This window comes from Lepidochelys kempii, chromosome 12, assembly GCF_965140285.1.
Source record: "Lepidochelys kempii isolate rLepKem1 chromosome 12, rLepKem1.hap1, whole genome shotgun sequence".
NCBI lineage: Eukaryota > Metazoa > Chordata > Testudines > Cheloniidae > Lepidochelys > Lepidochelys kempii.
The window spans coordinates 1,058,587-1,129,911 of NC_136391.1; the positions used below are offsets into that span (position 1 = coordinate 1,058,587).

At 49.6% G+C, this 71,325-nt stretch overlaps 3 non-coding genes and 2 pseudogenes across 3 annotated transcripts; all 5 read right to left on the reverse strand.

Annotated features, from left to right (window-relative positions):
* Nucleotides 1–43,933: 43,933 nt before the first annotated feature.
* On the reverse strand, nt 43,934–44,007 carry TRNAN-GUU (transfer RNA asparagine (anticodon GUU)). The gene has a single exon. It is a non-coding gene; the product is annotated as a tRNA-Asn (tRNA).
* Nucleotides 44,008–47,249: 3,242 nt separating this feature from the next.
* Nucleotides 47,250–47,323, reverse strand: TRNAN-GUU (transfer RNA asparagine (anticodon GUU)). The gene has a single exon. It is a non-coding gene; the product is annotated as a tRNA-Asn (tRNA).
* A 1,571-nt stretch (nt 47,324–48,894) lies between these two features.
* On the reverse strand, nt 48,895–49,069 carry LOC140896579 (U2 spliceosomal RNA; annotated as a pseudogene).
* Nucleotides 49,070–55,458: 6,389 nt separating this feature from the next.
* LOC140896568 (U2 spliceosomal RNA) lies at nt 55,459–55,639 on the reverse strand (annotated as a pseudogene).
* An 11,361-nt stretch (nt 55,640–67,000) lies between these two features.
* TRNAN-GUU (transfer RNA asparagine (anticodon GUU)) lies at nt 67,001–67,074 on the reverse strand. Its single transcript has one exon. It is a non-coding gene; the product is annotated as a tRNA-Asn (tRNA).
* Nucleotides 67,075–71,325: the final 4,251 nt, after the last annotated feature.

The following is a 71,325-nucleotide window of genomic DNA, read 5'->3' on the forward strand; positions in this document are numbered from 1 at the left end:
CCAGGTTTATGGACTGGCCTGGAGTGGAGAAAAGGAGAAAAAGTACTGTAACGATTAAGGAAACTGAACCCCTACTGCATGGATCTTCATATGGGAGGATCCATGTGCTATCGTAGAATCATAGAATCATAGAATCTCAGGGTTGGAAGGGACCTCAGGAGGTCATCTAGTCCAACCCCCTGCTCAAAGCAGGACCAATCCCCAACTAAATCATCCCAGCCAGGGCTGTGTCAAGCCTGACCTTAAAAACTTCTACGGAAGGAGATTCTACCACCTCCCTAGGTAACGCATTCCAGTGTTTCACCACCCTCTTAGTGAAAAAGTTTTTCCTAATATCCAACCTAAACCTCCCCCACTGCAACTTGAGACCATTACTCCTTGTCCTGTCCTCTTCCACCACTGAGAATAGTCTAGAACCATCCTCTCTGGAACTACCTCTCAGGTAGTTGAAAGCAGCTATCAAATCCCCCCTCATTCTTCTCTTCTGCAGACTAAACAATCCCAGTTCCCTCAGCCTCTCCTCATAACTCATGTGTTCCAGACCCCTAATCATTTTTGTTGCTCTTCGCTGGACTCTCTCCAATTTATCCACATCTTTCTTGTAGTGTGGGGCCCAAAACTGGACACAGTACTCCAGATGAGGCCTCACCAATGTCGAATAGAGGGGGATGATCACGTCCCTCGATCTGCTCGCTATGCCCCTACTTATACATCCCAAAATGCCATTGGCCTTCTTGGCAACAAGGGCATACTGCTGACTCATATCCAGCTTCTCGTCCACTGTCACCCCTAGGTCCTTTTCCGCAGAACTGCTGCCTAGCCATTCGGTCCCTAGTCTTTCTGTGTGTGTCCGGTTTCAGTAGTCTCTCTGCTCTCACTATTTACATCTAAGCTCCTATTCAAGTACAACTCATACAGGTAGATCAGAGGTTCCAGTTTAGAGGTGAATCCCTCCACCAAACTCTCCTTGTAAAAGAGACGGGGATAGACAAAAAACTTCGGCAAGAAACCCAGGCTCATCAGTCACTTCTAAACAATGCTGGGATTACTATGTCGTACATTCAAAGGCTGGAGTCCCTTATTCTGTTTCTGAATCACCAACACTGTTTTTAGGACTGATTAATAATAATTGGAAATAGGATGACCAGGGGTCCCGATTTTATAGGGACAGTCCCCATTTTGGGGTCTTTTTCTTATATAGACTCCTATTCCCCCCCACCCCCTGTCCCGAGGTTTCACATTTGCTGTCTGGTCACCCTCATTGGAAATGGCCTTAAACGATAACCAAGCTCTATCCCTTATCATCTAACCCTTAGGTGAAAAGAATATCCTACTCTTTCACAAAGGGGAAAAATGGCCTCTACTTACTCCAATAGCTCTGAAGGCTCATGCCAGAGGGCTGCTGGAAGAACTTTTTGTTTACAGAATTATTCCAGGAAACCCCTCCAGTACAGCCAGTGGCAGGGTAAAGAGAATGAAAATGTTTAGTACCAAGGGCTTGTCTCCATGGAGATATTCAAGAAAGCTAATCCCCATTCATTTTCAAAATGCATGAGTTAAACTTCATTAAACACCTATGGGGACACACTTATTTAGAATTAAAGTGGCCTTCATTCAGGTTAGTTTCATCCATGGAATTCACTACAATTAATAAGGCCCATTTTAATTCAGAATCCGAGCATCCACACATGTGTTTAATGCCATTTACCTCATGCACTTTGAATGTACACCTTTAGTTCATTTGGATTAACTTTCCTTACTGTCCCTGTGTAGACAAGCCCTAAGGAATTTAGTGCTTATCTACCTGTATGCAGACCATTTATTAGTTGTACAGTTCCCAAAAGTGTGCTAGGCTCTTTACACATCAGAATCTTCTCTTCTAATGAGGTATTTACAAGATGCCCACCATTCTGTTATCTAAGCGACAACAGACAGGACAGAAAGAACTAGATAGGCAGACAAATGGACATTACAACAGTGAAAGAAGGTGAAGAATTCCTTATACCTGCTAATGGTCTCCTCACCTTGTATACAGAGAAGGCAGCTGATACAGTCAACCACCCACTGACGGGACGTGGCCAGCGAATCACAGCTGTATGGTGCTATTCGTCCAATCAGAGATCCAAACCGATCAAAAGTTCCCTGAGTCTAATGAAAAAAGAAGGAAGAACGAAGAATGAATGGTCTCCAGTTGGACTAGACTTCACTTGCCATCCTCATTGTTGAGACCAGTCAGCTCTGTGTTTTTGGGGAACCAGGGCGCAGTATCTAGCCTGTCTGACTCATGAAAGACACCCCCCGCCCCCACCAGTCTCTGTTTGAACCAAAACCCATCAGAGAAAAGGCTTGCAGAGAACAATGAAGGGTGTTGGGAGTCACACCTAGACCCCTCCTGAGAAGGGTGACAAGATTAAGACATCTCCATTTGCATACAGAATGAAGAACAGAGACAACTCCCCTAGCCTCATCTGCATGAAACATGGGATAGGAATTAGCATGAAGAATGAGGAACAGAGAACCGTACTGAACTCTGGGACCAGAAAAGCAGGGATGCACTGCATCATGGGAATCCCTGCTCCAGATGCTAATGAACCTACGCCTGCACACACCTAGCTCAGCAATTATCAGACCAATTCTAGTAATAAATCTTTATTATCCTAAAATACTGAAGCAGCCTAGTTGCCTTGTGAGCTCCCTGGAAAAAACCACCACCCATAGCCAAGAGTGATCAGCTCCTATTGTCTAGCCTAAAGAAAACCCTTGAAAACCCATCAGTTTACCCATAAACAAATCTAGTGTTCTCCCTTGAACCATTGTATTTTCTCTACAAACCCCCTATCTATGCCCAAGTAAGGGGTCTGATGTATAGACCCAAACTCTGCTTCAGTTCCACTGGGATTCCATCTCCTGACTGACCGTGCGGGGGGCTCTGCCTGTCTCCAGCACTCAGGACCCTGAGCTACCAACACCACCTGGGAACCCCAACCAGTTCAAGCCTCATGGAGTGGGTGAGATTCCCCCCCCCCCGCCCCTCCGTTTTCTTTTCTTCCTCAGGTATTAACCTTTCAAATGTAACCATTATGTTTGTTTAGCCCTCCTTGTGTAGTTATCACTATTATTCAACAAATAACTTTTATGGTTCAGCTGGTTGCTTCTCTCTCTCTCTCTCTCTCTCTCTCCCTCCAAATTTTACTCTGTATTTTCCGTTTCCCCCATTTACTCTGCAGCAACCCTTCTTTTACCTAAGCTAAAGATCCCGGTAGTGCCCAAAAATACTGTGGGGTTTGCTCATGAAGTGGGTTACTACCAGTACAATTGTAACGTGAAAGTGGGACAGGGATGTGTTAAACTTGGGGCACATAAGAGGGGAGCAGCTGAAAGTGCTGCTTAACCCAGCCCATTGAGTCCAGGGACATATGAGAGGATCAGCTGGAGAGGGCTGATGGACCTGGTCCGCTCAGACTCGCTCTGCTAGTGTGTGCGTGCGTGTGTGTTCGTCTAGTTCTAGGCTGGAGGGGCCCAGCCCTGGGGAACCGAGGTCCTGCAGGGTAGCTCCACTGGGAGGGGACTTGCAGAAGGAAGGAGGAGAGCTCCACACAAGTGACATAAGCAGCACATTAATAGAATTACAGACCCTCCCCCCTCCCCCCCCCCCAAGAAGAGTAACCCTAATCAATGAGCCTACCCCAAAGTAACAGGCACATCTGGTAACATTGTGCCCCTGATTCCTGTACTGTACTGGGTAATGCACTTTGGAAAACATAATCCCAATTGTACATACAAATGGATGGGGTCTAAATTAGCTGTTATCACTCAAGAAAGAGACCTCAGAGTCATTGTGTACAGTTCTCTGAAAGCATCCGCTCAACATGCAGTCAAAAAAGTTAACAACATGTTAGGAACCCTTAGGAAAAGGATCGATAAGAAGACAGCAACTATCATTATGCCACGATATGAATCTACAGGACCCCCACACCTTGAATACTGCGTGCAGTTTTGGTCATCGCATCTCAAAAAAGATGTGTTAGAATGGGAAGAAATACGGAGAAGAGCAACACAAATTAGGCCTATGGGATAACTTCTCACCCAAGGGAGATTAAAAAAAGAGCGACGTTTCAGCTTGGAAAAGAGACGACGAAGAGGGAATATGCTAGAGGTCTATAAAATCATGACTGGTGTAGAGAAAGTCAATAAGGAAGTGTTATTTAGCCCTTCACCTAACACAAGACCAAGGGGTCCCCCAATGAAATGAATAGGCAGCAGGTTTAAAACAAACCAAAGGAAGCATTTCTTCACACAATGCAGTCAGAAGCCAGGATACTGGACCAGATGAACCATTCTTTTGCGGGAGGCAGGTTAGCCATTCTTATGTTTTATGTTCTTAGCTGGTTAAATAGAAATTTTCCTTTACCACCCTGGGAGCATAAGAACCAAGAATGCATTTGTGACACTGGCAGACCAGGCAGCCTGTGTATGACCCATAATAACGAGAGGCACTTCCACTGTATCAAGACAAAAAGAAAAGGAGGACTTGTGGCACCTTAGAGACTAACCAATTTATTTGAGCATAAGCTTTCGTGAGCTACAGCTCACTTCATCAGATGCATACTGTGGAAACTCCAGAAGACATTATATACACAGAGACCATGAAACAATACCTCCTCCCATCCCACTCTCCTGCTGGTAATAGCTTATCTAAAGTGATCACTCTCCTTACAATGTGTATGATAGTCAAGTTGGGCCATTATGCTTTTGATTTTGTCTCCTTGGATTAGAAACATGGATACATTTAACACCGGCAGGAGAATGACATGCCTTCTCTATTCTGCAGTCTCCCATCTGGATCTGAATGAAAGCTCCACCCAGATATCCATTCATCCCATAACACTGAAAAAATTGAAATAGTTCACTGTTCCACACACAATCTTACCGTAGCATTCTGATCACTGAGAGTGGATTTCACAATCAGAAGCTTTTTAACTCTTGTCTCAGGCACTGAAAGATAAGGAGAGGTGTACAGTACTTCTTTGTTCCACACACACTCACTTTCCACACTGGAATTAATCCTGGATTTCAAAGGGCCCTAGTTAAGAATAGTACCAAGCTTCTCTCCTCTACAGAATCAGTGGGGAAAACATAGGACCAGATTCTGGTCTCAGTTGCACCAGTGTAAATCTAAAGTAATTCCATTTCTCTAAATAGTGCCATCCTACTACCATGATGGAAATATTATAAAGGAGTTTGATAGACTGAGGTGACTGAAGTTAATCTGCAAAAAGAAAAGGAGTACTTGTGGCACCTTAGAGACTAACCAATTTATTTGAGCATGAGCTTTCGTGAGCTACATCGGATGAAGTGAGCTGTAGCTCACGAAAGCTCATGCTCAAATAAATTGGTTAGTCTCTAAGATGCCACAAGTACTCCTTTTCTTTTTGCGAATACAGACTAACACGGCTGTTACTCTGAAACCTGAAGTTAATCTGTGTTTACACCGGCATAACAGGACTCAGAATCTAGTCTAGAGTGTATAATACTTAGGATTCTCGAGTCAGGAGTATTATTCTATTTTTATCTGATTATTGTTAACATGCATTAGCCCCAAGTTAACTTCTGTATTTGAAGTTGAAAAAGACCTTGACAAATATCTTGGGCTACATTCAGCACTTAGTTGAACCTGTTGATTTCCATATGGGGCCATATGGGGGTAACTTAGGGCAGCATTTGGTCCCTTAGTGGATCTCCAAACCACTGGTGACTGTGTGTTCTAGAGCCTCTGTGCCCCAGTTGCAGAGGTGATGAGTCTGTTGCAGCCCTGCCATGCCTACACAGCCTTGGTTCTTTAGCTCAATCTCTAGTAGCTCAAGCTTTTAGCTCTGGATGTCCTCAACTCAACCCTCAGCATGTCGGCCAAGAGGGCAGCTGGCACAGTTGCTCCTGCGTTACTTACAGTCAGCCCCAACAATAGCCCTCAGGAGCTCTAAAGACACCACACGAACGGCCTCATGCTCAATCTCCTGCTGCTTGTGTAGAAATGCTAGCAGGTCATCAGGAGAAGAACGGGCTGCAAGGGAAGAAATCACATCTTCACTGCCTGCAGAACTCTTCTTCTTACCATACCTCACAAAGGTAAGGAAGTTACAAAGAAACCACAATGTCACTCAGAGTCTCTTCCCCTTACCTAGCAGAAGTACACAATGGAACAGCTCTTTGTGGTTTTCTATGCTGAGCTGCTTAGCTGGAGAACAGATCTGTGGGAAGAAGGGAAATGGTCAAAGAAAAACTAATCAGAAGCAATGGAAAAGAAAAATGTTCAATTAATTTCTAAGCTTCCACTTCCTGCTTGTCCAGCTAGAGGTCTGAACCCCAGGGAGATGGTCCTGCATGCACAGCAAGACTCAAAGACAATGACCAATACATTAGAGAAGAGAAGCTAAAGTGTTTTGAGCAGCAGAGCTGACCTAATCAAGACACAGCCACAGTCTTTACTTTACAACTCTGACTCCCCCTGGTAATCGGCTTATGGTGAAATTGCTTTACAAACTGAGCTGGATAGTAGCTAAGAAAATGAGAGCACTCCCTGCTTACTCTTGAGCCTGCAGAAATCAGTAAGACATGAGGAGGTCCCCAGGCTCTCCACGATCATTCCATCGATTTTTCAGTGTTAATATGCTTCAGATCTGCTGTGCCTAAGCTCAAGGGATCCAAGCAAAACCACCCCTCACCTGGTTGTGCAGAGCACTGCAGATGGCTTGAAACTTCGCTTTAGGTAGAGGGATCTTATATTCACCAGAGACCTCCAAGAGCTGGCTCAGACTCTGCAACAGAGGGCGAAAGTCAGATGGTGGGCACACAAAGGAGCCATATGTAGTGACTGAAGCAGATTCAGGGGATTCCTAGATTCCAAGGCCGGACCGGATTCTTGCCATCATCTAGTCTGACCTCCGGTCGGTATGACACAGGCCATAGACCTTGCCCAGAATAATTCCCAGAGCAGAGCTTTTAGAAAAACATACCAATCCTGATTGAAAAATCATCAGAATCCGCCTCGGCCCTTGATAAATGGCTCTAATGGTTAATTATCTCACCATTAAAAATGTACACCATATTTCCAGTCTGAAAGTGTCTAGCTTCAGTTTCTAGCCATTGGATCAAGTGACACCTTTCTCTGCTAGACGGAAGAGCCCATTAGATAATAGGAGTCCCTCATGTAAGATATTAGAGACTGTAATTAAGTCACCCTGTCACAGGATAGGTCCACCCCGTCAGGGTGGTATCAGGTTGAGGAGGAATTGAAGTAGATCTGGAGTGGCCCAACTGGCCTAGTCTCCCTAGCCACCACAGCAGTCCGGGCTCCTAGGGCAGCATCGCCTAATGTTCGGGATCAGTGCAGAAGCCCTTGGGTGAGGGTCCGCAACCCAACAGCCTGAGTCACTTGGGCTGCCCTTCTAGGGATGGCAGTGCGGCCTAGTGGCCAAAGTCAATAGACCCACCCTTGGCTGCAGGGCAGTGCGGCCTAGTGGCCAGAGTCGATAGAACCACCATTTGTGGCAGGGAAGTGTTACCTAGTGGTGAGCCCTTCTCCACTGGGTCCTACCTATTGCACAGAGTCCCAGCCCAGGGCGCAGGGGTATCTGCCACCAACTCAGCGGGGATCCTTCCAAAGCATGCTGAGTCAAGCCCGCTACCTCAACTGGATCAATGCTTCGTCCACCTAGGCTGCTTCCCACCCGTTCTTCCGCAGCTGGGACTCTCAGGGATTCTGGGGTCTCTCCTCCATCTCTGGCATTGGGTGGCTGGGGGTCAGCTGCAGCCACAGTCCGGCTGGCCTCTGAATCCTGGAGCACTGGCAGTCTCTCTGCAGGAGCCTGCAATGCGCCTCTGCTCCCTCCGGCAGCCATCCCAGCCTGAGCTGAGCGGCTCTCTTTTGTATCCTGGGTCCAGCTGAAGCATGCCGAGCAGAGATGAGGGGGCATGGCCTCCTCGGCCCACAAAGCAGGATTAACCCCTGCTGAACCAATGCGGGGTAGGTAAACCCCATCACACACCCTTTTACTTTCTGTGTATTAAACTAAAGAGATTTACTTCCTTGATTCTCCCTCTGTAAGGCATATTTTCTAATCCTTTCGTCACTGTGGCTCTTCTGTCAATTTTTCAACACCCTTTTTGAATTGTGGCCACTAGAACTGGACACAGGATTCCAACAGTCGTCAGACAAGTGCCAGATTTAGAGGTAAAATAACCACTGTGCTCCTCCTTGAGATTCCCCTTTTGATGCACCCCAGCTTTAGCTTTTTTGGCCACAGCATGAGTTCATGTTCAGCTGATTATGCCCCATGACCCCCAAAATCTTTTTCAGAGTCACTGCTTCCCAGGACAGCATCCCCCATCATGTATGTGTGGCCTAAATCCCTTGTGCCTAGACTCATACATTTACATTCAGCCGTATTTAAAGGCATATTGTTTCTTTGCGCCCAGTTTGCTAAGTGATCTAGATCACTCTGAATCCATGAGCTGTCCTCTCCATTATTTACCACTCCCCCATTTTTATCTCATTTGCCAACTTTATCAGTGATGATTTTATGTCCTCTGCCAGGTTATTGATTAAAAAAAAGGTGAAAATCGAATTCCTTCCTGCATCGAACACACTTTTCTCCTTTGCTGCTTGAAGCTTCCAGAATGTCTCGGATGCCATCTACATACTTTACTATGTTTACACAGTTGTGTAGTGCCCTGATGCTATCAAACAGGTCCATGATGCATTGGTTCCCTCCAAATCATGGGTATTTCAACCCCCAAAGTGGCCACATACTCTGTACTAGAAAGCTTCAACCAACAGAGACGGTGAGTAAATATCACTACCAAGAAGTTAGAGCTGTCTCATGACTTCATTTACAACTGTGTAGCCCCACTGAAGACAGAATATGGCCCCTTACTTCTCGCTCATGTGGTACTGAGGGGGGATGAAATAGAGAGACAAGGTGAGTGAGACAATATCTTCAATTAGATTATCACACCCACCTTGTCGCTCCAATATCTTGGACCAACATGGCTACAACAGCACTGCATAGAACGGTAGATGAAACAGACAGGCAATGATTTTATATCTATTGAGTTATGCAATGCAAAGCAATGACCCTCAAGCCTCCTTATTATTAATTTTCAACTGTTGACAGTTGGCTTGGTACCGACCAGAGACAACATATGGTAGCCCCTGCTCTGAGGAGCTTAGGATCTAAAGGAGAGACACAGAGTTGACAGGATGTTTTGGGAAATCACAAGGAGGGAGTATCTTGTTGTGCAGGTGTTTTGTTTTTTATCTCCTTCTCCTCCTCCCCAGGAAACAGAGGATGCTTTTCAGAAGAGGCAGTTACCTACAAATCTTGTTGCCTGGGTCACCATGTGTATAAACCCAGAACTTGTGTGCATATTTATTATCTAACAAGTCACTATCTAGACCAGGAAACCCCACTGGCAGCAAATTCCTCCTGCAGGTCATACAGGCACACACAGAGACAGTTACCTTAATGAGTGGTACCTCACCTTGGTGACGTGAAAAACATCAATTTCCTCCTTATATTGCTCAAGGAGCCATGAGATCTCTTTAAATATCGGATTTTGCGGCTCCTTTTTGTGTAGCAGGATGCCCATCATGGGACCAAGGGCTTTGATGACGGCCTGCTTGAGCTGCATAGATGAGACACAGAATTTATGTTCCTACGAATTCATTCAATATCTTCCAATAGGCACACCTTTCCTACTTCTAATGAGTGCAGTTTCCCTTGTTCCACTGTTGGAACGGTCCTATCCCAATATTTCCTGGTAAAGAACCAGGACTCGTAGGGTTGGTGTCAGGATTATATTCTAATGCACCTCACAACTAGACCAGGTAAAATATTTCCCCAGATTAGTATGCATTCTAGGCCAACTCATCCCTGCTGTAACTCCACTGGGGCTGAATGGACTTAGACCAGGAATTAATTTAGCCCACTATCCCGGGTTCATCTGCACATTAGGTGCACAAAACTAGACTCCATGTACACTGGGTACAGACCGAATTTCCACGATGTGGTGACATTATAAACGTATGGGTTTTTGATGTTTTACATGACAATCTGTTCCATCCAAAAGGACCTACCATTAAATGCCATCATCACAAAGAGTGCCAGACACACAGAATGTAACATCACAATTTCCGCTAAAGGTTTAGAAAGCCAGCAATTCTCACCTCCAGCTCCTCACAGGTCAGCCAGTTGCTGGTCACATGACAATATAAGGGAAGAATGTTCTTGCAGAATTGTGATTCACCCATTCTGGGGAATGGGCACTTTTCCCAGTTCGTAAAATATACATTCACTGCCCTTGAGCATTTTTCCAGAACTGCACGGAAGGAGAGAAGATAGGCCATGTGAAAAGGACAGTAATAATGAGGAGAAGTTGCTTTCTCAGAGAAGACACCCAGGCCTATCGTTTACTCCAATTCCATGGCAGCTACTGCTCAGTTCAGGACTAGATGCTGAAATCCCATATCAATTTGGAGCTATTTCTCTTTCCCCCATTCCATTTCTTGTTTCTTAAAAGGCTTTTTTCTTTGTACATCTCTCCATCTTTTTTCGATTACCATCATTTGAAGACTCTCTTCCCCTGCAGTTATTGTTTATTCAACCCGAACACTGTATGATTTCATCTTGAGTTACAGTTTGTCTGAAAGATGTTCAGTGCCCCTAACTGCCATTGGCTTTCCTGGGATTTGAAGGTAGTGGGGAGCACTTCGCCCTAAAAGTAGGTGTATCTAGTGTCCTTGCTAAAACGAATTAGGGCCCAATCCTGTTCTCTATGAAGTGGATGGCAAAATTCCCATTTCCCTCAAGGGCACAGGATTAACCCCTTACTGAGCATCACCTGAAAAGCAAAGGAAGAGCGAAGTGGAGAAGACAAAGAAAGAGGGTGAAAGGAGATGATGAAGATGATGAAGAAACTGAGGAGAGAGAATGGGTGGAGGAGTGGGAAACAGGGGATTTTTAAATGTACAGTAATGAAATCTGCTCCCTTCACCTCCTCCCCCAGGAGCCTCCTGGCAGAGGGGCAGCTTCAGCCTTTGTGTCTGTTTATTTTAAATGATATGCGTGAGTCATAAAGGGCCTGAACTTACAAATGCTCAGCACCTCCTGCAAAGGAAGGAGCACTCTCAACTTCACTGAGTGCCACGGGAGCCAAGGAACGCAGCACCTGGTGCAATCCAGGGAAGGGAGCACAATTCAGGGCCTGTTTGCAAACTTGGTCAGTCACTTAAATCTGTACCAAGACCCCCTAAATATCCATTTGGGGCACCTACAGGAAGTGCTGGCACTTACCACCACAAAATGCTTGTCTCATCCTGCTGTCCTTGACTAACGCCAACATGGAGATCATAACGTTCAGGATCATTCCCACAAAAGGGATACACTTAAGTGCTGCAGAGAAAGGCCAGAAGAGAAGGAAGACAGACAATCAGCTGCTCTCTGCCTTCTTACAACACACGTAGAAACACTGTGGGGCAGGATGCTATGGGTTCCGAGGCCATTGGCGCTGCGTAAGCAGAGCAGAATGGCTTTAAAGCAGCCATTAAAAGCCAGTGGGGGATTCACCCTGAAGAGGGGAATCCTCCACAAGTGTACAGCTGTGCCCAATGCCCAACTCACTCCCAGAGTAAGGGGAGAGAGCACTGGGGCGGGATGGCAAGTGGGGTGGAGAAGAGCTCCACTAGACCTGATCTTCCACTCATTCCCATCCTTAAGGTACTTCACTCAGGGGCATAGGTTACAGCTTGCACCTCCGGCTGGATCGCTCATGATCTGGAGGCCAGAACTAGCAACAGCAGTTAATCTTGTGTTTCTACACACACACACTCAAACAGAGCTCTGTTTAGCGGTAACATTTTTAGGTATAGAGATAATCCCCTGTCCTTAAATGAAAAACAATCACTTTGAAAGAAAAGAGGGAAGTGACCATACCATAGGCGGATGACAGGTTGCCCAATGTAATGAAAATAAACTCTTCAGGAAGCTCCAGACGATACACCAGCTCTAACATGACATCACTGAAATAGCAGCGTGCCAGAGTCACTAAGGTGTTGCTAGCTGCCACTTTTAGTTCATTTCTTGCTTCCTGAAACCAAAAACCAAAAGAGAGAGACTGAGGTGACTGAAGCCGGTTGCACTAGCCAGAGTTGTTTACATGAGTCAAGTCCTTATTTCTGTGCACAAGTTGTGAATGAACCAACCCAACTTTCTGAGGCTAGAGTCATTCGTCATAAATATTCCTTGAGTCACTTGGCTAAACAGTTTTCAGCCTTTGAGTTGCTTGCAAGCTGCTTCGTTAGCCTATTCACTGTTAGCTACTTATGGTGGGTGACTGGTCACCATAGTCACATGATATTTTCCCTGCCCTTCCCTGAGGCAGTAAGTGAGACACAGGCTGGGCAGCTTCAAGATATTCCGAGAGCTTTCCTGGAATAAAATGTCCCCCAAAAGGAGGCTGACTTCCTTTGGAACAAGAGAGGGATTTTTCCATGGGTTTTCCTGCTGGCAAACTATATTCTAAATCCAATGCTGCTTCTTTTGGAGATAGCTCAGATTCTGTCTGTCTTGGGGCTTTACACTGCCACTTATCGCTACAGTATCAGAGCGCCTTCCACATAAAATCAGTATCAATAATGAAATCCTGAGTAGACTTCGGGAAAGACTTGCTCCTTAAGACACCATAGGCCTGTCTCTGGGTCTGAGATCATGTGTCTCAGGTCCTGATCCTGCAAAGCACTTCAGCACATGTGTAACTTTCAGCATGTGAGTTGTCCCATCTTATGCATGTGCACAAATGCTGTCTAGGACCTGGGCTTTGGTCTGGAGGAAGGTGTGGACCTCTAACAGAAGAATACCTTTTCATTTCAGTATACAGTTTATCCCCCCAAAAGAGAGTTTGAATGAGTTAAAGCTTTGGATCCTTTGATTGGTATCTCGGGAGAACTAACTTACCTGAGTCTCTGTCATGTGGTTTGAGGCTAGTGTTATTATTTTCTTCAGAAGCCGTCTCTCTAGGCCCTGGGTGTTCTGCTGTAAGACTTTCTCCAGGACACAGTAAATGTCTATTCTGTTTTGCTGGGGACAAAACATAAAGGAGAAGAATTGGGAAAAGTTTTTCTTGCCGACCAGACAGTACTGTAGCTAATAAGCCCCTGCCCTAATTGGTGGCTTAATTGGCGTAAAACATGCCCTGCCCTCCACAAGCACCGCATTCAGCAGCGCTTCAGAAGCAGCCGAGCAACTGACATTGTTTAATCTTCCTGGAGAGAAAAGAGCCAGAGGAAGCGCTCTTCACTGCCCCCTTCTCTAGTTTCATTTATTCAGAACAAACAATAAAAATGAGCACCTTGCCCTTGCTCTAGCCACTCCAGGCAGAATTTGTAAATGTGGAATATAAAATACCCAACTCCTGCAGTGAGTCCTCAACCGCTCCCGGGGGCAATGAGCTCAGCCCTTAGATCTACACGGACAGTAGCACGCGCGAAGGTGTCTTTTATGTGGCCCATCAGTGTAGAACTTCACAGATGAGACTAACTATGGAGGAGTTGTAGGATCAGTTGGGACTGAGAAAAAATAAAGCGGGACACTGAGAAATTAAAAGCCTGAGGAGAGACCAAGATTCATTTCAGAAAACTGCAAACTAGCACCCCTGGAAAGGAGGTAGAAGTAACTGACAGAATGGGAGGGAGAAAAGTGGGAAGCAACAAGTGCCCTGGGGGTGACAGTGGAAAACAAAGTCAAGAGGTATATGCAAGGTGTGATGGCTACCACAAAGAGCCATGTGGGTCGGGTCTTTTACACTCAGGGATCATGGCACAAAGCAGGAAGACAACAGTTCCTCTCTGTTCAGCTGAGCTGTGACTGCATCTGGAGGAGTGCCTTTTCTAGCACCACATTCCCAGAGAGATCAACAAATGGGAAGTCATTCCTGGGAGAGCAAAAAAGAATGCAGGGGGCTGGCAGAAGTGACTTCTGGATAGAGCCCTGCAACCTGACCCAAATCCTAGGGGACCTGACCACAGGCGTCCGGGTCAGGTTGGGTGAGAAAACAACTGGACCCTCTTGGGCTTGGGTCAGGTCGGCTCTCCTCTTTTAGCCCCTGGGATCAGCACAACCGGGACTGCGTGTTCCTGCCAGCCACCACCTCCTTCCTGTGCTGCACACGCTGTGGAGCAAGGATGCCGAGGAGTCACAGCATCTCCCTCTCTCTGCAGCACAGACCCAGCGCAGCAGGGGCCATGTCAGAGGATGGAGCCATTGCTGCACACAGTGGCCGCTGCACCAGCCCCATTAGCAGGATGCAGCGGCAGGATCCGGTTTGGGGAGAAAGGTTGGGACCAGGATGGAAAATGATTCAGCCCTCTCAGGGTGAGGTGAGTGGGCTGGGGGCCAGTTCAGGTCGGGCTTAAAAATTGGGCCCGAGCAGACCCCTACTTCTGCAGACAGACGGAAAGAGCTGTCTGTGTCTGATGCGGCCAAGGAATGACTCTGAAGGAGAGAGGATAATACCATACAACTACCTGGAGGGTGTGAACACCAAGGAGGGAGAGGAATTTTTTAGGATAATACATTTCGGTAAAAGTAGGAATAATGGGATTAAGCTAAAAAAGGACATTCAATTTAGACTTTGATAACAGGAAAAATGCCCCAACTGTAAGACAAGGCTATTAGGTTATGACATAGTCTTCCTAGGAAAGAGGCGCAAGTTCAGTCCTTAGGGGCTTTTCAAATTAGTTTGGCCAAAACAGTGGAAAATGGCTGCTGGGAATGCTCCTGCATTAGCAGGGAAATGGACTGGATGATCCAATAGGTCTTTTCCGTCTCGGTCTCCTGTGAGTCTAGACATCTGTGTGACCTGCATGCCAAGGTCATAACCCACTTTGGAAGGTTCAAAGCCAATCAGATCTCTGAATGGGAGAGCTTAGGGGTCAGACAGGGTCTGCATCAGATCTCTTGATTGGCTATACGTTCCAGTGGTTCTGCTTTAAAAGGCATGCTTCTGCAAAGTGCAATCATAACAGACAGCTCCCCTGGGGAGAAGCCCCTTCCATTCATTTTTAAATGTAAGGAGGATTTTTTAATTGAAAATTGTCACTGACAACTTATCAATACATAAGCATTACATAATTCAAGTAATTCAAGTAATTAATCACATGAATTAACATAATTAATCACTCTCCTTACAGTGAGTATGATAACACCCATTTTTTCATGTTCTGTGTGTATATAAATCTCCTCACTGTATTTTCCACTGAATGAATCCGATGAAGTGAGCTGTAGCTCATGAAAGCTTACACTCAAATAAATTGGTTAGTCTCTAAGGTGCCACAAGTACTCCTTTTCTTTTTATAATTAATCAAGTAATTCAAATAATTAAAGGAGTCGGAGGCCAAGACAAGCGGTTCAGTTGGCCTCCTAGTATTTTAATGGAAACTAAAATGCCTTCTGTGTTGGCCCTTAATAGGGAAATGGACTTTGTTGGATGCAAGTATTAATCAATGGAAAAAAGGGGTCTGAATATTCCTCCTGGGGCAATTCTGCACTACTGCACACGTGCATAATTAATGAGCCCCGCATATTTTTATTTTTTTGCACAGTAAAAAGCTTCTGCTGAAATGCTGCTGCCGTTCCATCTCTTGCCCACCAAAGGGTGCTGTGGCAATAGAATCATAGAATCATAGAATCATAGAATCATAGAATATCAGGGTTGGAAGGGACCCCAGAAGGTCATCTAGTCCAACCCCCTGCTCAAAGCAGGACCAATTCCCAGTTAAATCATCCCAGCCAGGGCTTTGTCAAGCCTGACCTTAAAAACCTCTAAGAAAGGAGATTCTACCACCTCCCTAGGTAACGCATTCCAGTGTTTCACCACCCTCTTAGTGAAAAAGTTTTTCCTAATATCCAATCTAAACCTCCCCCACTGCAACTTGAGACCATTACTCCTCGTTCTGTCATCTGCTACCATTGAGAACAGTCTAGAGCCATCCTCTTTGGAACCCCCTTTCAGGTAGTTGAAAGCAGCTATCAAATCCCCCCTCATTCTTCTCTTCTGCAGGCTAAACAATCCCAGCTCCCTCAGCCTCTCCTCATAACTCATGTGTTCCAGTCCCCTAATCATTTTTGTTGCCCTTCGCTGGACTCTCTCCAATTTATCCACATCCTTCTTGAAGTGAGGGGCCCAAAACTGGACACAGTACTCCAGATGAGGCCTCACCAAGGTCGAATAGAGGGGAACGATCACGTCCCTCGATCTGCTCGCTATGCCCCTACTTATACATCCCAAAATGCCATTGGCCTTCTTGGCAACAAGGGCACACTGCTGACTCATATCCAGCTTCTCGTCCACTGTCACCCCTAGGTCCTTTTCTGCAGAACTGCTGCCTAGCCATTCGGTCCCTAGTCTGTAGCTGTGCATTGGGTTCTTCCGTCCTAAGTGCAGGACCCTGTACTTATCCTTATTGAACCTCATCAGATTCCTTTTGGCCCAATCTTCCAATTGGTCTAGGTCCTTCTGTATCCTATCCCTCCCCTCCAGCGTATCTACCACTCCTCCCAGTTTAGTATCATCCGCAAATTTGCTGAGAGTGCAATCCACACCATCCTCCACATCATTTATGAAGATATTGAATAAAACCGGCCCCAGGACCGACCCTTGGGGCACTCCACTTGATACCGGCTGCCAACTAGACATGGAGCCATTGATTACTACCCGTTGAGCCCGACAATCTAGCCAGCTTTCTACCCACCTTATAGTGCATTCATCCAGCCCATACTTCCTTAACTTGCTGACAAGAATACTATGGGAGACCGTGTCAAAAGCTTTGCTAAAGTCAAGAAACAATACATCCACTGCTTTCCCTTCATCCACAGAACCAGTAATCTCATCATAAAAGGCGATTAGATTAGTCAGGCATGACCTTCCCTTGGTGAATCCATGCTGGCTGTTCCTGATCACTTTCCTCTCATGCAAGTGCTTCAGGATTGATTCTTTGAGGACCTGCTCCATGATTTTTCCAGGGACTGAGGTGAGGCTGACTGGCCTGTAGTTCCCAGGATCCTCCTTCTTCCCTTTTTTAAAGATTGGCACTACATTAGCCTTTTTCCAGTCATCCGGGACTTCCCCGGTTCGCCACGAGTTTTCAAAGATAATGGCCAGTGGCTCTGCAATCACAGCCGCCAATTCCTTCAGCACTCTCGGATGCAACTCGTCCGGCCCCATGGACTTGTGCACGTCCAGCTTTTCTAAATAGTCCCTAACCGCCTCTATCTCCACAGAGGGCTGGCCATCTCTTCCGCATTTTGTGATGCCCAGCGCAGCAGTCTGGGAGCTGACCTTGTTAGTGAAAACAGAGGCAAAAAAAGCATTGAGTACATTAGCTTTTTCCACATCCTCTGTCACTAGGTTGCCTCCCTCATTCAGTAAGGGGCCCACACATTCCTTGGCTTTCTTCTTGTTGCCAACATACCTGAAGAAACCCTTCTTGTTACTCTTGACATCTCTGGCTAGCTGCAGCTCCAGGTGCGATTTGGCCCTCCTGATAACATTCCTACATGCCCGAGCAATATTTTTATACTCTTCCCTGGTCATATGTCCAACCTTCCACTTCTTGTAAGCTTCTTTTTTATGTTTAAGATCTGCTAGGATTTCACCACAAACAAAGCAGCAACTCCCTATCAGCGAAGGAAGAGAGAGAGCCTGTCTTCTTCACAGCAGGCCAGGTCAGGAGACAGGGGCTATGGGGAGACAGACAGTGTGGGATGCTGGGGTGGGGTCAGTCAGGGGCTCATAAGGGTTAGTGTGGGAGGACAGACTGGGGCAGGGGCTGAATGGGAGTGGAGGCACAGAGTTAGAGGAGGAGGGAGGTTCAGGGCCCCATAGTGATGGGGGAGGAGGTGCAGAGCTACATAAGGACAGGGGCTGGTTGGCTGGGGGCACAGAGACACATGGGGACAGGGGGAGGGGGGACAGGGACACATTGTTAGGATATAGATGTTCAGGCCTGTCTGTAAAGGCCTATCAGCTAAGAATTTAGGTGTATTCTTATCACTTGGCTAGTTCTCGAGGTATAAAAGAAAGAATGAAAATCACTGTCTGCCAGTGTAAGGTCCTTCTCTTACTGTGACAGTCTGAGGCCCTGTTCTTAGGCTAAGGCCTTTGGCTAAGCAGCAGAGGCAGCCATAAGCTGGGAAGCGACCAGTCACCTCTTCACATTCCCAACTAGTCACATTGAAATAAGGTGCTATTGGGCTGTTAGGAACACAATCCTGTCCTGATAACGCCTATCGCCTCCAGAGAAAGGGAAGGGCCTAGAAGATGTAAAAGGAAACTTAGTTTGATAGCATCCTGTCTGGCAAGAACTCACTTATCACTAGCAGGGATGTGAAATCCTCATTTCTGGGTTTGTTCTATCATTGTAGTCCCCATTTCCCCATTGTTTGTCTGTATAATCTCTGTCTGGTTCTGTGATTGTTTCTCTCTGCTGTATAATTAATTTTGCTGGCTGTAAACTAATTAAGGTGGTGGGATATAATTGGTTACATAATCCTGTTACAATATGTTAGGATTGGTTAGTTAAATTTCAGGAAAAGGATTGGTTAAGGTATAGCTAAGCAGAAGTCAAGTTTTACTATATAGTCTGCAGTCAATCAGGAAGTGAGGGGGTGGGTGTGCGGGTGGGGGAAATGGGAACAGGGAATGGGGCTGGGGAAATTGGAATCATGTTTGGCTAAGGGCAGGAATGGGAACAGGGACACAGCTGTAAGGCTCTGTGGTGTCAGAGCTGGGAAGGGGGACACTAAGGAAGGAAACTGAAATCATGCTTGCTGGAAGTTCACCCAATAAACATGGAATTGTTTGCACCTTTGGACTTCGGGTATTGTTGCTCTCTGTTCATGCGAGAAGGACCAGGGAAGTGAGTGGGTGAAGGAATAAGCCCCCTAACACACATGGGGATGGGGGGAGTGGGTTTCTGAGTGGGGGTGGAGGGACACATGGGTGTGCAGGAACACATGGAGACAGGGACAGATGTGCCTTACTGAATGGGAGAGGTTAGGGGTCAGACAGGGTCTGCATGGGGGGAGCTGCCTAACAATTCCTTCCTGCCCCTCCCAAAAAAACTGTTCCATACTTTTCCCACCCATACCCAGCAACGCTCCAAGTTCACACCCAGGCTCCTTCCCAGCAATTTACTTCCCTCCATTACCCCTGACTCTACCAAGCCTTTGCACTGCGCCTAAGGGGTGCAAGAAATATGGTTCTGTATTGAGTTTAAATGAATTATTACTCAGAGTTCTGTATTAACATGCAGAGTAAGGAATTGGTTTGTCAAAAAACATTTCCTGAATCCTTTTTGTTGTCTGTATTCATACAGACATACTTGCTGACAGGTATTTTGAAATAAATAACCAAAAATCATTTTAACAGGTGTAATTATATTGTATTATTTTGACAAACAAAATATGCAGAATTTTGCAGAACTTCTAAAATATTGTACGCATCATTTTTATTTTTTTCTTGCAGAATTCCCCCAGTAGAAAATATATAGATAAGGGTCCCTTCAATGCTATAATCTCAATAATATGTCATCATAACAAAGGAGTGTGGGCTAGGATTTAGAGCAGGGAGTCAGTTCACTTGGGTTTTATTCACATTCTTTGACTAACTTGCTAAGTGGTGTTAAGCAAGTTACTTAATTCCCTGTGACACAAGTCATCCGTAAATGGGGATAATGCTTCCCATTCTCACAAGGGTGCTGTGAGTCTTAATTCATTAGTATTAGGGAAGTGCTTTGAGATTTTTGGACGAAGATGCTAAAGAAGGGCAAAGTATTATTAGAAGAGATTACTGCTAGTCCGATGGTGTACTTTTACTGTCTACAGCCCATGTACTCCACTGTGTGTAAAAGGACAATGCTCTCTTTATAGAGCATTATATCATCCTGATCTGTAAGAACAGCATTTTGCATGATGAGTTTATGCCTGAGGACAGAAGGGCGAATACTGATTCTCCTGATGGTGCGCCGGGCCAAGTTCTACACTGAATTACCCCCGTGCAGTCCCCTGTACCCCCATGAAGTCAGGCAGAATTTGGTGTGGACACCTGGAAAGCAGATGTAATTTCATGAAACTGCCCTACCTCATCCTTTTGCAGTTTCTCGATCAGAACTGTCAGAACGATAGCCAACTTGGTCTCGGCTATAAAGGCAATCCTGAGGGCAATTTTGCCCTTATCTTGGTCATCCATATGTGCCAGGAGGGAAACAACCTCATTATAAACACCTGAAATTAAATAAAAGGATTCAGCTGGTTACCATTGATAGCAGAAATTGGTGCTGGCCTCTTTAATTCACTATCCAGTCAAGATTCTGCAGGAGCCCAAACACTGTGAGAAGTAGACCTCGGAATCCTGGAAATCCTCTTCCTTCCTCCTCATGACCAGGTTTGTTTGCTGAACTCCCCAGTGTGCTTGGGGGGAAATCATAATGAAGCAAATTTGCTCCTTTCAAGTAGGTCCCCACGTAAAATAATCTTCCTTTCCCTCTTTACTGTCAATTGATGAGTTTTGATAGCATACAGAATAATAATTTAACTCTAAGCCAAGAAATAGAGCTAAAGTTAAGCACATGCTGAAGAGTTTTGCTTAGTCAGGGCCTCATTTTCAAAAATCCTGAGCACCCAGATGTACCTATTAGCTATGCTGGGAACTTTTGGGGCTCGGTATCTCTTGAAAATCAGGCCACTGTTGGAGACCTCAGTATGAATTTAGAAGCTTAACTTTAGGCCCCTTGTTTTGAAGAAAGCCTTTAATCTTCTTTTATGGTCGTTTAAATACTTGCAGAGAAGACTCATGGAACGGAGTTCATCCAGTTCATAGAATATCAGGGTTGGAAGGGACCTCAGGAGGTCATCTAGTCCGACCCCCTGCTCAAAGCAGGACCAATCCCCAACTTTTGCCCCAGATCCCTAAATGGCCCCCTCAAGGATTGAACTCACAACCCTGGGTTTAGCAGGCCAATGCTCAAACCACTGAGCTATCCCTCCCCCCTGTACAGTTGCCTGTAGAGGTCATAAAGGAATTCCCCCGCCCCCCCCACACCCCCCCCACCCGCATGCACAATTGGCGAGGTGTACACTGTGAGTGGGGTGGGGTGGGTCCCTCCAACCTTCACCTGAAGCATCAGGGATTGACCATAGCAGGAGATGGGACACCTGGTAGGGTGGACCAGTGCTCTAAAATGGTTCAGGGAATCTGTTTCCTTAGCTGTCCTGCTCACATGCTCAGGGTCCAACTGATCTCCAGAGTTGTGGGTGGGAAGGAATTTCCCCCTGGTCGGATTGGCAGGGACCTTTGAGTGGCTGGATGGGGCACTGATCACCTGCTAGGATAATCTGAGTATATCTGACCCAATCAATTGTCGACCATTGCAAGGGCCTCAGGCATTGGTGGAACCTCAGTCTCTCCTGTCCTCTGCCGACGGCACACAACAGTTTTGTCTCCTACAGACTGAAATGTTTTTGTCCAAGACAAGTTTTGGGGTTCAGTATTGTAGGGTTGCTAGGTGAAATTTAGGGGCCTGTGAAATACAGGAAGTCAGACTAGATGATCTAATGGTCCCTTCTGGCCTTAAACTCTAGGAAACAATGAAATAGCTGGTGTATGAAAAAAATCAGGATTTGATCTCCCATGTATCTCTTCGCTCTGGGCAGAAATTCTCCAGGAGACTTAGTATTTCACAAGAAATCTGAAATGTCGTATTTATCTGTCTCCGTTGTAACAGCATTCCAAGCATGAGGGAGGAACTAACAAGATTTCCCCTTCCCAGGAAAGACTACTTGAGGTTAGGTGATTGCCCATCCGTTATGCAAATTGCATCCTTCAGTTGTAACACCCAGATGCAAACGGAATCATAACTGTAACCTACTCTGCCCATCTGTGTGGGATGAAGAGCACTAGTGTTGCTAAGAAATGTGACCCCATGCTTTGTTCTCTTGCATTTAAGATATTAGCAGAGCTTCATTTAGACAGCTAGAGGAGAAGTCCTTCTGCTTTTTTTGTTCTAATTTCCCCTATTGCTGATGGAGTTGGCTCCATGGATGCAGAAGACACAAAATGAGGACCCATAACAAACATAAAACAACTGGGAGAAAAGAAGGAAGACCTCCCCCATAACATTCCCTAGAAACTCAGATTCTCAGGAAAGTTTCCAGGTCCAGAGGCTGTAGGCCAACTCCTCAACTGGTGTAAATCAACACAGCTACAAGGAAGTCAACAGAGGGACACTGGTTTACAGCAGCTGAGGTTCTGCTCATACAAATGGAGAACATTACAGCTCATCTGTATGCCTATGCTTTCTAAATGTGTGTGTGAATATAGAATGGATATAGAGAATACAATGCTGACCCTTACCTCTGTTGGTTACCTCCTGCTCACTCACAAAGTTATTCATATTTTAATCTTTCCTCAACACTTCCTCCAGTCCTTTCTCCAAAGAGCTCCAGTACTGATAGGCAGCTGGCCTCTCAGGCTGTCCTGTCCAGGATAGCCAGTTAAGATTATGCAAACACTATTATGACATCACTGTGACTGTGACATAGCACATAAACTGCTGCTGATCAGGTAGGTGCTGTGATGACATGGACAAGAGCCTCAAAGGTATTTAGGCTCCTAACTCGCACTGAAATCAATAGATGTGAGGAACCTAAATACATTTCAATATCTGGGCCCATCCATGTATGCAGTCCAATAGGTGGCTAAATTTGCTCCAGTGTAGACTTTCTCATTCGCTCTAAATCATTTTGAATTTTGGTTCCGTCCCTCTCTCAGTTTGCCACACTTTCCGACATTGGTTTTATTGAAAAATCTGCTCCTGGTTGAATGGATAGAAAATAAAAGCACCGAACAAAGAAAGAGAAGAAACTGCCTTGGAGAATGCACAGTGACACTTGAGTGTGGGTGGTTGGTTTCTTTTGCTTTTTAATTCGGTTGATTAAAAAGCTTGATGAAATCTTATTGGACTGTATTACAAATATTGATTTTTATATTGTTTTACAATGAATTGAAATTTATTCTTCATTTCCATGTCCTGCCAAACAAATCAACTAAATTATTTTTTGTTGTGTTTAATACAGTGTGGTGTCATATGTATGGCCATATGTAGAGCCCACACTTGATTTTGGAGATGATGTTGCCTTTAAAGCATTCAGAGTGATGACACTCTTCGCAGTAAACCATATGGAAAAAGAATTCCAATTACATGTGTCCTTTGCTATGTATAACTGATTTGGTGCCTTACCCTTTCTGATTTTGCCCTTACACGGACACACTATTCTTTTGTACTCCTCCTTCGTAATTCGTCCATGTTTCCCCATTTTGTAGGATTTCTTTTTGATTTTCAGGTCATTACAAAACTTCTGATGGAGCCATTGGCCTCTTACTATTCCTCCTCTCTTTCCTTTGCATTGGCAGTTGTGCCTTTAATATTGTCTCCTGGAGAAACTGCCAGCTTTCCTGAACTCCTTTATGCCTTAGACGTTTTCCCCATGGGTCGCTACCTACCAATTCTCTGAGGATGTTAAAGTCTGCTTTTGGCAGCCCTTCTCCTGTCATTCTCATTCCTTAGAATCATGAAATCTGTCCTTCATGATCCCTTTCACCCAAATCACCTTCCACCTTCACATTCACCACCAGATCCTCCCTGCTGGTCAGAATCACGTCTAAAATGGCTGTCCCCCCGCTGACTCCCTCCATTTTCTGAAACAAAGCATTGTCCCCAGTACATTCCAGGAACTTCTTGGGTAATTTGGGGTTTTACCATATTCCTTTTTCAGCAGATGTCTGGGTAGGTAAAGTCCCCCATTACAATCAGGATTTCTGTTTTGCATATTTCTGTTGTTTGTTCTAGAAATGCCTCCTCTCCCTCCTCTTCCTGATTTGGAGGTCTGTAATAGACCCCTACCAGGACCTCACCCCTGTTTAGTCCCTCTTTTATCTTTACTCAGAGACTTTCAACTGGTCTGCTTCTCACCTCCTTCTGGACCTCAGAACAGGTTTACAATGCAATATGTCCTCTCTTTCTATTCCTGCCTGTCTTTCCTCAACAAGCTATAGCCCTCTATACAAATAGACCAATCATGAGATTTATCCCATCAAGTATCTGTGATGCAGTTAAGCTCAGTTAAGATTTATGTACTAAAACTCCCAGTTCTTACTGTTTATTCCCCATTATAATTCCTCCTTGCTTGTGTGTACAGACATCTAAGATGTTAAGCAGATGCCCCCATGGATTTCCCTCTTGTTTCTCCTATAATTCTACTGCAATTTTCCACATCTACTTCTCCCCACACAGCTAGTCCTCTATTAAGGCCACCTTTTTTTACCTGGTGGCTTTTTTCACCTGCCCGCTCTGAACTTAGTTTTAAGCTCTTCTCCTAAGGTTGGTGAGTCAGTGCATGAAGATGTTCTTCTCCTTCTTGGTCAGACGGACCCCATCTCTTCCCAGCAAACCTCCTTCCTGCAATAGCATCCCATGGTAGAGGAAGTCAAAGCCTCCCAGAGACCCATCTTCATAACCCTATTCTGTGGGCATGCCTACCATTGAGTGTGTATTGAGCAGAAAGAACACTCAGTGCAGGAGTCAAGGGGACTGAGTTAAACTGCAGATGTCAGGTTCACAAGCTTCCATTTTCCGTGACTAATCTCTTAAGCTAGTGAGGATGGCCACGGTATAAAAATATTTCTGGAGATCAGCATGTGATTATTTGTATTGCAGTACTGCCTCACAGTCCCAGTCACAAACCAGGATCCCATTGCGCTCGGACCTGTACAAACAGAGAACAAGATGGTCCGTAACTGTCATTAATTAATTAACACATCTTAACAGCACAACAAACAGACAAGAGGATAATAAAGCAAGCAAAAAAGCCCCCTTTGACCAGGTACCAGCAGATAACTAATATAGAGCTACCTATTTCGGGAACTTTCTTCCTGATTCAGGGTCTGATGTGACTCAGCCCCTGTTCCATGCCATTGTGTAAACTGGGGACTCGTACATTTGCACAAGATGGAAAGTATCCAGTGGCACACCGTTGAGGCCTACTCCATTTTTAGTACATAAACAGCAGGCCACTCTGCAAGAAGCTAAGGGCATGGTCAGCACAGAGAGTTTGCCTGTCTCTGTGCTGGTGTTCTGCACCCCTCACTGTCTACACCTGGCTCCATAAAGTCGGGCCTTTCAAAAATGCAGCATCAGGTAGGAGCACAGGTGATTGTAAGAATGCTTACTCATTGCAGCTGTTACCATCCGGGCAAGGCATCCACATATAAGTCAACTACGGATGGACCAGTGATGGGAAGAGTGTTCATGCATGTGACAAGTAACACCATGAACTATGTAATGCCACAGAATAAATTAAGATCAAGAACAGAACAAGAGTATGTGTGACAAAGCCATGACAAACACTGTGCAGGCATCAAGGAGCTCATAAATTAGCACCTCATCACCCCAACACTGCCTCAGCTTGACTTAGAGCTTGGGCAACAGTAGACCCTCAAAAGGAGGAGGCCACAGCTTTACACCCATGGTCACTGTGATGTTAACTGGCTGCATTTGACAAGAGCTGGATCAGAGGTTGACTTTGAGTGTATTTACAGGGGGCAAGGTTTTCACAACACAAGCCTTGTGCATGCACACAAATAGTGTTCTGCAGCAGTGCAAGTTGAGCTGCAGCAATGAGCAGCGGGATCCTGCTTGGGCTTGTAATTCATACACTTCTCTCACTAATGAGGATCAACAGATCAACCCATACTGAATGCAGCTTGACAATATACCATCACTTAAAACACATTACAGTCAGAGAGGATGATAAATATTCCGTTTATACACATTATGTACAAGGCCCAAAATGACTGAGGGTGCAAGAAAACAAAGCTGGTAAATACAGAAAATGCATTTGTCATAAATATAAAGGGAAGGGTAAACCCCTTTAAAGTCCCTCCTGGCCAGAGGAAACATCCTCTCACCCGCAAAGGGTTAAGAAGCTAAAGGTAACCTCGTTGGCACCTGACCAAAATGACCAATGAGGAGACAAGATCCTTTCAAAAGCTGGGAGGAGGGAGAAAAAACAAAGGGTCTGTCTGTCTGTCGGTCGGTCGGTCGGTCGGTCGGTCGTCTGGCTGTCTGGCTGACTGGCTGGCTTCTGCTGCTGCTGCGGACAGAACAGGACTGGAGTCTTAGAACTTTTAGTAAGTAATCTAGCTAGGTATGTGTTAGATTATGATTTCTTTAAATGGCTGAGAAGAGTTGTGCTGAATAGAATGACTATTCTTGTCTGTGTGTCTTTTTTGTAACTTAAGGTTTTGCCTAAAGGGATTCTCTATGTTTTGAATCTAATTACCCTGTAAGGTATCTACCATCCTGATTTTACAGAGGTATTCCTTTCCTTCTATTAAAAGTCTTCTTGTAAGAAAACTGAATGCTTTTTCATTGTTCTAAGATCCAAGGGTGTGGGTCTGTGGTCACCTATGCAAATTGGTGAGGATTTTTACCAAACCTTCCCCAGGAAGTGGGGTGCAAGAGTTGGGAGGATTTTGGGGGGAAAGACGTGTCCAAACTACGTTTCCCAGTAAACCCAGTTAAAGTTTGGTGGTGGCAGTGGAAATTCCAAGGGCAAAGGGTCAAATTAATTTGTACCTTGGGGAAGTTTTAACCTACGCTGGTAAAAGTAAGCTTAGGAGGTTTTCATGCAGGTCCCCACATCTGTACCCTAGAGTTCAGAGTGGGGAAGGAACCTTGACAGCATTACTGAAAAAACAGCTGCAGATTGACTCCTGCTAGCAAGAAGCTTCTGTACAATGTACAGTAAGATATTGGGCTTAACCCAACGCAGGGCTAGGCTGAATTAAAGTCAGTCAAAGTTTTGTCTGAGTAGGGTATGAGGCCCAGCTCCACAAAGGTCTTTAGACTCCTAACTTCCACTGAAATCAGTGGAAGCTAGGAGCCTAAATACCTACTGTAGAATTTGACCCAATAACAACAATAATAATAATAATAATTTGCATTTCTGGAGAGATTTTCTTCTTCAAAGCATTTTACACACATGTTTTCTCACTCTCTGCTTCAAATAAAAGCCATTATTGACAGACAATTATATTTTTCCGTCACAGCACAGACAAATAGGAGAGTGAAGAGAACACAGTTCATTAATGGGATTTTAAGCAGGTTCTCGTATGGAAAAAAAATTAAAGATCCAGCACTCAGAAGATGACTCTGCTTAGCTGTGTGCCTTGTGGCTTAAAGCAGAATTCCAAGAACTAATAGTTCGCTTTTTGAAATAGTTTCTCAGTTAATGACAACTCAAAATATCTGCTTCCACCTAGTGGTGCGGGTTTGCATAACGTGTTGTTTGTATTCCCTGTTTTCGATATCTTTGCCTAAAAGATAAAATACATCGGAATCTACTGAGACAATTCACACTTCTGCACAAAGCCACAACAGCACTAAGAATGTATATCTTTGTTAGCAAATAGGATCATTAGGGAGAAGGAAAAGGATAATCTCAGAAAGAGACTCTCTCTTTCTCCTTCACTTTATTCTATCTAGGTTTTTCTACTGTTCTCATCAATGAAGTATCTGAGCAGCTTCCTCTAATACATTAATAATATGACTCACATCTGTCATGGTAATATCTTTTATTGGACTAACTTCTGTTGGTGAAAGGACTGCACAGAGTTCTCCTTCAGGTCCTTGAAAGGTTATTTTTTTCACCAACTGAAGTTGGTCCAACAGAAGATATTACCTCAGCTAGGGTGACCAGATGTCCTAAGTGTATAGGGACAGTCCAGATATTCGGGGTTTAGGCGCCTATCAATCCCACCCCACCCCCATCACGATTTTTCATACTTGCTATCTGGTCACCCTCTCCCTCACCCACCTTGTCTCTCTAATAGCCTCGGAATGACATGGGAGTTTGTTCTCCTGTCACAGACTGTCCCCTGAGAAAGCTCTATCTACTGCACAGACAAGCCTCATCCTTAGAGAAAAAACTTCATGGTGCCTGAGAAATCGGCCCTGTCAGCCACAACTCTAATCCCAGGGATTTACCTGATATTTTAGATATACTGGGCCCTGGCCACTGAGCCCCTGGAAGAGAAGGACTGCGACCTGGAACCTGACTTGATGTGTTCACGTTGCAGAAGTATGTACACAGCATCTGAAGGCAAGCAACAAACAACACTTCAATGGTCACTGAATGAGGGGCCTGTGGAAAAAAATAGTACAATTGTGCAATTAAAGACTGTGTCAAAATGCACGTGCACAGTACTCAGACTCCCTGAATCCTGGCATTTCCAAACTTTCCATTGCTCAGTTTTGCAAACTTACTAATTGTTATTTTAATGCAGATTTTTGTATATTTGTTGGGCGTCTAAAGATATAAAAATACAGACATCGATTCATATCATTGTCGTGCAAACATCCCCATTTCATTGTTTGTTTTTAAAGAAAAAAGTACAGGACTAGGTTCTGGCAATTTCTGTATTGAGCTGTAAAGAACGGTATTTTGAAGGGTTTTGAACTGTTGAAACAGAGGCACAGAGATTGTCTCACACAGGGAGGAGTGGGTGATGCAGTGCACACTTTCCCAAGCCAGCAGAGTTGCTGGACCCCAAGAGATTCCCCCTCTATTCCTGAGCCAACCATGGCCAGAAGCAAGCAGACAGAAGGACAAAAGTAGCTCTCCATTTTAATAAAGGCTCTTGTAACTTCCTGGGTCAACTGGTCCCTTCCATTCTTTAGCTGACTATTACTCAGGCTCTTTTCTTACTGGCGAACTTGAATTTTGATTTTTCTACGTCATGGCCAGTCTTTATCGTCTCTCTTGTAAACTTGAATATGCCAATCCCTGAGAGGACGTACTTTCTTGTTTTTTCCTGATTCGGCAATCATAGCTCTGGGGATTGAGCTCCCATTTAAGGTACTTTTAATGATGACCCCCAGTCCTTTATTTCATCTATCAGGATGTTCAAAGAGAGCAGCTACCCTTCACTGAATGCCACTGCTCTGACTTTGGATTCCCTTGTAGAATGTGTGGGGCTGGGGTAGTTGTCTCAGCTGGATTCTTAATCCAGAGGAAAGACGCTCTCCCCTGTTCAATCAAGATCAGGAATGGCACATAGATTTGGGAGAAAAAGTACATTTTACTTTTACTCTATTTTCTTATTTCTCAAAAGGAACAGTACAACAAAGATAAAAACTCCATTGTGAATAATCAATATAGGTATTGATGTATCTTGTCTGAAATGGGACAGCTGCTCTTCTACTCTCGGGATGGATGCTATATCAATAGATAAGATAAAAAGACAGGCCTAACTGAGAGACTGAACCCATAGGAGGGCCAAATTCTGCTCCTCGGTTACATGAGTACGTCGCTCCCCGACTAGGGCCCAAATCTGTGTAAAGAAGAGTAAATCTGGTCCCGAGGGAGTATCGAACAACTTCCAAACTGTATAAGGAGGGTGGTTGAGTCTACACTATAAAGACAGTTCCAAATATGGACCGCAGTTCAGGAAAGCAGCCTTATTCATCCAAGCATATGAATGATGTAAGAAAATTCTGAAAATGTGGATCTTAGATCATGGTCATAATTTAAAAAAATTAATTGACACAGCGGACACCATTCACATTTGAAACATAAAGTAGCTTAAAACTGTCCTAGCTTGAAGGGTTTGAAACTGCTTCAGGAAATGTGGTCCTCTTACAAGTGTAGATGTGAGGTTGCATATATGGTAAAGCCATGTATACAGAATACATGCTGATTTTAATCCGACAAATTTCCTAAACACTGTACAGAATATCTAATTGCTTATTTTTGAATCCTAATCAGAGAAAAATTAAAATGATTTGTGCAAATAATTGAATTCTAAGGATTATGTAACAACAAAAAGAAAAGGAGTACTTGTGGCACCTTAGAGACTAACCAATTTATTAGTCTCTAAGGTGCCACAAGTACTCCTTTTCTTTTTGCGAATACAGACTAACACGGCTGCTACTCTGAAACCTGTACCAACAAACACTCTTATTTTCTAGATCTACTGAGAGCTAGCTCTGAGAGAACAAAACAGTATTTTCAGTGTTTATGGTTCTTTACTGAAGCAGGTCTATTCTTTATCTAAGAACAGGAAGACAAAAGAATTCACAATATTGTTATCCCTTTTGACCTGAGCAATTAGTGAATATTTTGGGTCTTGTGAGTTGTTTCCATTAGGGGGAGAAATGGATGATGGAGTCAGGTATTTTTTTGACACAATCCTGCTTATTTACAAAGAATGTACCCGAAGTTCTATTTCCCTAACGACAGCAGGAATAGTTTCTTGGCTCACAATTCCAAGCCTCTTTCTATCCAGCAGTCTATCATAAAGCGTGCACGCTCTCTCTCTCTCTCTCTCTCTCAACTTTTTCTGAGATCACACTACAAATACTTCCCTGGGGCTCCTTTGTGCTTCTGCGGTGTCACACTCCCTCTCTTCCTCCCCCCCCGCCCCGAACCCCATCCCCCTGCATTTGCATTCAGACCCCAGTGAAAGCCCCTTCCACTGTATGGCTCAACTCCTATTCCAGCTTTACTTGATGGTGACTTCTATTAAGTCAGCCATCTATTCCACAAAAGAGCTTGATTGTTTTTACATTGATCCTGAATAAAGGAATCATAGAATCATAGAATATCAGGGTTGGAAGGGACCCCAGAAGGTCATCTAGTCCAACCCCCTGCTCGAAGCAGGACCAATTCCCAGTTAAATCATCCCAGCCAGGGCTTTGTCAAGCCTGACCTTAAAAACCTCTAAGGAAGGAGATTCTACCACCTCCCCAGGTAACGCATTCCAGTGTTTCACCACCCTCTTAGTGAAAAAGTTTTTCCTAATATCCAATCTAAACCTCCCCCACTGCAACTTGAGACCATTACTCCTCGTTCTGTCATCTGCTACCATTGAGAACAGTCTAGAGCCATCCTCTTTGGAACCCCCTTTCAGGTAGTTGAAAGCAGCTATCAAATCCCCCCTCATTCTTCTCTTCTGCAGGCTAAACAATCCCAGCTCCCTCAGCCTCTCCTCATAACTCATGTGTTCCAGTCCCCTAATCATTTTTGTTGCCCTTCGCTGGACTCTCTCCAATTTATCCACATCCTTCTTGAAGTGTGGGGCCCAAAACTGCACACAGTACTCCAGATGAGGCCTCACCAATGTCGAATAGAGGGGAACGATCACGTCCCTCGATCTGCTCGCTATGCCCCTACTTATACATCCCAAAATGCCATTGGCCTTCTTGGCAACAAGGGCACACTGCTGACTCATATCCAGCTTCTCGTCCACTGTCACCCCTAGGTCCTTTTCCGCAGAACTGCTGCCTAGCCATTCGGTCCCTAGTCTGTAGCTGTGCATTGGGTTCTTCCGTCTTAAGTGCAGGACCCTGCACTTATCCTTATTGAACCTCATCAGATTTCTTTTGGCCCAATCCTCCAATTTGTCTAGGTCTTTCTGTATCCTATCCCTCCCCTCCAGCGTATCTACCACTCCTCCCAGTTTAGTATCATCCGCAAATTTGCTGAGAGTGCAATCCACACCATCCTCCAGATCATTTATGAAGATATTGAACAAAACCGGCCCCAGGACCGACCCTTGGGGTACTCCACTTGATACCGGCTGCCAACTAGATATGGAGCCATTGATCACTACCCGTTGAGCCCGACAATCTAGCCAGCTTTCTACCCACCTTGTAGTGCATTCATCCAGCCCATACTTCCTTAACTTGCTGACAAGAATACTGTGGGAGACCGTGTCAAAAGCTTTGCTAAAGTCAAGAAACAATACATCCACTGCTTTCCCTTCATCCACAGAACCAGTAATCTCATCATAAAAGGCAATTAGATTAGTCAGGCATGACCTTCCCTTGGTGAATCCATGCTGGCTGTTCCTGATCACTTTCCTCTCATGCAAGTGCTTCAGGATTGATTCTTTGAGGACCTGCTCCATGATTTTTCCAGGGACTGAAGTGAGGCTGACTGGCCTGTAGTTCCCAGGATCCTCCTTCTTCCCTTTTTTAAAGATTGGCACTACATTAGCCTTTGTCCAGTCATCCGGGACTTTCCCGGTTCGCCACGAGTTTTCAAAGATAATGGCCTATGGCTCTGCAATCACAGCCGCCAATTCCTTCAGCACTCTCGGATGCAACTCGTCCGGCCCCATGGACTTGTGCACGTCCAGCTTTTCTAAATAGTCCCTAACCATCTCTATCTCCACAGAGGGCTGGCCATCTCTTCCCCGTTTTGTGATGCCCAGCGCAGCAGTCTGGGAGCTGACCTTGTTAGTGAAAACAGAGGCAAAAAAAGCATTGAGTACATTAGCTTTTTCCACATCCTCTGTCACTAGGTTGCCTCCCTCATTCAGTAAGGGGCCCACACATTCCTTGGCTTTCTTCTTGTTGCCAACATACCTGAAGAAACCCTTCTTGTTCCTCTTGACATCTCTGGCTAGCTGCAGCTCCAGGTGCGATTTGGCCCTCCTGATATCATTCCTACATGCCCGAGCAATATTTTTATACTCTTCCCTGGTCATATGTCCAACCTTCCACTTCTTGTAAGCTTCTTTTTTATGTTTAAGATCCGCTAGGATTTCACCATTAAGCCAAGCTGGTCGCCTGCCATATTTACTATTCTTTCGACACATCGGGATGGTTTGTCCTTGTAACCTCAACAGGGATTCCTTGAAATACAGCCAGCTCTCCTGGACTCCTTTCCCCTTCAAGTTAGTCCCCCAGGGGATCCTGGCCATCCGTTCCCTGAGGGAGTCGAAGTCTGCTTTCCTGAAGTCCAGGGTCCGTATCCTGCTGCTTACCTTTCTTCCCTGCGTCAGGATCCTGAACTCAACCAACTCATGGTCACTGCCTCCCAGATTCCCATCCACTTTTGCTTCCCCCACTAATTCTACCCGGTTTGTGAGCAGCAGGTCAAGAAAAGCGGCCCCCCTAGTTGGCTCCTCTAGCACTTGCGTCAGGAAATTGTCCCCTACGCTTTCCAAAAACTTCCTGGATTGTCTATGCGCCGCTGTATTGCTCTCCCAGCAGATATCAGGAAAATTAAAGTCACCCATGAGAATCAGGGCATGCGATCTAGTAGCTTCCGTGAGCTGCCAGAAGAAAGCCTCATCTACCTCATCCCCCTGGTCCGGTGGTCTATAGCAGACTCCCACCACTACATCACTCTTGTTGCTCACACTTCTAAACTTAATCCAGAGACACTCAGGTTTTTCTGCAGTTTCGTACCGGAGCTCTGAGCAGTCATACTGCTCCCTTACATACAGGGCTACTCCCCCACCTTTTCTGCCCTGCCTGTCCTTCCTGAACAGTGGTATGCCCAACAGCTTCAATAAGGCTTCCCCTTTCCCCAGCGTGACTACCTGTTTTCATCTTGTTTTTATAAATCTGTATCTTGTACATGTCCACAAAACCCACAGCATTCTTTTATTTTTACTAACCTGAAACAGGAGATTGAATGCATAATTTCAGTTACACCAATGTAAATCTGTGGTAATTCATTAGAATTATTCCATATTTATCCTGGTGACAAAATATGTTAGCACGTCACTAGAGAAAACATGACACTGTTTGATAATTGTTATTGTTGCCGGCACCCAGTGCCGAGAGGCTAAACAACAGCTGAGGTTGGTTCGCTACCCGGTGTGCTACACCCAATAATCACAACGGGGTGAAGAAGCAGAAAAATTTATTTGCAGCTGCAAAAAGGTACAGGGAGAATAAAATCTCCAATCCTGCACCCAGAGCAGGAAGTTACACAGGCTTTTATACGTCCTTTTCCCCAGCATACCTATCCAATAGCAAGCTGATCTAAGTATCCATATAGCCAGCCAATCCAGTTTCCAGCTAGTTCCCTTGTTCTCTGTATCATTTGTTAAACCATACATAAAGCTGCTTTATTCAGCATTGGTCTTCCATATCTGCCCTGTTTGGCCTTGTTTAGTTTCAGGCAGTCTGACTCTGCAACATATTGTTGCAGATCCTCAGCATAACTGCTGCGAGTGCCTCCAGGCGGGGGGGCCAAGGACACTTGGGCCTAGTACGCAGAGCTGCTGCGAGTGCCTCCAGGCTGGAGTCGGGGGGGCAAGGACACCTGGGCGTAGTGCGAGGGGGCTTCATCGACACTCGTGGTCTTCCATCCCCTCGAGATACCTAGTGGTCATGCCCCAGTGTCCCCACTGAACTCCCACATCTGAACTCCCAGCCAGAGCCCGTACGTGCTCCACCACTAGAGGCCCTGATGCAGCAAGCCACCCCATACAGCAAAACAAAACCACTTCCCACATGGCATTAGGATGGCAAACGATAATAGAGAAAGATGAGAACTTTCTATAACAGGGGTTCTCAAACTTCATTGCACCACGACCCCCTTCTGACAACAAAAATTACTACGCGACCCCAGGAGGGAGAACCAAACCCTGAGCCCGCCCAAGCCCTAGCTCCGCCGGGCCAGAAGGGGCCAAAGTCAAAACCCAAGGGCTTCAGAACCAGGCAGGGGGTGGGGGAAGCTGTAACCTGATCCCAGGGCTGAAGCCCAAGTCTCAGCCCTGCTGCCCAGGGCTCAGGCTTGGGCTTCAGCCCTGGGCCCAGGCAAGTCTAACTCCAGCCCTGGTGACCCTATTAAAAAGGGATCCCGACCCACAGTTTGAGAATCGCTGTGCAGTAACATGCACTGATTATTGGTGATACTTGGTTTCCTCACAAAGACATGCACAAGGTTACATGGAACTCATCAGATGGTTAAACCACAAACCAGACTGAGCACATGTCAGGAGACCGGGTTGTAGGTGGTCAGGCATAGTGGTCAGACTGGGAGTCATGCCTAGTGGTGAGTGTCCAAATGCCAAAAGCAGGAATTGAGACAGGACCAAAACCAAGAAGCAGGTCCAAAGATTAGAACTAGCGTCAGAATCCAAATGCCAGATCCAAGAATCAAGTAGGGTGACCAGACAGCAAATGTGAACAATTGGGATGGGGGTGGGGTAATAGGAACCTATATAAGAAAAAGACCCCCAGATCAGGACTGTTCCTATCAAATCGGGATACCTGGTCACTCTAGAATCAAGAGAGAGTCGGAGTCAGGAATCAGAGCCAAGGGTCAGAACCGGATCACCGGGGGCAGGGAAGAAGGGAGCAGGGCTGGTTCTGAGGCAGGAGCAAGGCTGGGTGTAGGACAGGATCTGGGCTGAAGCTGTGGAGGAACAGAGCAGAAGCAGGGCTTGGCAAGAGCTGAACCCAGGGAGGCAGAGAATCACTGAGCACCCAGTGAGCGACTGCTGCTGCTGAGTTTAAGAACCAGACAGCTAACTTCTTCAGCCAATCTGGCAGGGTGGTCCAAGCAGGACAGTGTCGGAGGATGGTGCCATGGGGAAGGCGAGCAGAGCTTCATCATCATGGGCTTGCTTCTGGACGGCGCCGTGCCTTGTGGTGCCGGAGGTCTATCTTGCCTGGTGGGAAACTGCGGTGCCATCATGGCAATCAAGTCCCTGGCCACCTCAAACGTGTCCAGGATGGAAGGAAGCTCCTGCTCCTCCACCTTCTCTGGGTCCAGTGGCACCAGACTTGACGGATCCCTCTGCAGGCCCAAAGTCGACAGTGCTGATCCCTGCGTAGGATGCATACTGCTTATGCTGTCAGACTCAGTGCTCTGACCATGGGTGAGCGCCCTCTAGTCGTCTTCTTGTGCTGCTTAGGTGGCATCGGTGAGTGCGAGCCGTAGTTTCTCTAACAGAGGCCAGAGCGCTGCGCACAGAGGTGCTTAATGCCAAGTCCTGCTCGCCCAGAGCCGGCAGGGGATGGAGGGCTGCCTCCATAAGGAGTTCTTTGAGCCTGAAGTCCGTTTCTTTCTTTGTTCTCGGGCGGAGAACTCTGCAGCTCTTGAAGCGAGCTGTTTGATGTGCCTCCCCCAGACACTGTAGGCAGGAGTCATGGGGGTTGCCCATTGACATGAGCTTGTAGCAGGTCCCGCACGGCTTAAACTCTTGGGATGGAGGCATGTGCCAAACCCCAAGAGGGGAGGGAATTGGGCTTGGGGGAACCCCCCACTTCTATCAAACTAATTACTGAAAACTAACACTAACTAATTAACTATTTACAGGTTAACAGAAAGTCCAATCACTGGGGAAACTGCTTGCGGAGGCAAGAGAGACACACAGCTCCAACGACCGTCACAGGCAGTAAGAACAAATTGAAGAGGTGGCGGGTCGGCAGGGACCTATATACACCGCCATGAAGGCGCAGCTCCGGGGGCTCCACAGCTGACCTGATGGGTACTGCTTGGGGAAAAACCTTCCAACGACTGTGCACGCGGCATACGCACACCTACTTGGAATCGACATGAGCAAGCACTCGAAGAACTTGGCAGATTCCCCCACAATGAAACCCTAATGCAGGGCAGCTTTACCGTTAATCTGTGCGTTAGATTAGGAGTCAGCAAGCACCTGACAGGGCTGTAGCCATGGGTGGGCCTGAGTGGGCTGTGGCCCACCCACTTAGCATCCAGGCCCACCCAGATCGGGGCTGGAGCCCCCCGAATCCACAGGCTGGGACTCTGAACACCGGGTCGGTGTCCATCCATGTCCCGCTCCTGCCAGCACCACATGCTGCTGCCCTGGTCTCCAGCCCTGCCCCTACAAGGTACACCCCCGCCCTCCCCCAGGCAGCCTCATGGTCAGGAGCCTGCTGAGCAGTGAAGGACGGCTGGAGATGGTGGGGGAGGCAGGTCTCCCTATCCCCAACTGCCCCATCATTGCCCACCCAGTTTCCCTGTCCTAGCTATGCCACTGCCTGTAAAGAAGGAAAGTGCTCTCTTCAAATCACCACTCTGCCAGCAAAAATAGCTGAAGACTGGTTCTTATCAGCCTTCCCTTGAAACTTCAGCAAAGCCTTAAATACAGGCCCTGGGAGAATTCGTCTGAGAGGAGATCCCGACAAAGGTGTGGTGAAGTCAGGGGGTAGTCAGTCGTATAGCAGAGGGTACAGTTTCTCAACCAAGAGACAGGCCTTCTATCCCCAATATTCAGCTAAGCTCTGTTCACGGTACCTCTACCACTACCCGACCGCAGAAAATGTCTCATTGCAAAGCGGCTCTCTGACAAGGCCCCCTTTGTGCACTGGAAAGTGATCTCAGCAGGATTAGAATTAAATCCCATTTCCTTTACCCTTTTTAAGAACACTAGTACAGCTGCTTCAGTCTCCAGAGTGCTTTAGAAGCATTTCCAAGAGTACCGGTGTGAGACAAGTCATCCCGTCATACTCGTGGGGGAAAAGGCGGGCACACACAGCCTGACCCATTTCAGGCAAGTCACTTAATACTGAGAAAACTCTCAGGAGTCCTGCTAGAAGCTGCCGTTACGCAATAATGCTGAATTTACTCCATTTACTTTTCCATGACCATAGCGTGATGCCACAAACGCAGAATAATGACACCATAGCAGGCTCAAGTTCAAGGAGAGGAAGAACTGGGTTACACTCTATGCATATATTTTATTCTCATGCAGAGACCCAATAACAACAATTGTATCTAACTCACTGATCCCCACTCCTCCAGCATCTGGACATCCCCTCACAGTCAGACCCCCCTGCTGAGCTCAATCTCCCCGCAACTCAACCCCCTCCCCCCACTGAGCCCCAACTACCTTCACCTGGACCCCCATGCAGAATCCTATTACCTTTGCAGCCAGAACCCACAACAAGCTCCTGGGCATCCAGCTCACCCACTGAGCCGCCAGCTCCCAGATTGCCTCACACAGAACTCCCTCACCCCACAGCTGGATTCGTTCCACACTCGGATCCCGCCTTGTGAGCTTCCCTGTCCACACCTGGTGCACCTGGCATGGTGGGGCAGGACTCTGGGGTGTTTCTGGGGCAGACCCGATCCTTGCAGTGTCAGGGTTGGGTGCAGCCTCACCGGTGAGTCCCTGTCCCCTGGGGCGGGGGGGCGGAGGGGGCGGCTGCACAATGATCTCCCACCTCTGTGCAGCCAGTGGCTTGTGCTCTTCAGTGCCATGCTGGAGCCTCCACATTTAATTAACAAATAAAATTTACAGAATTTTAAAATATTGTGCACAGAATTTTTCATTTTTGGGTGTAGAATGCCCTTAGCAGTACTGGGCTCACACCTACAAGGCAGTACCATGGCTGAAACAGAGCACTCCAACTAAAGGTACTGCAGCCATGATGCAGGTCCACATCTGCTATTACAGATTCACACGCTGTCAAATTGTTGTGTTCAGCTGTACAACAAAAGGATTTCACCAGAGCTGATGCGATACCCCTACTCATGGTGATTTCCACAGCCACACAGGAGAACAAACCTTGTTTTCTAGCCTCCTTCTATATGACACTAAGTCCCAGTTATCACTAGGCCCCTTCTCTACAAATCCTTTTAAATGTGTGGACATCAAAATGCATACAATTGTTTCAAGAGCTCTAGTTCTCAATTACTGATATAAATTAAGCAACCTCATTTTCCTTTCTACAGTATGCAGAAGATTGTTTCCCCCCACCCTCTTCCAAAACTTAGACATTTATTTCCGAATCAGCATGAATGAAGCATAAAGCACATTCCCGTTTCTGAGAGCTTGCCTAAATACGCATTTCTGTTCCCACTCTTTTGTCATTGACTTTAATGGAAATGGATTGGGCTCTAAACTAATAATCTACATTGAATGCTCATCATTAATCTCATAATTTAAAACCAAATTAAGCCGTCCCAAGCTGATCACCATTGATTGAGGAAACAATTTAGATGCCAACTTGAAAAATCCCTTTCTAGAATACTAAAGAAAATAAATGCAAAGCCTAACTTTCCAGCTGAACCACTCGGAACTTTTATCCTATAAGGAATATTGGTTGTGAGCCAATTTTCAGTCTATTTTGCAAACCATTTTCATGAACTCTAGCCTAACCTACAATGAACAATGTATTACATATTTAGTGAAGATTAATTGTAAAGAGGTTCCTTGATCAATTTTACACTTATTCCATACAGACATTCAGTTTTAAATAATTTTAGCAGACAACTATATGGGTAAAGGACTATCAAGAAAAAACTTTTTTGAAAAAAAAGTCAGTCTTAATAAAAATGTCAGAACAAGATCTCAAAGTGTCAAAACATTTCTAGAGACAAAAATATACCCAGGCCATCTTACAAAACCTCAGACAGCAATACATACGTCAGTCTCTCATAGCTTTACGTGAACAAATATTACAGTCAAATTATACGTCTCCTCCTGGCCCAGGTGAACCAAAATATGCTGTTTACTGTCCAATACCTTCACTTTACATAAGCTCAAGCTTCCAATGAGAAGGTCAATTACTTACTGGGATAATAAATGCCAAAGTTTTGCCTGATCCAGTCTTTGCAGCTCCAAGTACGTCTTTACCTTGCAACGACAAGCCTATGGTCTGCCTCTGTGTCTCAGTAACCATGCGATACCGTGCTTCTTGCAAACCTAGTATTTGGGAGAGAAAAAAAAAGATTCTTACTTTTTGCCTTGGATAATGATACATTTTCCCATAAGGAAAAATACTGCAGGTGGCAACATTATCTTGGAACTCTGATATTTAAAAACAAAACCTCCTGAAACAGCCAATGAAGAAGACTGATGAAAATTGGTCTTTTATTCAAATACTTTCCGAAGAACTGTTGGTGTACTTCCCTTTCAATGTTTTGTTTGACAATGGGAAATCTGAAAATCTTTCAATTTCATTTGGGCTGATCTGAAACAAAAGGATTTAATGAATGCTAGAATATAAGAATACCATGGGATTGAAATGATATCCTTTTCATTTGTTGGTAACGTTGGTAGAATTTTTAGTGGGTTAATTCTAGGAGTACCCGGCAATCAACGTCAACCAGCTCACTGGAGGTAAAAGGTCTACACATAGGCATAGTTTGACTTCTACATTTAGGGGGCCAGCTTCAGTCAGGCCAACAGGACTCTGCATGGGAGGCGGGGGGGGCGCAAATTCCACAACTGTCGAGGCCTGCAGTTTGGGGAGGAGGGGCAACTCTCCCACCCCACAAACTACACCCTTGCATCTACATGAGGTTTACCTAACCCTAACAATTTTTCCTAATCTAGACACATTTTAAAATGTGGAAAGTGGAGCAAAAGATGCACTTATCATGGCTCTATTATGTACAGTAGCAGTTCAATCTAAGATCTTCAGAGACATCCAATTGTAAGGATTTCTACCCAGCTTTCTACCCACCTTGTAGTGCATTCATCCAGCCCATACTTCCTTAACTTGCTGACAAGAATACTGTGGGAGATCGTGTCAAAAGCTTTGCTAAAGTCAAGAAACAATACATCCACTGCTTTCCCTTCATCCACAGAACCAGTAATCTCATCATAAAAGGCAATTAGATTAGTCAGGCATGACCTTCCCTTGGTGAATCCATGCTGGCTGTTCCTGATCACTTTCCTCTCATGCAAGTGCTTCAGGATTGATTCTTTGAGGACCTGCTCCATGATTTTTCCAGGGACTGAAGTGAGGCTGACTGGCCTGTAGTTCCCAGGATCCTCCTTCTTCCCTTTTTTAAAGATTGGCACTACATTAGCCTTTTTCCAGTCATCCGGGACTTCCCCGGTTCTTCACGAGTTTTCAAAGATAATGGCCTATGGCTCTGCAATCACAGCCGCCAATTCCTTCAGCACTCTCGGATGCAACTCGTCCGGCACCACGGACTTGTGCACGTCCAGCTTTTCTAAATAGTCCCTAACCACCTCTATCTCCACAGAGGGCTGGCCATCTCTTCCCCATTTTGTGATGCCCAGCGCAGCAGTCTGGGAGCTGACCTTGTTAGTGAAAACAGAGGCAAAAAAAGCATTGAGTACATTAGCTTTTTCCACATCCTCTGTCACTAGGTTGCCTCCCTCATTCAGTAAGGTGCCCACACATTCCTTGGCTTTCTTCTTGTTGCCAACATACCTGAAGAAACCCTTCTTGTTCCTCTTGACATCTCTGGCTAGCTGCAGCTCCAGGTGCGATTTGGCCCTCCTGATATCATTCCTACATGCCCGAGCAATATTTTTATACACTTCCCTGGTCATATGTCCAACCTTCCACTTCTTGTAAGCTCCTTTTTTATGTTTAAGATCTGCTAGGATTTCACCATTAAGCCAAGCTGGTCGCCTGCCACATTTACTATTCTTTCGACTCATCGGGATGGTTTGTCCCTGTAACCTCAACAGGGATTCCTTGAAATACAGCCAGCTCTCCTGGACTCCTTTCCCCTTCAAGTTAGTCCCCCAGGGGATCCTGGCCATCCGTTCCCTGAGGGAGTCGAAGTCTGCTTTCCTGAAGTCCAGGGTCCGTATCCTGCTGCTTACCTTTCTTCCCTGCGTCAGGATCCTGAACTCAACCAACTCATGGTCACTGCCTCCCAGATTCCCATCCACTTTTGCTTCCCCCACTAATTCTACCCGGTTTGTGAGCAGCAGGTCAAGAAAAGCGGCCCCCCTAGTTGGCTCCTCTAGCACTTGCGCCAGGAAATTGTCCCCTACGCTTTCCAAAAACTTCCTGGATTGTCTATGCGCCACTGTTTTGCTCTCCCAGCAGATATCAGGAAAATTAAAGTCACCCATGAGAATCAGGGCATGCGATCTAGTAGCTTCCGTGAGCTGCCGGAAGAAAGCCTCATCTACCTCATCCCCCTGGTCCGGTGGTCTATAGCAGACTCCCACCACTACATCACTCTTGTTGCACACACTTCTAAACTTAATCCAGAGACACTCAGGTTTTTCTGCAGTTTCGTACCGGAGCTCTGAGCAGTCATACTGCTCCCTTACATACAGGGCTACTCCCCCACCTTTTCTGCCCTGCCTGTCCTTCCTGAACAGTTTATAACCATCCATGACAGTACTCCAGTCATGTGAGTTATCCCACCAAGTCTCTGTTATTCCGATCATGTCATAGTTCCTTGACATCACCAGGACCTCCAGTTCTCCCTGCTTGTTTCCAAGGCTTTGTGCATTTGTATATAAGCACTTGAGATAACCTGTTGATCGCCCCTCATTCCCAGTATGAGGCAGGAGCCCTCCCCTCACAGACATTCCTGCCTGTGCTTCCTCCCGGTATCCCGCTTTCCCACTTACCTCAGGGCTTTGGTCTCCTTCCTCCGGTGAACCTAGTTTAAAGTCCTCCTCACTAGGTTAGCCAGCCTGCTAGCAAAGATGCTCTTCCCTCTCGTCGTAAGATGGAGCCCGTCTCTGCCCAGCACTCCTCCTTCATGGAACACCATCCCATGGTCAAAGAAACCAAAGCCTTCTCTCCGACACCACCTGCGTAACCATTCGTTGACTTCCACGATTCGATGCTCCCTACCTAGGCCTTTTCCTTCCACGGGGAGGATGGACGAGAACACCACTTGCACCTCCAACTCCTTTATCCTTCTTCCTAGAGCCACATAGTCCGCAGTGATCCGCTCAAGGTCATTCTTGGCAGTATCATTGGTGCCCACGTGGAGAAGCAGGAAGGGGTAGTGATCCGAGGGCTTGATGAGTCTCGGCAGTCTCTCCATCACATCGCGAATCTTGGCCCCTGGCAAGCAGCAGACTTCTCGGTTTTCCCGGTCAGGGCGGCAGATAGATGACTCAGTCCCCCGGAGGAGAGAGTCCCCGACCACCACCACCCGCCTTCTCCTCTTGGGAGTGGTGGTCGTGGAACTCCCAACCTCAGGACATAGCATCTCATGCCTTCCAACCAGTGGAGTCTCCTTCTGCTTTCTCGCCCCAGACATATCATCTGGTCCACTCTCCGCAACGATACCTGTGGAGAGAACATGGAAGCGGTTAGTTACCTGTGTCTGTGTTACTGGAACCCGGACATTCCGCTTACCTCTTCTGGAGGTCACATGTTGCCAAGCTTCTTCACTGGCCTCTTGGCTCCTCTGTGCAACCTGCTCTATATCTGTAGAGCTTTGTGCCCCTAGAAGCCTATCCTGAGTTTTGTCCAGAAAATCCTCAGTTTCCCGTATGCAACGCAGGGTTGTTATCTGTTGCTCCAGACCTTCAATCTTCTCTTCCAATATGGAGACCAGCTTACACTTTGTACAGACAAAGTTGCTTCTGTCCTGTGGAAGAAAGACAAACATGGCACATCCAGTGCAGGTCACAACAGCTGAACCCCCCCCTTCCATATCACCTTCCTACTATGAGCTTCCTCAGAGCAGTTTGCAAGACGTAAGCCTCACTGGGCTCCCTCCAGGTGTACTCCCAGGCAAACTCCTGCTGTGAGCTGCTCTGCTGTCCCCGCTGCTTAGCTGGTTCTCCGCTGCTCAGCTGGTTCGCGAAGCTCTGGCTATTTTTAAACAGCCAGGCTTCCCTGTCGCAAACAAACAGACACCCTACTGCCCGCCCCCTGCAGGCTAGCAGCCAATCAGACACTCACTCAGGCTCTCACACTGCCCCCCCAGCAAACACACGCTCGGATACTTTCTCAGCAAGCAAACAAACACACACTCGGATACTTACCAGTCCCAGGCAAACTCCTGCTGTGAGCTGCTCTGCTGTCCCCGCTGCTCAGCTGGTTCTCCGCCGCTCAGCTGGTTCGCGAAGCTCTGGCTATTTTTAAACAGCCAGGCTTCCCTTCCCTTAACCCTGAGGATTAAGCCCAAGCCCCCGGCGTGGCTGCTGGGAGATGGGTTTCTGACTCGCACCCAGCGCACTCTGCGGGCCACCAGCTGAACCCCCTGAGGCCAAGAGAGTCGGGTTTGGGGTGGCAAAAAGGGGCCTTTGAGGCTCCCAGCACATCTTGAGGCGCAAGGAAATAGCACGAGGTTACCAGCGTCCCTGGGTGGGCTCAAACCACCATCCTCTCGGTTAACAGCCGAATGCACTGACCCATCGCGCCACAGAGACACCTAGAGACCTGTCTGCTGTTACCAAGGCTGTGCAGCCTGCAGATCTCCTGCCCACGCTAGAGCTTGCAAGGCGCTAGTCCGGACAGGACCGGATTCACCGTGGCACCAATGGCTCCACCGTGCCAGGCCCAAGCTCAGACGGGGCCCATAACACTCGCTTCCTCCCCTCTCGCAGCGCTGCCAAAGTGGAGCCTCAGAGCAGCAGGGATCCAGCCTGGGAGCTGAGAGCCCACGGGGCCCTGGGAGCTGCAGTTCCTTGGCCAGCTCCCTGCCTAGAGAGCCAGCCCTGGAGCAGGGAAGGAACTACACTTCCCAGCATTCCCTTGGCCACTATCCACAGGAAAGGGAGCGGGAGGGAATGGGGAAGCTGAGACCCCATGCGCTGCAGCTTGCTGTGAATGGGGAGCTGGCTGCTCGAAGGGGGTGGCGCTGTGAATGGGGAACAAGTGTGCCCAAGGAGTAGAAGGCTTTGGTCCGGATATCACCCTCAAAGACTTCCCCAGGCTGGATGAGGGATGCTGGTGTGACCTCGCCTGGCAGCCCCCAAAGGAGGAACTGGGTGGACTGAATGGACAGTGCCCCTCTCTGTCTGAAGCCAAGCAAGGGGCGGGGGGGTCTGTGGATCCCACAAGAAGTGAAAATGAAAAGTAAGGGAGGGGAGGCTCTACTCGAGGACCTGGGCAGCTGTAGATACAGTACCAGGCCCGTAGGAGGATTTCCATTCTGAGCCAGGGAAGCAGAAATTGGCTTTTCCTTTCTTGATTTATCCAATATTCAGAAAGGGAATCGAGCACCTGCCTTCCACATTTGAACATTCTCAAAACTCAGGATGCTCAAGCTCAATTTGGGGTGCTTGTTACTTCATTTCTCCTCAATCAAATATGCTGATCCACTGAAACGTGCTGTGGAAAAAGTAGGATAAAATTGAGCAACAAATGCTGGCATCTCCCCAGTGCTAACTCGGACTGGAATTGCTATTTTCAACAGCCATTCTCATTTGTTTTAGTTTTGATTGTTGAAAGGGAAGACAGTAATATTGCACTGGCAAATTCCCCACAGAAAGAAAGAGTGGAACAAGAGAATAACAAAAGCACCTCACTTTTTCCTCATTTATGTAGGACAGTCTTATCATATGGATCCAGATATCCTCCAATCACACAAGCTGAAAATTGTTCCACTTTACCGCAGTTCTGTAACCGTGCAGGGACCAGTCCCGTCTGTGTTCTGTGCACATCGAAAATTCCTCCTGTATTCAGAAGGGCCTTGCTTTTGTGACCACACTACCAGATATTTTCAGCCCTTGTAAGCGAAGCAGGTTTACATTTCGTAATTGGGCAGGAGGCCTCTCAGAAAAAGTTAGGTGTTGTAGAAGGTGTTGCTTATTCACTTCCTGTTACCATAGTAAACCAGTACAGCACAGAATGCGCTTTGCTCCCAGAGTCGAGAATGGGGTCCTTTGATTATGTATGCAGCCCATTAAAGATAATGAAAAGACTCCCACTCACTTCAACAAGCTTTGGACAGAACTGGTTATACACAGGGTAACTCCACTGTCTTCCCAGGGTCCTGGGCCCACAGCGGAGGGAGGCCATGTGAGCTTGTTGCAGAGCTGCTGCTCAGGGATGGGAACTTCCTGGTACCCCAGCCTCCAACATCATCCAGGCTGCACTTTCTGCACGACTACGTGCTAGCTGAGGGTGCGTGGGAATTGGTGGCCTCTGCTGCAGGTGATGGGCATCTCAGACACTTAAAGCCATGGCCTAGAGGAGGGAAGCGCTTAACTGCAGAGTCTGCAGCTGCCTAGGGCCAGTGCTGAGGATTTAGAGGCCCTAGTGCCGCCGTTGCTAGGTTCAAGCATGCTCAGCCTTGGAATTGCCACCCCTCCCTTGACTAGTAGCTGCGGCTATCTAAGGCTGGCCTCTGACAATTGGCCCCATGGCTATAGTCAGAGAAGCTGCAGGTGGCTCTGTGACTACTGGGGGCCATTAAGCTAGGAGCGGATAAAGAAACTGAAATTAACCTCAAGGAACAGAGGTCACCCATAGGAAAGGAATGTCAAGGGGATTAGGGAAAGAGGAAGCAGGTGAGCCTTGCAGTGGGAGAATAGTCCCAGCTGGTTGGGGAGCATGTCCAAAGTAGAAAGGAAACAAGCATGGGGAGAGGTGGTGGTGACCAAGTAGTAGACTAGCCTGTAGACGGGAGCAGAGGGAGAAAGGCTGGTGTGTTCAGATTCCCAAGGGCTAAGTCTTCACTTTGGGGAAATGGTGTTTGCAAAGGGCTTGCTCGAATGGCAGGATGGGTGCTGGGGAGGGGATTTGTCAGAACTGACCAGGCATCTGCTGGCTTTGGATCTTTGAGCTGAGAGTGGTGACATGGGGTGGCACTGGAGACGTGGCTATAGAAGGTCTGAATGAGGAAGGAGATAAATCTGTGGGGAGCTTCCCTGATCACTCTGAAAGTTCTGTTCACTGTGGACACTGGTAAACCCACATGGGTAGAGCTCAGTGAGAAGAACTGGGGGCTGAGGGAGCTGTGTATGGCAATGCAGCTAGTCATGTAGAGGTGTGTGATCAAAATGAAAAATGTCTCTGAGATTCAGGACCGGGGACACTAGGGCACCAATGGCCCTGCCACACCAGACCCATGCTCGGAGCCCACAGTGACGACATAGGGGCCCACAAATATGTTTGGCATCAGGGCCCACAAAAGGTTAATGTGCCCCTAAATCCAGATGCTGGGGGCTGTGGTTGAAGGCACAGCAGAGTGGCACAGCGGCAGCGTGCTGGGCCCATAACCCAGATGTCGGGGAATCGAAACCATCCTCTGCTAGGGATGCACTTGTTTCTTTTTGCTCTGGGCCTTCACGTGAGGCAGCAACCAGCAGAGTGCCAAGAGCCTAGGTCATGAGGCTGGAGGTGGCTGAGAGGGGGGCCAACAGGGAAGTGGGAGAGAGGCGTCTTCAAGCCGGCGCGTCTCATCCGTTTCTCCCTTGCCACTTGAGTGGAGGTGGGAAGGGAGCGAAACATACCAGGTTCAAGGTTTTGCATTCTGCCGTGAGGATTGAGCCCAAGCCCCTGGTATGGCTGCGGGGAGATGGGATTCTGGGTCGCATCCAGTGCACTCTGAGGGCCACCAGCTGAAACCACTGAGGCCAAGAGGGGCAGTTTTCAGGTGGCAAAAGGGAAACTTTGAGGCTCCCAGCAGGTCTTGAGGAGCAAAGAAGTAGCACAAGGTTACCACCGTTCCTGGGTGGGCTCGAACCACCAGCCTTTTGGTTAACAGCCGAACGCGCTGACCCTTTGCGCCACAGAGACACCTAGAGACTGATGTGCTGTTACCAAAGCTGGTGCCTAGCAGCGTGCACGTGTGGGGCAGAGTGTTGGGGTGTGGGAGGCAGTGAGGGGTGCAGGCTCTGGGAGGGAGCTTGGTGCAGGAGCGGGCTCCGGGCTGGGCAGGGTGTTGGGGTGTAGGAGGAGCTGTGGGGTGTGGACTCTGGGGGTGGAATTTGGGTGCAGGAGGGGTTCCGTGCCGGGGCAGAGTGTTGGGGTGCGGGGTCTGGAGGGAGCCCCGGGCTGGGGTTTGGGGTGCAGGCTCCGGCTGGGAGGTGCTTACCACAGGTGGTTCCCAGTCAGGAGCTGGCTGCTGGCACGTCTGTGCATGCGACACCTGGGAGGGAGGGGGGCAGCGGGTCTCCGTGCACTGACCTCACCTGCTAGCGCCGCCCCTACAGCTGCCATTGGCCGGTTCCAAGCCAATGGGAGCTGCGGGGACAGTTCTGGAGGTGGGGGCAGGGCATGGAGCTGCCTAACCCCCCACTTTCCCCACGGGCCCCAGAGATGTGCCAGCAGCCAGTCGGGTCTGAGAGGGGCCCGGGGTCAGGGCAAGCAGGCAGCCTCTGAGCCCTGCTGCGCTGCTGGACTTTTAGCGGCCCAGAGATCGGGATCGACTGGCTGAGGCTCCAGGATCGACCAGTTGATCGCAATCGACGGGTGGTGACCACTGTTATAAAGAGTAAACTGAAATGGCCATGCGATGGTGCCAGAGGCTAAGAAATGAAAAGCCCCAAGATCCCTCACTCCTCTTTGACTCTGAACAGGGGTTTAATTCAAATCCCTTTCGTTCTGTGGCTGGTAAAATATAAGGTTCTAGCTATTTGAAGAGTTGTGACACTGGGGTTATGGATGCTGTAACCATATCTCAGACTGAATAATCATTTTAGATCTGATTCCTGGCAGCTTCCCAAAAGCAAACCCAATTGGTTCTTCCCTACAATTGGTGATCCTGGGCAGCAGAGGATCCCCTTCATCTGCTGGGGAACCTCTCTGGGTCCCACTGTCAAATCTCCTCTATTTTCCAGCACTTCAGGTGCTTCTGACTCCTTGGGGAGGTTTTCCTTGCAAGGTCTCTGTGTCAATCTTTGCGTGTAGGAAGCAAAGAGTGTGGGGCTGTCACTGAGCTGAAGGAGGGAAATGGTTAATTGAGAGAGATGGCTGAAGAATAAAATAGTCCCAGAAGCAGAGGTGCTGGAATGTGGGGGAGGGAGTGGGGCCTGGCCCCCAACTTTTAAAGGTGGGGAGACTATGTCCTCCAACTCTTCACTCTCTGCCCTCCAACTCTCCAAGTCTTTCTCAAAACTCTCAGCCCCGGGTCTGAGTGTTATGAGAGAGAAAGATCCCAACTTCTTAAACAATCCTCTAGCAAGACAAAGAACCTCACATCTATCGATTCGCAAAACACTCCCAAGAAATTGTAACAACAGTTTGTCATAAAGAAAGTAAAGCACTAGAAGGTTCCAATTTTTTCCAGCCCCTTGAAGAAATCTGCTCTCAAGAAGCCTTGTCACAGTAAAACTTTCTGCTTTTCTAACCAGAAGATTCTCCCCAAAAGGAGCTGCACCGTTCCTGGAGACACTGCAATACCAGGCCGATGCGTGGGGTGGACAGAGCAAGCTCCTAGTCCGTCCCCCTGTTTCAAAAATCAATTTAATAGACAGTCCTCAAATAAAGGACATATCAGCTATTAAACTGATAAGAACAGATTTAATAATTTTATTAAGATAATGTTGAAATAAAAAGAAAACGGTACAGGGTTCAAGCATAGAAATTTCTGGTTATGAGGGGATAAGGTACAGATTATCAAGGGGTGTGAAATTCGGTTTAGGAGCTGGTGGCATAAGGAATACATAATCTGCAATCTCTCTGATTGGGGGTAAAAGTTTAACCGATCAAAGTACAGACATTGAGATATGGGGGTATGTTGTCCATATAATGGCTATGTTCAGGTGTGGAGTATAATGAGCTGATACGATGATGGGGATGGATCTACCCTCATTTGGTGGGATTTAATGTTCAGGGAGTTTATGATTCCAGTTCATACGGTCCAATGGAAAAAGCCTCTCAGTCCCTTTCCCATAGTGGATGCACGATGTCGAACCAGCTCACACCTCCTGGTACTGTTGGTGGCCGGTGATGTGTTCGATGTAGATGTCCCTGGACCATTGGATGGTGTCCGAGACCATGAGGCGCCGCATGAGCCGCGCGTAGTGTCGACCGATCCCACAGGTCCGCAGCACACGCTCGTTGCAGGGGTCCCAAGCGCCCAGGGCTCCGACGATCAGGGCGTCCATCTGCACCTCGTAGCCCTTCGCTCTCAGGGTGTTGGCCAGAGTGGCGTATTTTTCCAGCTTATGAGCTCGGGCTTCTCGGAAGGCCGGGGTCCTGTTCTCGAAGGGGACCGTGATGTCGACGAGGATGATCTTTTTCTGGGCCTCGTTGGTGACTACCACGTTGGGTCGCAGCTGGCTGTCAGTGCCGGGGATGGCGCAGTTCATGGCGACCTCCCCCAGGCTTGGTGCAATGGCTTTCACCAGGTGGTCCTGGATGGCGTTGTGGCGCAGCTGCCAGGCTCTGGAGTGGGGCTTGCAGCTGCACAGGATGTGGGGCAGGGTCTTGTTGGAGTAGCCGCACTTCCTGCAACGCTTGTCTCGGTTCCCGTGGTGGACAGCCCCATTGAGCGGGACGCAGTTGAGCCGGGTGCAGTGGCTGAACCGCCAGTCACCGAAACGGGTGAAGCCGCCCCCAGGCAAGGAAGTGGCTGCTGGCGTCCCACTTGCTGGTCAGTCGAAGGCTTTACCCTGGTCTGGTTTATGCTTCAGAGCTTCCATGTACAGTGAGTGGATGGCCGCCTTCAGGGTCCTCTCCAGCATGCCCCTGGCGCTCGGGGTGACGATGGTGTTGTCCTCAGACCTGATCTGCGGCCCCGGGACTCCCAGCTCCTGGCGCTCCTCGCACAACTCCCAGCGGCAGCCGATGCGCTTCCCCAGGTGATGCATGGCACTGCGAGCGCCGGACCACAGTGAAGCGATGTCGCGCCCATCCCGTCCGAATTCGCCATCCAGGGAACCGCTCAGGAAGCTGGTGGTTTCTTGGTTGGAGGGGGCTCTGCCGATCGCTTCTTTGTTGCATCATGGAGGGCGTTTGCTGCGATGTTCCTTATCATGGCGTCGGGACACGTCAGCAGGTGGAAGGTGTGGGTGATCACCGCGATGTCACACAGGTCACCCATGTGGGGGACATTGGCACCGCCATGCCTGCTTGTGATATACACCAGCTCGTTGCTGGCTCTCTGGGGAAGGAACAGCCACTTCTTCACCAGCTGCCGGACGATCTTGTCTGCCTTGTTGAGGGGTACCTTCACGACAGCGGATCCCCTTAGGACAAATGAGATGCAGGGGATCAGGAAGGTGTTCAGGGCATTTATCTTTTGCCATGGTGCTAGCTGTGAGGCGTCGAACTTGGCGGCATCCTGCAAGATCTCCTGGATGGTGTCCTCGGGTGTCTGCCGGACACAGAAACCTGTCGGCATGCGGAGGTGCCGGTAGGCCTGCCCCTCTGCCAGGGGGATGACGGGCTCGCCCTGGATCTGGAACCCTGTCGTCTGCACCGAGTCCCTTTTGCTGCCGTCGATGTGGAGAGATACGCACTTCTTTGCATTGAAGCGGAGCCCCATCCAATCGGCAGCTTGACTGGTGGCATCTAGAATACTTTGGAGGTTCTCTGGGTCATCCGCGGTCAGGACCAGGTCATCCGCATAAGCCAGGATGCTCACCCTCTCACTGTGGAGGTTGAAGCCATCTGCGCCATTGGAGATCGCTCGCAGCAACGGCTCCATGGCGAGGTTAAAGATGATGGGGCTGAGGGGACAGCCCTGCTTAACTCCGCTCCGGATCGGGACCTCGGTGGTCTCCCCTTCGACCGAGCGAATGGTGGGGCTGCATCCCTCGTACCCCTCTCGGATCACACGGAGGAAGTTCTCTGGCATCCCAAACTCCTGGAGCGTGGCAAAGATGTGGTGGTGGGTCATGGACCCAAAGGCGTTAGCCAGGTCGAGACATGCTACCGTGCACTGCCTCCGCGCCCTTAAGGCCGTTTCAATGGTGGTGTGGAGCACAAAGTGGTGTTCATAGCAGCCCTCGCAGGACATGAAGCCTTTCTGGGTGGAACTGATGGCTCCCCCGGTCACCGACCGCTCCGTGATCCTCGACGCCAGGCAGCTGGCATAGAGCTTGGAGATCGTGGAGCAGAGGGAGATGGGCCTCCAGTTGCTGGGGTCATCCCGCTCACCCTTCTTGTACACCAGTACTGTCATGGCCTTCTTCCAGGAGCTGGGAGTCCGGCAGAATCACTTGCACTGATTGAAGAGCGTGGCGAGGACCAGGCAGCTGGGATCTCCCTTTTTCAGGAGGCTGTAGCGGATGCCGTCTTCCCCAGGAGCTGTGTTTTTTGTTTTTGAGAGTCTGGCCATCACTTCCCTGGGCGTAAAGTCAGTTTCCAGGACACCTGCTTCGTCGACACGGGGCAGGGGGTGGAGGCACTCTGGGCGCTGAGCGTCATTCTGGGCTGTGCGGTCGAATACATCCTTGAAGTAGCTGTAGAGATGCTCAGATGGGATCGTGCAGTAGGGCGAGGGCCCATCGAGGATCTTTCTCACGGCTTTGGAGTGGTTCGCCCGGTACAGCTTTTGGATCCTTGAAGCTGCTGCTGGATAGTAGCGGCGGCTGGCATCTCTACTTCTGGCTCCCCTGGTGGTGGTGTTGAGGTTTGGAGCAGGCGTTCTGCGGGCAGGCAGGGCATTCTCCTGGTTGGACCTTCTCCTGGGAGCGGTTTCCACAGACAGTTCTTGGGTGAGCCTGTCTACGAGGAGGTCAAAGTCGTCAAAGGAAGCTGCCGCTTGTAGCTCCTCGGTCCAGGCAGTCTGCCACGGAGTGGCAGCCCTCACCATCGGCTGCTGGCCCTCATGGTCCTTGACCTCGTCTCATGCAGGCTCAAAGCCTGCATGGACGGCCTGCCTTCTATCTCGTGAGTCAGGATTCCCTTTGGTTGGGTGCTGGGGTGGGATCTCTGGCGGGATGCTGGCGTTGCTCGTGGTTGGAGAGACACCATCCGGCTCGGGGGTTGCTGGGACACCGCTGGTCCTTCCAGGAGTGACTGCTGCCTGGGCGGTTGCTGCTGGAGGGTGAGATCTCCCGTAGGCAGCGTCCCTCAGAACGGACTCGGGGGCCGTGCTGGACCGTCTGGTGATGAGGGCCCGGTGCTTTCCTGTGGCTGCGGGGCTGGTTCCTCCAGTAACGTCTGGAGCTCGCGGGGCGGTCTGAGGCTTGGCACTGGCTCCTCCGGCAGTTGGAGTTCGCAGGGCGGTCTGAGGAGCGGCCCTGGCTCCTCCGGCAGTTGGAGTTCGCGGGGCGGTCTGAGGAGCGGCTCTGGTTCCTCCGGCAGTTGGAGTTCGCGGGGCGGTCTGAGGGGCGGCTCTGGCTCCTCCGGCAGTTGGAGTTCGCAGGGCGGTCTGAGGAGTGGCTCTGGCTCCTCCGGCAGTTGGAGTTCGCGGGGCGGTCTGAGGAGAGTCTCTGGTTCCTCCGGCAGTTGGAGTTTGCGGGGCGGTCTGAGGGGCGGCTCTGGCTCCTCCGGCAGTTGGAGTTCGCAGGGCGGTCTGAGGGGCGGCTCTGGTTCCTCCGGCAGTTGGAGTTCGCGGGGCGGTCTGAGGAGTGACTCTGGCTCCTCCGGCAGTTGGAGTTCGCGGGGCGGTCTGAGGAGTGACTCTGGTTCCTCCGGCAGTTGGAGTTCGCGGGGCGGTCTGAGGAGAGTCTCTGGTTCCTCCGGCAGTTGGAGTTCGCGGGGCGGTCTGAGGGGCGGCTCTGGTTCCTCCGGCAGTTGGAGTTCGCGGGGCGGTCTGAGGAGCGGCACTGGCTCCTCCGGCAGTTGGAGTTCGCGGGGCGGTCTGAGGGGCGGCTCTGGTTCCTCCGGCAGTTGGAGTTCGCGGGGCGGTCTGAGGAGCGGCTCTGGTTCCTCCGGCAGTTGGAGTTCGCGGGGCGGTCTGAGGAGCGGCCCTGGCTCCTCCGGCAGTTGGAGTTCGCAGGGCGGTCTGAGGAGTGACTCTGGTTCCTCCGGCAGTTGGAGTTCGCAGGGCGGTCTGAGGAGCGGCTCTGGCTCCTCCGGCAGTTGGAGTTCGCAGGGCGGTCTGAGGAGTGACTCTGGTTCCTCCGGCAGTTGGAGTTCGCAGGGCGGTCTGAGGAGTGACTCTGGTTCCTCCGGCAGTTGGAGTTTGCAGGGCGGTCTGAGGGGCGGCTCTGGCTCCTCCAGCAGTTGGAGTTCGCAGGGCGGTCTGAGGAGTGACTCTGGTTCCTCCGGCAGTTGGAGTTCGCAGGGCGGTCTGAGGAGTGGCTCTGGCTCCTCCGGCAGTTGGAGTTCGCGGGGCGGTCTGAGGGGCGGCTCTGGCTCCTCCAGCAGTTGGAGTTCGCAGGGCGGTCTGAGGGGCGGCTCTGGCTCCTCCGGCAGTTGGAGTTCGCAGGGCGGTCTGAGGGGCGGCTCTGGCTCCTCCGGCAGTTGGAGTTCGCAGGGCGGTCTGAGGGGCGGCTCTGGCTCCTCCGGCAGTTGGAGTTCACGGGGCGGTCTGAGGAGAGTCTCTGGCTCCTCCGGCAGTTGGAGTTCGCGGGGCGGTCTGAGGAGTGTCTCTGGCTCCTCCGGCAGTTGGAGTTCGCGGGGCGGTCTGAGGAGTGTCTCTGGCTCCTCCGGCAGTTGGAGTTCACGGGGCGGTCTGAGGAGAGTCTCTGGCTCCTCCGGCAGTTGGAGTTCGCGGGGCGGTCTGAGGAGCGTCTCTGGTTCCTCCGGCAGTTGGAGTTCGCGGGGCGGTCTGAGGAGTGTCTCTGGCTCCTCCGGCAGTTGGAGTTCGCAGGGCGGTCTGAGGGGCGGCACTGGCTCCTCCGGCAGTTGGAGTTCGCGGGGCGGTCTGAGGAGAGTCTCTGGCTCCTCCAGCAGTTGGAGTTCGCAGGGCGGTCTGAGGGGCGGCACTGGCTCTTCTGGCGACAGTATCTCGAGCAGCTCTGCGCAATGGGGTGCTGATCCTTCTGGGCAGGGGGCAGGGTAGTACTGAGTCGTCTCAGTATGGAGATTTGCTTGGCAGTGTGAGAGGGTGAGACGGGCCTCCTGCTGGCGAGGACCTGGGTGGTTTTCCCCGAGATAGCAGGTACCTTCTTGATTGCAGAACCCCGTTGCACTGGCCTGGCGATGGGGGCAGGCTTCTTGATGGCAGCTTGCACAATCGCTGTTCTTTGTTGAGGCTCAGGAGCAGTGGGCCGGCGCGCAGCAGGAGGGCTGGGAGCCGGGGCAGGAGACTGTGTTGTTCCCTTGAGGCGTTTCCTGCAGGTGACTTGGTGCATCTTGCATTGCTTCTGCGTCTCGAAGGGCAGGCTGCAGAGGGCACAGCTGAAGGCGACCCTCTTGCTGTGGCATCTCTTCAGGTGCCTGGTGATGCCACCGAGGAGGTGGAAGCTTCGGGGCGGAGAGCAGATGGGGAGATGAGCATGTCCGCAGCGAGGGGGGGTTCCAGCAGCATCAGCGGCATCGCTGGCTGGTTCATCCTGATGTGGGCGGGTGGGGTCGAGAGGTCCGGCTGGGCGGGCATCCGGCAGGGACCTGGGGTCTCTCTGGGTGGTTTCAGAGGCTAGGCAGGTGTCCGGCGAGGCGCTGGTGACCCTCTGGGTGGTCTCTGGAGAGATGCTGGTCCCGTCTATGGAGATTCCTCTCTGACGGTGTGCAGAGCAGCGAGAGCACCACCAGTGTCGGGGACCTGGGCAGCTGCGGGGCGTGGGAGGTGCTCGCCTCAGAGCATCTTGCAGCGTGCTGTCAGTTCTGGAAGGGTTCTAAGGAGAGCGGTTTAGGAACCTAAATAGAGTAGAGTAAGAAACTATTAACCTGGTTACTAACCTGCAAACAATGACAAAGGAAAATCTGCAAGAGCAGCCTTTCAACTGAGAGGCCTAATAATAAGATGTTACTAATAACTAACGAATGAATAACTAACTATGACTCAAACCATACTCTTCGTACAAACCAAATGTTGACATGGACAACATCACATTTCTTTGCTGCTCTTCAACCATGATATTCTCCCCATACGGAGGTCCACCGGTCCTGGAGGTTCAGTACTGCAATAACAGGGTGATGTGTGCAGTGGATGGAGCCAGTTGCTATTCCATCTCCCGATTCCAAAAATCAGTTGAATAGATAGACCTCAGATAGAGGAAGTCTCAGTTATTAAAGTGATAGGAACAGATTTAACATTTGTATTCAAGCTAGTCCTCTGCATATAATACTTAAATTATCCAAAAATAGCACATTTGGTTTAAAAAGTCAAAAAAGGCACATCGCCTATAATCTGAAGTGGGACTGTTCTTAACGTTTCCTCTGAATAGTGTGGGGGTGCCTCAGTTTCCCCTATGCAGTTCTTAAGTATCTAGGTGGTGGGGTAAGGGGATATGATCATTGCAGATCTAGAGGGCAGGTGTGTGTAAGGGTCTGGACACAGAGAATGGCCGACACCCTGTTTCCTGGCAACTGATGGCCTGGGCCCTTCCCCCCTGCAAGGTGAGAGTGAAAGGGTTGGAGAACAAAGGAATCAGGTGACCTCCTGGCCCGGGAAAGGAACAAAGCCCAGAGGAGGAGGGGCTGGAGGGAGTTTCAGTTTGGGGCTGGCTGGGACATGGAGTGAAGTGCAGATGGGGTTGTCTGGCTCACTGGCCCCTCAAAATGGACCCAGCTGAGGGGTCCTGTTCTCTGCACCTACAGGTTCTGTGTTAGACCATGTTCCTGTCATCTAATAAACCTTCTGTTTTACTGGCTGGCTGAGAGTCACGTCTGACTGCGAAGTTGGGGTGCAGGACCCTCTGGCCCCCCCAGGACCCCGCCTGAGCGGACTCGCTGTGGGAAGCGCACGGGGGGGCAGAGGAGGCTGAATGCTCCGAGGTCAGACCCAGGAAGGTGGAAGCCGGGTGAGCTGTGTGTCCTGCAGACAGGCTGCTCCCAGAGAGGAGACTTCCCCAGAGTCCTGCCTGGCTTCATGGGGAGCAGTTCCAGAGCATCGCCCAGGGACTCCGTGACACTGATACTTGGTGAAATCTAAGTATAGAACACCCAAGCAATTTGGGGATTGTGACCTGCTCCTTAACAGTCTGCCCTGAGGTTGGCACTCACAGTTACGAGCTGCTCCAGATGGCTCCAGACCTCTCATGGATCAGTAACTGGTTAGCAGATAGGAAACAAAGGGTAGGAATAAATAGTCAGTTTTTACAATGGAAAGGGGTAAATAGCAGCTCTAGGCAGCACTTTATACCACCTGGTATCTACCCTGCAATTACCCAGCACTGCCATCCCCAAACCCTTGCCCTCTCCCCCATGCTTTGACAGTAGATTGGATTTCTTTTGCACTGCCCCCAAGTGGCCCGGAGCTGGGTGAGGCGGGTATCCTTCTTATGGGGATTGCAGTAGCACAGCCGGGTCCCACACAGGGATCAGGGCCCTGTTCTGCGGGTGCTGGATGCACGACACAACTGGGGGGCAGCTGCCTTGTAGGAGCTACTGGGGGAAGATGGGAACTGGAAGCCGCTCCCCCCACTGATCACATCAAAAGTGGTGCCTTAGGCGCCGACTCCGTGGGTGCGCCAGGGCTGGAGCACCCACGGGGAAAATGTGGTGGGTGCAGAGCACCCACCGGTAGCTCCCTGCCCCACCCCCAGCTCACCTCCGCTCCGCCTCCGCCCCTGAACGCGCCGCCCTGCTCTGCTTCTCCGCCCCCTACCTGCCCCGGCTTCCCGTGAATCAACTGTTCGGCAGGAAGCCGGGGAGGGCTGAGAAGCAGGGCGTGGCTTCCCGCTCAGGCCGAGGGTGGGAGAGGTGAGCTGGGGCGAGGAGCGGTTCCCCTGCGCACCCCCCCCCGTGTTACCTGCTGCGGCTCGGGCGGCCCTCCTCGCGCCCCCCCATCACAGCTCACCTCTGCATCCCTGGACCTGAGCGCGAAGCTGCCGCCCGCTTCTCAGCACCCCAGCTTCCCGCGCGAACAGCTGATTCGAGGGAAGCCAGGGTGGGGGGGTCGGAGAAGCAGAGCGGGGCAGCGCGTTCAGGGGAGGAGGAAAAGGCGGAGGTGACCTGGAGACAGGGGTGGGGCGGGGAGCTGCCCGTGACTTTTACGAAAAATACCTGTGATTAAATCGTCACCTTACTCATTGTCAGTGAAATAAATTGAAACGCTTCCACCTGCAAGTGGATTTAGCCCAGGACCCTCAGAGTCAGCAGCTGTTACTCCCCCCAGTGAGCTCTCTGTCAGGTATCCCAGTGCTGGAAACCTCCTGCTTACATCCTAAGGTAGCGTTTTTGCACCGGGGGGCTGATATTTTGGACTGGACACTGTAGCAGGTAAAGGTGCTGCTGTGCTCCAGAAAACAAGCCACCTCTGCTCCAAAGAGGGAGAAAAGGACCTGCCAAAGCCCAGGAACCTTTAGATCTTCAGTCTAACGCGCTCCCAACTGAGCTACTTCAGCAGCTGCATGGCTCCCCTTTGGCCTGCTGCTTCTCTGTCAGGGATGTTTTGTTAGTCATGGCACACAAAAAGGACATCGTTGTGAGAGGCCCATGAAGGCAAGATGCACTTTTGCCTGCCTTGCTCAGCTTGACTTGCTGCCTCACCCCGTTCCTGCCTTAGTTCCTGGGTTGACCTGGTGGCAGAAGTGGACTAGGGGGCCAGTGGCGCAGGGAGGAAGTTGAGCTGGACCCTGAGCTAGACTAGACCCTGGAGGCGAGAGTCTGGTCACCACTTGCCACTCCACCTTGTTGTCCTGGCTTCCCCTGTCTCCTGTCGGGGCTTCCCCCCGTAAACCACCCTGCCCCAACCAGCTAGCTGGGCTCCCTTGGTCACCTAATGGCTGGTCACCCCAATCGGTGCTGAGCACCCCTCTTCTTCCCCCTGGTGCTCCAGCCCCAGAGCACCCACAGAGTTGGGGCCTCTGCCCAGATTAGGATCAGCTGCCTCGGGGTGAATCTGGAGTCACCCCCTGAGTGTGGAGCCAGCCTGAGTCCCGCGGAGCTGCCAACCGGGAGCTACCTGAGCCAAGCGCCACCCGGCTGGACCCCGAACCTCCAACTGTCCTGCCCTCCCACCCCAAAACCTCTCCTGGAGCCTGCGCCCCACAACCCCCCTACCCCCAAACCCCTCCCCGTCCTCAGTGCCCCGCCCCCGACCTCCTCCCTCCTCCCCCATTCTCAGCACCCCACCCCTGACCTCCTCCTCCCCCTGTCCTCAGCACCTCTCCCCTGACCTCCTCCTCCCCCCGTCCTCAGCACCCCGCCCCCAACCTCCTCCTCCCCCCTGTCCTCAGCGCCCCTCCCCCGACCGCCTCCTCCCCCCACCCTCAGCACCCATCCCCCAACCTCCTCCTACCCCCACCATACTCAGCACCCCTCCCCCAACTTCCTCCTCCTCTCCCCACCATCCTCATCACCCCGCCCCTGACCTCCTCCTCCCCCGAACTTTAAAGACTGGGTAGGGAGAGATGTAATTGAATAGAGCTTTGAAATGCAAGTCTGCATTGTTAGAGGTAGAAGAGTAGATGTTTGCTCAGGTCTTGTGATGTAAGCAAACAAGTCTTGTCTACGGCCAGAGCTTTGATTCAAAGATCAAAAAAGGAATATTAACATTTAGGAAGACTCTTGAGTGACATAGTATTATTGTCTGTGTCTCTTTGAAGGTTGTGATCACCTGTATCTGAACTGTTTAATGGATAAATTATCCTGTGCTAATTGCCATGATGTTTGGAAGAAGGAAAGTTAAGCCAATTGTTTTCTCCGACAGGAAATGTATAAAAACCTTGGGACATGATCCTTCTTCATCTCAGACCTGCTTTTGGTTTCAAGAGGGGGAAACCCTGAGCCATAAGGATTGAGATCCCCAGTCATTGACTGGAGTCACCCTGAATATGGACATCGGACTGTAACCTGTGGACTATTTCTAAAAGGACTTTTGGCGACTACAAGCTTGTCTCTGCTGTGTGTCTGAACCTCAAGAATTGAACTCAAGTCTGTCTGTATATTGATCTTTTAACCAATTCTCTCTCTTTTCTTTTTTAATAAATTTTAGTTGGTTAATAAGAATTGACTGTAAGCGTGTATTTGGGGAAAGATCTGAGTTCTCATTTGACTGTGGTCTGGGGCTTGGTCCTTTGGGGTCAGGAGAACATTTCTTTTGTGTGATGAAAGAAGATTTTCAGAATTGATCATCATATGCTTGACATGTGTGTCTGGATGGAGGCCTGAGGCTGGGCACCTTAAGGGAACTGTATTATTTGGACGTCTGAGTAACCAGGGAGGTGCTATAGCAGCTGTTTTGGGCTGGCTGGGTAAATCTAACTATTGGAATATCCACCAGTGTTTGGGGTTTGTCTGCCCTGGTCTGTTTGCAGTTCACTGTGATTGAGTGACCTCAGCTGGCTCTCACAGGGAGCACCGTCACAGCTGGGTGTGGGTGTTAATCTTTTCCTGTCTGGTGTGTGCTGGGCTCACAAAGGCTTTTTGCTCCCTCGGGGTGGGGCCTGGTGTCCTGGTTTGGGAGCCCTGTGGATGCGATGGGGTGTCTGGAATGGGGCGTGTGTGATTCCCACGGTGCCCCTTCCCCTCTGCCTGTGGAGCTGAGGACAGATGGCTCTGAGGAGCAGAGCAGGAGCTCTGGGACGGAGAAGAGCAATATAAAGATGGCGTCTAAGATGAAGCCAGGTGACTTCTGTGGAGGGAGACATGCTGGACAACGCCAAGGATTCGGGAGACACCCAGATGTGAGCCCAGGGCGCAGGGAGAGCTGGGGGAGGGTGTCTGTGTTATACTAATAAAATAAGACCAACAGGATCTTGTAAAAGGGACAAGGCAAAATGCCACATTTATTGTAAATATAATAAAAATATAGAAAACACACACAGTGAGCTGTAGCTCACGAAAGCTTATGCTCAAATAAATTGGTTAGTCTCTAAGGTGCCACAAGTACTCCTTTTCTTTTCACACACAACTATGTCACTACTTATTCCTTACTTATCTACAGATACTTTCATACATTGAGTCATACAAGTTCTGCATAGAGGTTATAGTGACCAGCCTAGACGTTGCCCGTGACAGAGCACTGGCCAGGTGGCCTGGACACGAGAATGGAGCCAAGTCCGTGTCAGATGCGCATCCGATGCTCCTGGAGGGTGGTGGCAGAACCGGATACTCAAAGTTCTCAGTTCTCAGAGTCCATTTTTATAGGAATTTAGTCCTATGCCAGCTGTGCCAGTTAAGGGCTTTCCGCGGTTGTTGTTACAAAAAGTGCCAATCTCCATTACAAAGTATCAGTTTACAGAGTAGAGTCAATTGAGCAGAACCAATTGAGCAAGTCAAGTCAATTGAGCGGTTTGCGTTCATAAGCGTTGTCATAAATATAAAGGGAAGGGTAAATCCCTTTAAAATCCCTCCTGGCCAGAGGAAAAACCCTTTCACCTGTAAAGGGTTAAGAAGCTAGGAGAACCTCGCTGGCACCTGACCAAAATGACCAATGAAGAGACAAGATACTTTCAAAGCTGGAGGTGGGGAGAAACAAAGGGTCTGGGTCTGCCTGTGTGATGCTTTTGCAGGGGACAGAACAGGAATGGAGTCTTTGAACTTAGTAAGTAATCTAGCTAGGTATGCTTTAGATTCTGATTTCTTTAAATGGCTGAGAAAATAAGCTGTGCTGAATGGAATGGATATTCCTGTTTTTGTGTCTTTTTGTAACTTAAGGTATTGCCTAGAGGGATTCTCTCTGTTTTGAATCTAATTACCCTGTAAGGTATTTACCATCCTGATTTTACAGAGGTGATTCTTTTTACTTTTTCTTCTATTAAAATTCTTCTTTTAAGAAACTGAATGCTTTTTTCATTGCCCTTAAGATTCAAGCATTTGGGTCTGTGGTCACCTATGCAAATTGGTGAGGATTTTTATCAAACCTTCCCCAGAAAAAAGGGGGTAAGATTTGGGAGGATTTTGGGGGGAAAGACGTTTCCAAACAAACTCTTTCCCAATAACTGGTGTTAGACGTTTGGTGGTGGCAGCGAAAGTCCAAGGGCAAAAGGTAAAATAGTTTGTACCTTGGAGAAGGTGGTAGAATCTCCTTCCTTAGAGGTTTTTAAGGTCAGGCTTGACAAAGCCCTGGCTGGGATTATTTAACTGGGAATTGGTCCTGCTTTGAGCAGGGGGTTGGACTAGATGACCTTCTGGGGTCCCTTCCAACCCTGATATTCTATGATTCTATGATTCTAAGTTTTAACCTAAGCTGGTAAAAGTAAGCTTAGGAGGTTTTCATGCAGGTCCCCACATCTGTACCTTAGAGTTCAGCATGGGGAAGGAACCTTGACAGGGTCAATCTCAATTACAAGCAAGCGAAAGTGTCAACTCAGAGAGAGTATCCAGTGTAGCAGCCGTGTTAGTCTGTATCCGCAAAAAGAACAGGAGGACTTGTGGCACCCTAGAGACTAACCAATTTATTTGAGCATAAGCTTTCGTGAGCTACAGCTCACTGCATCGGATGAAGTGAGCTGTAGCTCACAAAAGCTTATGCTCAAATCAATTTGTTAGTCTCTAAGGTGCCACAGGTCCTCCTTTTCTTTTTTCAGAGAAAGTAGTGTCAATTGAGCGGTTTGTGTTGTAAGGTGTCCATGTCAATTACAAAGCATCGCTTAGAGTTAATTAATGGCTCAAAACATACAAAGAACAAATCCACACCAAAAAACACAGAAAAAGCACACAACAAGATAACACAAAATCCACATACCAAAAGAATACTAAGCAAAAAAGAAGATGCATGCAAAAATCATACACACATGCACACAAAACTGGGGAAGGCATTCACAAAAATCACCCAGGACGCACATGCACATCAACATGACAGACACAAAACATACCAACATACAGAAGTCAGGCAGGGTTTGAGTCTCACAGCCAGGAGGGTGTGCACACAGGTGATTTGGGGAGCAAAGATTGAAGGGGAGTCAGGGGGTGAAGAATCACAGGATGGGCAGCGCTCTGGGCTCTGCTTGACCCCTCCTGACACAGGTGGCTGGTGGAGAGCGGAGTCTTGTAGATGTGTGAATCTGCCCTGCACTCGGTAAAGGAAGGGACCTCGGTGTCTGCTGGGCTGGAATTGTATTTTCCACAGGGCAAAATGATTGGCAGAAGCCACCTGCTTACAGAAAACCAGTACTCTAGCTGGGGTTTGAACTCACAACTGCAGCATTGCTCTATAAGTCTCTATAAGGGAAGACTTTTCTATTCCAGCCGATCTCAATCTGTCTCCTCTGGCCCTTCAGGCTCTCTGCTCCCCTGTTGGGGCGATGCAGAGGCAAGTCCTGACCTGGGTGAGTCACGGAGACGCTGTGTCCCATGGTGTGTGTGTGGGAGAGGGGTAGGGCAGGGTTGGGTTGGGCTCCAGGTTAAAGGGTTGGGTATGACAGTGTGTGGGGGAGGGAGAAGTGTGTGTTTCTTAGGATATAAATGAGGGCAAACACAGGGGTAGCGACAGTGAAGCCCCGGGTCTGAGTGTTATGACCCTGTGCGGTGCTGCCATTCACCTTCCCCTCCTGTGGTCTCAGGTGTCATTGGAATCCAGCATTTTTCACCTCTCACCGTCCCAGAGGTGTCGCACATGCCCCAAATACAGAGTGTCCCTCTTGGAGACGCGAGGACGGGAGCGGATTTCAGCTGCTGGACTGCTCTGCTGGGTTTTCTACATTCGCAAGGGGAACTGCTGAGTGTTTACAATCATTTCAAGCATCCCCATTCAGCGGACTCCTGAACACACCAGAGATGGGTCTGGAAATTGATTTTCATTTGCAAAAGTTTTTAAAGGGAAGCGCTTGGATTTGAACTAGGAACCCATTGCCCTGCAGGCAACTATTCAACCAGTGAGCTACACTCTCAATAAAGACTGTCCTGTATAGCCCAGAGCAGGAACGGCTTTGAACCTGGGGGTTAGTAAACTTTATCTCTACACAAACCCCACGGCTTACAAGATCCCCACACCCGCCCTGTGTCACCAGAGCACAACAACAACTTTCCTTGGAGCACACACTGCTCCCCAGCTCTGTGCCCTTCCATCTCCCCAGCATTGCTCCAATCCCTTAAAGCAGGGTCTCAAACTCACTTTCCCTTAGGGCCAGTGTCAGTCCTCAAATTCTCCCAGTGGTCCAATAATGTCATTTATGCTGCCCAGAACCCACTCCCCAAAACTCCACCCCCCAAAAAACTCTACCCCCCCACCTGCCTAAGGCTCTGGGAGGGAGTTTGGGTGGGAGAGGGGGGTCTGGGGTGCAGGCTCTGGGATGCAGTTCGGGTCCTGGGTGCAGGCTCTGGACTGGGGCAGGGGGTGGGGATGCAGGCTCTGGGAGGGTGTTTGGGGTCGGGAGGGGGTGTGTGGGAAGGGGGTGCAGGCTCTGGGAGGGAGTTTGGAGGCTCGGGGGGTGTGCGGAGGAAGGGGGTGCAGGCTCTGGGAGGGAGTTTGGAGGCTGGGGGATGTGATGTAGGCTCTGGGAGAGAGTTGGGGATGGGAGGGGGTATGTGGGGTGGGGATGCAGACTCTGGGAGGGGGTTGGAGGTGCGGTGCTTACCTGGGGCTCCAAGGTGGGGGGGAGCCTCCACTCCCTGTTGGCCGTAGGCACCACCCCCACAGTGCCCCATTGGCTGCAGGGGTGCTCAGGGAGGGGCAGCACGTGCAGGCACAGCCCCCCCACCTTGCCCCGGGGCCACAGGGAGGGGCCGGCAGCCTCTGGAGCGAGCAGGAAGACGCCGCTCAGCTCCGCTGCACTGCCGGGGCCCCTGGAGTCGGGGGGTGGGGGGAGTGTCTGGGGGAAGCAGGTGGGGCCAAGGGAGAGAACTGGCGGCAAAACCGCTAAGGCTCTGCAGGCCACATTCGGGAGGTTCGCGGGCCGCAAATGTCCCGGAGGCTGGGAGTTTCAGACCCCTGATATAATTGCTTCAGCCTCATAGTTTCCCAAGTCCAAAAGTAAACATCTCTTCAAATCCAAGAGAGTGGAGATCAGTCAATGTTCAGAGTCGTCCCACGTGAAAGCACCACGTTATGGTTCATGCTGGCCCCATCATGTGGCCATCACCTTTCCCTCCTCTCCCTGACAAGTTTTGGTATTTTGCATAGAAACTTTCTTCCCTCAGGAGAGACCTGGGAACCAGGGCTGCCAGCCAGACAAACACCTTCAAGAGGAGGTGTCCCTCTCCCAGTCAAAAAATGATCTCCCGCCCTCAGTTCCGTGACAGCCTGAATTGTTCCTTATCTCGCCAGCGCCAGTTTGAGTAAATAAAGTTTCAGAGATAGTTATTAAGCTCACAAAAATAAGCCAAAGATCCCTCTGCATAACACCGGAAGGTGAAATAGGAACAGAGACAAACCTTGTCAACAAAGGCTAATTTCCCAAACGATCCTCAAAATGTTTCTAATTCCCATCTGTCCTCCACAGGAGCTCTGTGCAGTTTAACTGCTCTGCAGCCAGCTGCCCATTAGAAAGGCTTCTGTGGGACATTCCCAGACCTGGACATTTACGAACAACAGAATTTGAAGAGCAAACCTGGCTCCCCGCACCAGGCGGGATTGGAGTGTTTTGTCCCTGGCACTTGGTCTTTTTCAAGAGTACAGACCCTCCCATGCCCAGCCAGCCAATGAACTTGGGGAAAAGGTCGCAGGAAGCAGAGACCTTAGAAACAAGGAAATAAGAGGCCATTCATTGGGCAAGGTGGCCTAGTAGTTAAAGCAATAGTCTGCTTATCTGATACCATTCTTGAGCTGCCTGTTATAAAAGGCTGGTTCCCTACTTCAGTTCCAACGGCTCTGCTAGAAACACCCCCAGGTCCTTGCGTACCCCAGTGGGAGCAAGTTGAGAAATCCCCAGTGGGTGCTGCCCTTAGCCCCGGGCTGCTGTCTCAGGGGTCAGGGGGATTGATGGTTTGCTGCTGAGAAGGGAGACAGGACAGCCCTTTGGGGCTCTGCTCTGAGCATCTGCCCAGCCCAGGCTGCCCGCTGGCCTTAGCTGCTGCCCCTCCATGCTCTGGAGCAGGGGTTCCATCACCATTTTTTTGGTGGCCTCCAAGTGCGGCCACCAACTTTTGCTGGTGGCAGCTGTGGCAATTTTTCCAAGCCGGAGCCCCACTGCCCCGGGGGTTGAAGTCTGAAGCCATAGCCCATGGGCTGAAGCCCAGAGCCCTCTGCTGAAGCCCTGTGGCTGGAGCTGGGGAGGGCTGGAGGTGGGTAGGCTAAAGCCCAGAGCCCTGGGGCTGACACGAGGGAGGGAGGGGCCCTGAAACCCCAAGCCCACTCCTGGAGCCCTGGCAAGCTGGAGCCCAAAGTCTTCCCCCAGAGCCTCTCAGCCCCCTGGTAGGTGAGTTGGGAACTCACCAGCTGCCTGCAGAGTTGAAGGTTCCTACCCCGTCAAGAACACCCCCAGCCCCACATGCCTGCAGATGTGCTGCCTGGAGCCCCAAGGGGCTGGGAGGTACATGATGCCGATCCCCTGCTGGTGGCGCCAGCAAACACCAAGGCCATGCATCCAGGAGCAACAGCTGGACGCTGAAGGGAGAGGCTGCTGCTTTCCCCCCACCTGCATCTTTGAAGGTGGGAGATGATTTGCTGACAGGGACGGCTGTCTCCTATTAAAGGTGTTTATCTGGTACCGTGTAGCAGGCAGCCCTTGTTCCCAGGTCTCTCTGAGGAAATAAAGTTTCTGTGCAAAATACCACAACTTGTAACGGAGAGGAGGGAAAGGCGATGGGACCAGGACATACAGGATGAAACATAACATGGTTCTTTCATGTGCATTAACTCTGAAAAGGGATTGATCTCCACTCCATTGTATCTGAAGGGATGTTTAGTTTTACCCTGGGTAAAATACAAGGCTGAAGTCATTTTATGGGGGGTGACACTAGGATTCAAGGGTTAGTTAGTGTGATAAAAATGGTTTAAAAAAAGTCAGTTTAAACGTGAGCTAGCTGTTATCAAAGGCGTTTTCCCCCGGTCAGCTCCAAAAGTTCTTCTAGAGACACCCTGGGTTCCACTGCAGCAGCCAGCTCCCTCCAGAGGCTTGTGCCCCGAGGCTTCCCCCCAGCCCCAGAGTGGGCTGTGCGGCCCCAGGCTCCCCAGCCCCGGAGCACGGAAAGGGCGGGTTATGCGGCCCTGACTCGACCTGCCGTTGACTCGTGGGGCTCTGCACTCCATCAGCCGGGGCAGGCCAGGCTGCAGCCGGGACTCAGCATGGCCGCGCTTCCCTGACGAGGCATGAGACACACCAAGAGCTTTGCGCAGCCAACAGGGAAGTGGGAGGGGAGGCGTCTTCGAGCTGGCACGTCTCGTCCGTTTCTCCCTTGCTGCTTGGTGGAGGCAGGAAGGGACCAAACATTCCTGGCTCAAGGTTTAGCCGTCAACCTTGAGGATTAAGCCCGAGTGCCCGGCGTGCCTGCTGGGAGATGGGTTTCTGATTCGCACCCAGCGCACTCTTCGGGCAACCAGCTGAACCCCCTGAGGCCAAGAGGGATGGCTTTGAGGTGGCAAAAAGGGGCCTTTGAGGTGCCCAGCACATCTTGAGGAGCAAGAAAATAGCACGAGGTTACTAGCGTCCCTGGGTGGGCTCGAACCACCATCCTCTCGGTTAACAGCCGAACGCGCTGACCCATTGCGCCACAGAGACACCTAGAGACCTGTCTGCTGTTACCAAGGCTGTGCAGCCTGCAGATCTCCTGCCCACGCTAGAGCTTGCAAGGCGCTAGTACGGACAGGACCGGATTCACCGTGGCACCAATGGCTCCATTGTGCCAGGCCTGAGCTCAGACGGGGCCCATAACACTCGCTTCCTCTCCTCTCACAGCGCTGCAGAACTGGCCCTGGTCCCAAAGCGGAGGGGGGACATGTGAGCTTGTTGCAGAGCTGCTGCTCAGGGATGGGAACTTCCTGGTACCCCAGCCTCCAAAATCATCCAGGCTGCACTTTCTGCACGACTACATGCCAGCTGAGGGTGCGTGGGAATTGGTGGCCTCTGCTGCAGGTGATGGGCATCTCAGGCACTTAAAGCCATGGCCTAGAGGAGGGAAGCACTTACCTGCAGAGTCTGCAGCTGCCTAGGGCCAGTGCTGAGGATTTAGAGGTCCTAGTGCCGCCGTTGCAAGGTTCAAGCATGCTCAGCCTTGGAATTGCCACCCCTCCCTTGACTAGTAGCTGCGGCTATCTAAGGCTGGCCTCTGACAATTGGCCCCATGGCTATAGTCAGAGAAGCTGCAGGTGGCTCTGTGACTACTGGGGGCCATAAAGCTAAAGCAGATAAAGAAAGTGGAATTAACCTCAAGGAACAGAGGTCACCCATAGGAAAGGAATGTCAAGGGGATTAGGGAAAGAGGAAGCAGGTGAGCCTTGCAGTGGGAGAATAGTCCCAGCTGGTTGGGGAGCATGTCCAAAGTAGAAAGGAAACAAGCATGGGGAGAGGTGGTGGGGACCAGGCAGTAGACTAGCTTGTAGACGGGAGCAGAGGGAGAAAGGCTGGTGTGTTCAGATTCCCAAGGGCTAAGTCCTCACTTTGGGGAAATGGTGTTTGCAAGGGGCTTGCTCGAATGGCAGGATGGGTGCTGGGGAAGGGATTTGTCAGAACTGACCAGGCATCTGCTGGCTTTGGATCTTTGAGCTGAGAGTGGGAGCACACACAGTGACTGGTGACATGGGGTGGCACTGGAGACGTGGCTATAGAAGGTCTGAATGAGGAAGGAGATAAATCTGTGGGGAGCTTCCCTGATCACTCTGAAAGTTCTGTTCACTGTGGACACTGGTAAACCCACATGGGTAGAGCTCAGTGAGAAGAACTGGGGGCTGAGGGAGCTGTGTATGGCAATGCAGCTAGTCATGTAGAGGTGTGTGATCAAAATGAAAAATGTCTCTGAGATTCAGGACCGGGGACACTAGGGCACCAATGGCCCTGCCACACCAGACCCATGCTCGGAGCCCACAGTGACGACATAGGGGCCCACAAATATGTTTGGCATCAGGGCCCACAAAAGGTTAATCTGCCCCTAAATCCACATGCTGAAGACCCAGCAGAGTGGCGCAGCGGCAGCGTGCTGGGCCCATAACCCAGATGTCGGTGGATAGAAACCGTCCCCTGCTAGGGCTGCACTTGTTTCTTTTTGCTCTGGGCCTTCAAGTGAGTCGGTGACCAGCAGAGCGCCAAGAGCCTTGGCCATGAGGCCAGAGGTGGCTGAGGCGGGGGCCTGCCAGGGAGCTCCCTGGCACCTCTGGCTGTCTGGGCTGAAGGCAAGAGACTTGCGTGTGGTAAGGGCTCCTGTCCCAGCCTGAGACAGCCGTGCTTCCTCGTCCCCTTCTCCCACCCGCACCGGCAGGCGGCTGCTGCAGGAGAACACGAGGGAGGCTCTCAGGACGCTGGGCAGCTCTGTGAGGCTGTCTAGGGAAAGAGCTGAGGCTCCCGACTCGACCTGCCATTGACTTGCGGGGCTCTACACTCCGTCATCAGGGACAGGCCAGGCTGTGGCTGGGACTCAGGCTGGGGCAGCATGGCCGCGCTTCCCTGTCGAGGCAAGGGCTTTGCGCAGCCAACAGGGAAGTGGGAGGGAGGTGTCTTTGAGCTGGCGTGTCTCGTCCGTTTCTCCCTTGCTGCTTGGGTGGGAAGGGAGTGAAATGTTCCCGGCTGCACGTTTTACACTTGGCCTTGAGGATTGAGCCCGAGCCCCCGGCATGGCTGGTGCGAGATGGGATTCTGGGTCACATCCAGCGCACTCTGAGGGCCACCAGCTGAAACCATTGAGGCCAAGAGGGATGGTTTTGAGGTGGCAAAAAAGGGACTTTGAGGCTTCCAGCAGGTCTTGAGGAACAAGGAAGTAGCCCAAGCCTATCGTCCTCCCGGGGTGGGCTCGAACCACAATCCTCTCGGTTAACAGCCGAACGTGCTGACCCCTTGCACCACAGAGACCCCTAGAGACTGATGTGCTGTTACCAAAGCTGCTGCCTAGCAGTCTGCACGTGTGGGGCAGAGTGTCGGGGAGTGAGGGGTGCAGGCTCTGGGAGGGAGCTTGGTGCAGGAGGGGGCTCCGGGCTGGGGCAGAGTGTTGGTGTTGGGGACACTGGGCATGGCCACTAGGTAACTCGAGGGGATGGAAGACCACGAGTGTCGATGAAGCCCCCTCGCACTAGGCCCAAGTGTCCTTGGCCCCCCGGCCTGGAGGCACTCACAGCAGTTATGCTGAGGATCTGCAACAATATGTTGCAGAGTCAGACTGCCTGAAACTAACCAAGGCCAAACAGGGCAGATATGGAAGAACTATGTTGAATAAAGCAGCTTTATGTATGGTTTAACAGATGGTACAGAGAACAAGGGAACTAGCTGGTAACTGGATTGGCTGGCTATATGGATACTTAGGGCAGCTTGCTCTTGGATAAGTATGCTGAAGAAAGGATGTATAAAAGCCTGTGTAACTTCCTGCTTTGTGTGCAGGATTTGAGATTCTATTTTCCCTATACCTTCTTTGAAGCTTCAAATAAACTTTTCTGCTTCTCCACCCCGTTGTGATTATTGGGTGATGCACACCAGGCAACGAACCCCTCCTGTTGCTCGCCTCTGGCACTGGGTGCCGGCAACAGATTTTGGCGTCCCTGAGTGGACAACGAGGCCGCTATTTAGCCTTGCTCCGACCCCTACTGGAGGTCGAGGATTGCGGCGAGAACCGACGCCCAGTGCGCACTGGTGAGTTCATCGGGGGCCTCGGAGGAGACGCGATTTGATCGACCCCAGAGGGCACAACGGTGCAACACACTCATATAGTGGAGAAGCAGCTGCGGGCGATGGTGAGGAACTGGTCCCTTGGATAAGGTAGGAACCTTTTGAGATCTGGATTGTATGCTCTGTTGGAACCTGGGGACGCCCAGAGTTACCCTGTAGGTATGGGACAGGGACAGAGTTCAGGGGTTAGGGCACGGTGTACGCCCCTAGAATGCATTCTAGCAAACTGGAAGGTTTTTGGTGTGGATCTGATGACTAAGAGTCAATTAAAACGATTCTGTACAGTTGACTGGCCTCAATATCATCTAGAGGACCAGGAGTGGTAGCCACTAGGAGGGTCAATTAATTACAACACGATCCTCCAGTTACTCCTGTTCTGTCAGAGAACAAGGAAGTGGAATGAACATATGTATGCGCATTTGTTTTTGGCTTTATGTACTCGACCAGATATTTTACAGCACTGTAATCTGACTCCGACTGGTTCGGTAGCAGCTAATGTTAGTCCCCAGACCCCCACCCCCATTGTGGCAGAGCCGGTGTCCCCTTCGGCCCCTACACCCACACCTTGTAAGTCCCCAATGGTTGGCCTATACCCCTTAATCACCAAAACTGAAGTCTCCCAGTCTGGATCGGACAGGCGTCCGGCCACGACTTTGCAGGTTTATACTCATGTTCCCTTTAATCCTGTGGATTTGGCTGCTTTCAAAGCACAGGCAGGAGAGTTTTCCACCAACCCAAGCAGGTTTATTTCAGTTTTTGAGGGATGTCTTAGCAGCCACAAGCCAGACTGGGATGATTGTAAGATCCTCCTCTGAACCCTATTGTCTGAGGTTGAAAGACAACAGGTTGTGTCCAAGGCAAGGGAGGAGGTGCAGAAACAGTACGACCAGGATCGTATTAATGTCCCTGACCTGGATGCACAAGTCCCCCGAGCAGACCCCAAGTGGGATCCAAATAACCCTGGGGATATGACCCGCCTTACCTCCTATAAGGAATTGCTTTTCCATGGACTCTGTCACTCGGCTGTCCGACATAATAATTGAGCAAAGCCATATGAAGTAATGAAGGATTTAAAAGAAAGCCCAGGGGCCTTTCTACAGTGTATTCGGGACACAATTCGACAGAACAGTAATGCAGACCCCGAAGATCAGGCAGCTGAGTCAA